Source organism: Oncorhynchus nerka, linkage group LG7 (assembly GCF_034236695.1).
Source record: "Oncorhynchus nerka isolate Pitt River linkage group LG7, Oner_Uvic_2.0, whole genome shotgun sequence".
Taxonomy (NCBI): Eukaryota; Metazoa; Chordata; class Actinopteri; order Salmoniformes; family Salmonidae; genus Oncorhynchus; species Oncorhynchus nerka.
In genome coordinates, this window is record NC_088402.1 from 66,661,206 (window position 1) to 66,722,294 (window position 61,089).

The 61,089-nt window shown below is 42.8% G+C and overlaps 3 protein-coding genes across 4 annotated transcripts; 1 reads left to right on the top strand and 2 right to left on the bottom strand.

The window, feature by feature from the left end:
* Positions 1–3,851: 3,851 nt before the first annotated feature.
* LOC115132235 (transmembrane protein 240-like) lies at positions 3,852–19,149 on the top strand. The gene is made up of 4 exons (XM_029664661.2): positions 3,852–4,701; positions 5,058–5,164; positions 12,024–12,232; positions 18,007–19,149. The coding sequence occupies exons 1-4, from the start codon at positions 4,645–4,647 to the stop codon at positions 18,159–18,161; spliced, it is 528 nt and encodes a 175-aa protein (XP_029520521.1). The 5' UTR covers positions 3,852–4,644; the 3' UTR covers positions 18,162–19,149.
* Positions 19,150–20,909: 1,760 nt separating this feature from the next.
* Positions 20,910–35,002, bottom strand: LOC115132236 (ATPase family AAA domain-containing protein 3-like). Its single transcript, XM_029664662.1, has 16 exons — positions 34,691–35,002; positions 33,763–33,839; positions 33,176–33,277; positions 32,908–32,967; positions 32,688–32,757; positions 32,085–32,250; positions 31,707–31,776; positions 31,415–31,570; positions 28,679–28,735; positions 28,379–28,504; positions 27,992–28,116; positions 23,017–23,068; positions 22,858–22,928; positions 22,534–22,701; positions 22,251–22,359; positions 20,910–22,169 (listed from the first exon to the last, which is right to left on the bottom strand). The coding sequence occupies exons 1-16, from the start codon at positions 34,875–34,877 to the stop codon at positions 21,069–21,071; spliced, it is 2,697 nt and encodes an 898-aa protein (XP_029520522.1). The 5' UTR covers positions 34,878–35,002; the 3' UTR covers positions 20,910–21,068.
* A 14,464-nt stretch (positions 35,003–49,466) lies between these two features.
* LOC115132818 (SUZ domain-containing protein 1-like) lies at positions 49,467–54,847 on the bottom strand. 2 transcript variants are annotated; one of them, XM_029665555.2, is made up of 4 exons: positions 54,687–54,847; positions 53,462–53,511; positions 52,966–53,235; positions 49,467–52,632 (listed from the first exon to the last, which is right to left on the bottom strand). In XM_029665555.2, exons 2-4 carry the CDS (start codon positions 53,506–53,508, stop codon positions 52,524–52,526), a joined length of 426 nt encoding a protein of 141 aa, XP_029521415.1. In that variant the 5' UTR covers positions 53,509–53,511; positions 54,687–54,847; the 3' UTR covers positions 49,467–52,523. The 2 variants fall into 2 exon arrangements, with proteins under 2 accessions (XP_029521415.1, XP_029521416.1); XM_029665556.2 differs by lacking the exon at positions 54,687–54,847 and adding an exon at positions 53,936–54,608.
* Positions 54,848–61,089: the final 6,242 nt, after the last annotated feature.

Sequence of the window (61,089 nt, forward strand, 5' to 3'; positions counted from 1 at the left end):
ATCAATCCATGGTTTCTGGTTAAGGAATGTTTTAATTGTTGCTATGGGTACGATATCGTAAATGCACTTTCTAATGAACTCGCTCATCGAATCAACGTATTCGTCAATGTTGTTGTTGGACGCAATGCGGAACATATCCCAATCCACGTGATCGAAGCAGTTTTGAAGCGTGGAATCAGATTGGTCGGACCAGCGTTGAACAGACCTGAGCGTGGGAGCTTCTTGTTTTAGTCTCTGTCTGTAGGCTGGAAGCAACAAAATGGAGTCGTGGTCAGCTTTTCCGAAAGGAGGGTAGGGGAGGGCCTTATATGCGTCGCGGAAGTTAGAATAACAATGATCCAGGGTTTTACCAGCCCTGGTTGCGCAATCAATATGCTGATAGAATTTAGGGAGTCTTGGTTTCAGATTAGCCTTGTTAAAATCCCCAATGAATGCAGCCTCAGGATATGTGGTTTCCAGTTTACATAGAGTCAAATAAAGTTCGTTCAGGGCCATCAATGTGTCTGCTTGGGGGGGAATATATACGGCTGTGATTATAATCGAAGAGAATTCCCTTGGTAGATAATGCGGTCGACATTTGATTGTGAGGAATTCTAATTCAGGTGAAATGAAGGACTTGAGTTCCTGTATGTTGTTATGATCACACCACGTCTCATTAATCACAAGGCATACCCCCCCGCCCCTCTTCTTACCAGAAAGATGCTTGTTTCTGTCGGCACAATGAGTGAAGAAACCAGCTGGCTGCACCGACTCCGTTAGAGTCTCTCGAGTATGCCATGTTTCCGTGAAACAAAGAACGTTACAGTCTCTGATGTCTCTCTGGAATGCTACCCTTGCTCGGATTTCATCAACCTTGTTGTCAAGAGACTGGACATTGGCGAGTAATATGCTAGGGAGTGGTGCGCGATGTGCCCGTCTCCGGAGCCTGACCAGAAGACCGCCTCGTTTGCCCCTTTTACGGCGTTGTTGTTTAGGGACGCCGGCTGGGATCCGATCCATTGTCCTGGGTGGAAGGCAAAACACAGGATCCGCTTCGGGAAAGTCATATTCCTGGTCGTAATGATGGTGAGATGACGTTGCTCTTATATTCAGTAGTTCCTCCCGACTGTATGTAATGAAACCTAAGTTTACCTGGGGTACTAATGTAAGAAATAACACGTAAAAAAAAAAAATACTGCATAGTTTCCTAGGAACGCGAAGCTGGAGCGCGTGCTATGGGTGGTGTTGCTATGGTGACCAGTGAGCTGAGATAAGGCGGGGCTTTACCTAGCAAAGACTTATAGATGACCTGGAGCCAATGGGTTTGGCAACGGATATGTTGTGTGGGCCAGCCAACGAGAGCATACAGGTCGCAGTGATGGGTAGTATATGGGGCTTTGGTGACAAAACGGATGGCACTGTGATAGACTACATCCAGTTTGCTGAGTAGAGTGTTGGGAGGTATTTTGTAAATGACATAGTCGAAGTCTGTCACGTTCTGACCTTTATTTCCTGTGTTTTGTAATTAGTTAGTATGGTCAGGGCGTGAGTTGGGTGGGCAGTCTATGTTTGTTTTTCTATGATTTGAGTATTTCTATGTTTCGGCCTAGTATGGTTCTCAATCAGAGGCAGGTGTCATTAGTTGTCTCTGATTGAGAATCATACTTAGGTAGCCTGGGTTTCACTGTGTGTTGGTGGGTGATTGTTCCTGTCTCTGTGTTTGCACCAGATAGGACTGTTTTAGGTTTTCTCACGTTTGTTGTTTTTGTTAGTTATCTCATGTGTAGTTTCTTTATAAATTAAAGAACATGAATAACCACCACGACGCATATTGGTCCTCAGATCCGTTTCGCCTCTCCTCTTCGGAGGAGGAGGAAATTCATTACAAAGTCAAAGATCAGTAGGACAGTCAGTTTTACGAGGGTATGTTTGGTGGCATGAGTGAAGGAGGCTTTGTTGCGAAATAGGAAGCCAATTCTAGATTTAATTTTGGATTGGAGATGCTTAATGTGAGTCTGGAAGGAGAGTTTCCAGTCTAACCACACACCTAGGTATTTTTAGTTGTCCACATATTCTAGGTCAGAATTATCCAGAGTAGTGATGCTAGTTGGGCGGGAGGGTGCGGGCAAAAATCGGTTGAAGAGCATGCACTTAGTTTTACTAGCATTTAAAAGTAGTTGGAGGCCACAGAAGGAGTGTTGTATGGTGTTGAAGCTCGTTTGGAGGTTTGTTAGCACAGTGTCCAAAGAAGGGCCAGATGTACACATAATGGTGTCGTCTGCTTAGAGGTGGATCAGAGAATCACCAGCAGCAAGAGTGACATCATTGATGTATACAGAGAAAAGAGTCGGCCCGAGATTTGAACCCTGTGGCATCCCCATAGAGACTGCCAGAGGGCCAGACAACCAGGTGAGGCAGTCATTTGCGAAGACAAGGCTATTGAGTTCTGCCGATAACAATGCGGTGATTGACAGAGTCGAAAGCCTTGGCCAGGTCGATGAAGAAGGCTGCACAGTACTGTCTTTTATCGATGGAGGTTATGATATCGTTTAGGACCTTGAGCGTGGCTGAGGTGCACCCATGAGCAGCTCTGAATCCAGATTGCATAGTGGAGAAGGTACGGTGGGATTCGAAATGTCCGGTGATCTGTTTGTTAATTTGGCTTTCAAAGATTTTAGAAAGGCAGGGCAGGATGGATATAGGTCTACAACAGTTTGGGTCTAGAGGGGCTCCCCCTCTTCAGTGTCCCAAAACTGTTTGGAATTAGAGTTCCTGGAAGCAAATTTCTGTTTGAAAAGGCTAGCCTCAGCTTTCCTAACTGACTGAGTATATTGGTTCTTGACTTCCCTGAAAAGTTGCATATTGCGGGGGCTATTCGATGCTAATGCAGAATGCCACAGGATGTTTTTCTGCTTGTCAAGGGCAGTCAAGTCTGGGGTGAAGCAAGGGCTACATCTGATCTTAATTCTACATTTTTTTTAATGGGGCATGCTTATTTAAGATGGAGAGGAAAGCACTTTTGAAGAGCAACCAGGCATCCTCTACTGACGGGATGAGGTCAATATCCTTCCAGGATACCCGGGCCAGGTCAATTAGAAAGGCCTGCTCGCTGAAGTGTTTTAGCGAGCTTTTGACAGTGATGAGGGGTGGTCGTTTGAACGCGGACTCAGTACGCACGCAGGAACTGATCGCTGAGATCCTGGTTGAAGACAGCAGCATTTTAGAAATCTGTAATTAATTTCGACTTTTTTGCCAAGTATGTTTTAGTTGTTCCGTTTCACATCTAACTAAGGTGTTTGGTGCCGTATTTATCAAGTAAAAAAATGTGCGACGTGTTGTCTTATGTAAACAGTTGGAGCTACTGGGTAGGTCTGTCTCACTCTCTGTGATATTGGATAGAGAGCAATGACCGCAGTCGTTCACCCCCTTAGTGGGCAAATGGACATCACCAATCAAAACCCAAACCTTCATTTATTTACCCGTTGTAATGCGGGTAAATTAAAAAAGCAGTCGTTTTTTAAAGGCTGGTACAAAAAGCGCATAAGGTGCAATCTTGTATCACACAGTGCCAGCCAATGAGAAGTTGGCCGCAATCAGGAATTCAGCGAAGCGAAATGGCACAGAATCCGAAAATGAACTGCAACGTCGAGGAGGGAGAGACTATAGAGCGAGAGACCGGTATGCCGAAGGGGAGGGGGTGATCAGTAAAGCGGGTGAAATATATATGTTAAACCATAGCGCATATTCTTGTAATGATTTGCTTGAATGTCTCTGAGTGTTTCACAGAGAAATGCAATCCGGACACAGAATCCCCCCCCCCCCCCTCTCTCTCTCTCTCTCACACACACACACACACACACACACACACACACACACACGAAAAGGGATGGTGGATGCTCCTGACTCGATGGCTAAGACGAGGTGGGATAATCATGCGTGTCTGGCCCCGGGCGTTGATGCAGCTGCCGTTGCCTGATCTTTACTGGGCTGAGGGTAGGGTTGTTCCGGTTCCGACTGGATCTTCATCTCGATTCGGCTTGACATCGATGTTATCAAGCTATTTACATGTAAGAAGACAACGACTGATGTAGCCTAAAAAGCGCAACCGCAATTATTGAACAAATCTGAATGGAGTAATTAAATGCTACCATCGATGGAGGAGGATCTTATTTATAATAACTAATGAAGTGCTGTCTTGGAGGAAGGGAAATAACCAGGGACATCCCCGTGAGACGACCGGCTCACCCGTTCTCCTGTTTGCTGCGATTAAAAAAAAATGAGATCGGTACGTAGGCTGCCGTGAAAATAACATAATTGCATTAGTAATCAGGCTAGGACACCCTCTCCACCAGCACCCTATTTTCGCCGTTCCAGGGGCAGCAAACGCGGCACCGAACGCAAAACCGTCCACGACCCGGTCCGCGCCATCAAATCGACGCATTACTGGATGGGGAGTAGCATAGACTGTGAAGACCGTGAGTGCGTGTGTCAAAAGGGGGACAGAGGGAGACCGGGCCAGCTCAACCCCCTGCACCTGATAATTGCGCTCTAATCTGGCAAGTTTGGAGGGACGGAGAGTCCGGTGCAGTAAGGGCGCCTCAATGACCGTCTCATCCCGGGACAGGTAGAGAAGGCTAGAGAACGGCGGCGTGTTTGGAAGTTTTGATGCATATGATCACAACCACCATGATTTTTATGATTCTTGGCGCTTCAGTTGTAATGGTAAGATATTTGCTTTTTATTGTGCCCCCCATCGTGTGTGTTAAACGCCTACAACATTTTTTTAACGTATGTAGTCTATAGACTAATAATGTAGCTATAGCTTTTACAAATAGCATACAGATCACATTTGATATCACTGAAAATAATGATGACTTGAGACAGTAGCCTACATACATACCTTGGCTATCATAAATAAACAATCTAAAGAACATTTTAGAACGAGGGTTGCAAAGTGGGTTTCCAAATGTATTTTTCGATTTCTCTTATATGGACTGTAGCCTAATGCCAGGTCATATAACGGTGCTGTGTTGGAAATGGTGCTTGTCATGTGAGTTGACTCGAATGGTTATTTGCAGGCGATTGCCTGTTTAATGGACATGAACGCACTACTGGATCGCTTTCACAACTACATCTTACCGCATCTACGAGGGGAAGACCGCGTCTGTCATTGCAACTGTGGAAGGTAAAAAAAAGAGCATACAGTGATTCGTTTGGATGTATACAAACATTTGAAATGAAAGCGTAGCCTATAGAGTCAAGATAGCTGCTATGTTACCCGTCTAATCATAGGCTCATACTCGATCAATAGGCCTCTCGAATGATTTCTCCTGCTGAACTGTTCGTTTTAATAAGCCTCCAAACATGCTCCATGCATAGGCCTAATCTCTTGAAAATGTATCCAATGGATGTCGACTATGGTTTTATTCGAGTATGCGTGTGTCTAACCGAAGGAAAGCCTTATTTTTGCGATGCCTAGCTTGTGACGGTGTTTTTAAGCTTTATTCAGTTATTTGGCTTTTACTGCATACGTGAGCCATTAATATGTTATGAATTATGAGGAATGGGCTAAGGAATAATTTTAAATATTTAGATTTGAGGAAATGTTGTTGGAGAGAGGACATTAGGGCTAGCCTATACCTATATTGAACCAGTTGTGAGAATGTGCCTATATATACATTGATCTATTACTTATAACCCGTATTATGAAGGCTGAAAATGGAATGAAACATAAAACAACTAGGCCTAGTTTAATGATAATTTATTACTGTTGTGATTAGGCCTATACCAGTTATATGTAGCCTCATATTCTGTCGATTGGTGGTCTAGGCTCCTTACTACTTCAATTAGTGTGTTTTAAAACATTACATAATGGCAATGAGACTCACATACAGGAACTGTAAACCAAAATTGGGCCCTTGGTCTTGGAAGTTTTATTTTATTTTATTTCTGTTAAGTGCTGTAGCTTGCCCAAGGGTATGGCAACAGTGTTGTGCCAGGTTTTAAAATAAGAGCCCTCTGATCCAATAGATACACACCTATCGACTTCATTAGGATATTACGCCCTGGATAAAGACAAGTTGAGGCCTGAGTCTGAACACATACATATTGCAACATTTTGTAAGTGCTGGGCTATTCTTGGTCAGTGCAGAATCTTAGTCAAATGAATTCCTAACTTGCTTGGATCTAATACATTCACTGAGGACAGGAAAATCTGTTCTGAGTTGCCCTGCTGATGTGATATCACTGCATAGTCACATTGTAGCAGGTCTTGGCCCTGTATGAATACTGTTCTTTTGAATGCCTACAGTTCAACAACCTGAGATATGGGTCATGAAGTGTCACTAAGATCAGGATTGTCATCATAAAATAATATTGGCCAACATTTGGAGAAGGGCCTCTCTCTCACTCCCTCTAATTTCAAGAAATTATCATAGTAATGCTATATTAGGCATATATATGCCTTTAGAAGAATTGTAGAGACACATTTGTAAAAATAATGCCAATTATGTCTAGTGACATAATTTATGCCGTTTATCATTGCAATGTTTTTTGTGTGGTTTATTTGAAGTCGTTTTTAAATATTGATAAATCCTCTGCTACTCAATATTCAATGTGCAATGCATATACTATTCTTAGCTTTGAATTAATTATACATTTTCATACTTGTGCTTGTTACCTTTCTGTACCCGGGGAATACAGTACATCTAGTCCTAAACTAGACCCCAACAATTGCACTTTTGTTTCCAACACACTTGTCATTGTCTTTAATTAAGCCAGAGGCATCATGCCCATAGGGGGAACAGGGGTACTTGACCCCTAAGATTTGTCCTATACATTTTTTTACAGTATCAGTCAAAAGTTTGACATACCTACTCATTCAAGGGTTTTTCTTTATTTTTACTATTTTTTACATTGTAGAATAATAGTGAAGACAGCAAAACGATGAAATAATGCATATGGAATGATGTAGTAACCAAAAAAGTGTTAAACAAATCCAAATATATTTTATATTTGAGATTCTTCAAAGGAGCCACCCTTTGCCTTGATGACAGCTTCGCACACTCTTGGCATTCTCTCAACCAGCTTCATGAGGTAGTCACCTGGAATGCGTTTCAGTTAACTGGTGTGCCTTGATAAAAGTTCATTAGTGGAATTTCTTTCCATCTTCATGTGTTTGAGCCAGTCAGTTGTGTTGTGACAAGGTAGGGGTGGTATACAGAAGATATCCCTATTTGTCCATATAATGGCAAGAACAGCTCAAATAAGCAGTGAAACAACAGTCCATCATTACTTGAAGACATGAAAGTCAGTCATTCCGGAAAATTTCAAGACCTTTGAAAGTTTCTTCAAGTGCAGTCGCAAAGCCATTAACCGCAAAGCTGAAACTGGCTCTCATGAGGACTGCCAGAGTTTACCTCTGCTGACCCAGAGTTACCTCTGCTGCAGAAGATAAGTTCATTAGAGTTACCAGCATCAGAAATTGCAGCCCAAATAAATGCTTCACAGAGTTCAAGTAACAGTGTCACGTCCTGACCATAGAAAGCTTTTATTTTCTATGGTAGAATAGGTCAGGGCGTGACTGGGGGGTTGTTCTAGTTTATATTTTCTATGTGGGGTTCTAGGTTCATTTTCTATGTTGGTGATTTGTATGATTCCTAATTAGAGGCAGCTGGTTATCGTTGTCTCTAATTGGGAATCATACTTAAGTAGCATTTTTTCCACCTGTGGGTTATGGGATATTGTTTATGTTTAGTTGCCTGTTTGCACTGCATTGTCACGTTTAGTTTATTCTTTATTGTTTTGTTTTTTCTAAGTTTCACTGTCTAATAAATATATGGAGCTCCATATATTATTCCAAGCTTATTTCTCTCATATTTTGTGCACAAATTTGTTTACATCCCTGTTAGTGAGCATTTCTCCTTTGCCTGTCATTTAACAGACGCTCTTATCCAGAGTGACTTATAGTAGTGAGTGCATACATTTTCATTCATACTGGTCCCCTGTGGGAATCAAACCCACAACCCTGGCATTTCAAGTGCCATGCCTACTGAGCCGCATGGGACCAACCACCTGCCAGAGGGCATATCAAGAAGCTGATTTAAACGGCATGATTATTACACAGGTGCACCTTGTGCTGGGGACAATAAAAGGCCACACTAAAATGTGCAGTTTTGTCACACAACACAATGCCACAGATGTCTCAACTTTTGAGGGAGTGTGCAATTGGCATGCTGACTGTAGGAATGTCCACCAGAGCTGTTGCCATATACAATTATGTTAATTTCTCTACTATAAGCCACCTCCAACGTCATTTTAGAGAATTTGTCAGTTCTTCCAACCGGCCTCACAACCGCAGATCACGTGTAACCACACCAGCCCAGGACCTCCACACCCGGCTTCTTCACCTGGGGCATCGTCTGAGACCAGCCATCCAGACAGCTGATGAAACTGAGGAGTATTTCTGTCTGTAATAAAGCACTTTTGTAGGGAAAAACTAATTCTGATTGGCTCCCCAGTGGATAGCCCTGGCTGCCTAGTGGGTGGGCCTATGGCTGCACCACTGCCCAGTCATGTGAAATCCATAGATTCTGGCATAATGAATTTATTTAATTTGACTGGTTTACTTATATGAACTATAACTCATTAAAATCATTGAAATTTTTGCATGTTGCGTTTATATTTTTGTTCAGTGTATATACTGTATATATATATATATATATTTGACAGTGCATTTAGAAAGTATTCAGACCCCTTGATCTTAATTAAAAATAAAAACTGAAATGTCACATTTACATAACTATTCAGACCCTTTACTCAGTACTTAGTTGAAGCTGCTTTGTGAGCAATTAAAGGGTTGTTGGGTATGAAGCTACAAGCTAGGCACAACTGTATTTTTGTGGAGTTTCCCCCATTCTTCTCTGCAGATCCTCTCAAACTCTGGTTGGATGTGGAGCATTGCTGCAGAACTATTTTCAGGTCTCTCCAGAGATGTTTGATCAGGTTAAATTCCGGGCTCTGGCTGGGCCACTCAAGGACATTCAGAGACTTGTCCCGAATCCACTCCTGTGTTGTCTTTGCTGTGTGCTTAGGGTCATTGTCCTGTTGGAAGGTGAACCTTTTCCCCAGTCTGAGATCCTGAGCGCTCTGGAGCAGGTTTTCATCAAGGATCTCTCTGTACTTTACTCTGTTCATCTTTGCCTCAATCCTGACTAGTATCCCAGTCCCTGCCGCTCAAAAACATCCCCACAACATGATGCTACCACCACCATGCTTCACCGTAGGGATGGTGCCAGGTTTCCTCCAGACGTGACACTTGGCATTCAGGCCAAAGAGTTTGATCTTGGTTTCATCAGGTCAGAGAATCTTCTTTCTCATGGTCAGAGTCCTTTAGGTGCCTTTTGACAAACTCCAAGCGAGCTGTCATGTGCCTTTTACTGAGGAGTGGCTTCCGTCTGGCCACTCTACCATAAAGGCCTGATTGGTGGAGTGTTGCAAAAGGCTCTGATCTCCACAGAGGAACTTTGGAGCTCTGTCAGAGTGACCAATGGGTTTTTGGTAATGTCTCTGACCAAGGCACTTCTCACGCGATTGCTAAGCTTGGACAGGCGGACATCTCTAGGAAGGTTCCAAACTTCTTCCATTTAAGAATGATGGAGGCCACTGTGTTCTTGGGGCCCTTTAATGCTGCAGATTTTTTTTGGTAACCTTCTCCACATCTGTGCCTCGACACAATCATGTCTTGGAGCTGTACGGACATTCCTTCGACATCATGGCTTGGTTTTTGCTCTGACATGCACGGTCAACAATAGGATCTTGTATTTTTGCAAAAAAATCTAAAAACCTGTTTTTGCTTTGTGATTATGGGGTATTGTGTGTCGATTAATGAGGGGAAAAATGTATTTAATCTATTTTAGGATAAGGCTGTAACAAAAGTATCAAAATGTGGAGAAGTCAAGGGGTCTGAATACTTTCAGAATGAACCGTATAATCTTTTTTGTCGTTGTTTCTCTGTAATACTACTAGCCACAATATTATGTCAGTCAGGCGGATACAGACAGCCCAAGAGATATGCTTAGATATGCAAACAAATAGACATATTTTTTTTTACATAGAATTAAGCATAATGATTATGGCTCTAGATTGCAGGAAAAAGCTACAGTATTTCAGGTCTTTTAAAAATCCAATATTCTCCAATATTATCCAACTACAGTCTCCGGATCAACCCCCAGACATCCTCAATTACTTTGTGGCCTGTCAGATTATGGGGGTGCATGACTCCCCTGAATTAAGCCAATGGAAAGTGAGTGACACAGTGGCTGCATTCAGGCTCTGGTGAAAAGTAGTGCACTATGTAGGGAAAAGGTGCCATTTGAGACACAGCCCACGTTGTCTTTTACTGCAATGGAAATGCTCTTAAATAAGAGCTACTAATTTTACGTAAAATGTTTATCCTCTCAGCATAAACATTTAATGGAACAGATAGACAGATGAGGCCACCTGAGCTTGAATGCTGCCTGAGCCTACCTTAAGTGCATGTGGAATCAAACTAAATGAAATCTATTTGTGTTTGTCACATTCACCGAATACAACAAGTGTAGTAGACCTTACCGTGAAATGCTTACTTATAAGCCCGTAACCAACAATGCAGTTATAAGAAAATAAAGTTAAGAAAATATTTACTAAATAGACTAAAGTAAAACATTTAATATATATATTTTTAATACCAATAACGAGGCTATATACAGGGGATACAATGTGCAGGGGTACAGGTTAGTCAATTTGTACATATAGGTAGGGGTCAAGTGACGATGCAAATGGTCCTGGTGGCCATTTGATTAATTGTTCAGCAGTGTTATGGCTTGGGGTAGAGGAGCCTTTTGGACCTAGACTTAGGCGCTCTGGTAACACTTGCCTTGCGGTAGCAGAGAGAACAGTCTATGACTTGGGTGACTGGAGTCTTTGACAATATTTTCAGCCTTCCTCTGAAACTGCCTAGTATATACTGTAGGTCCTGGATGGCAGGAAACTTGGCCTCAGTGATGTATTGGCCGTACGCACTACCCTCTGTAGAATCTTACGGTCAGATGCCGAGCAGTTGCCATACAAATCTGTGATGCAACTGGTCAGGATGCTCTCGATGGTGTAGCTGTAGAACTTTTTGAAGATCTGGGAACCCATGCCAAATCTTTCCCTCTCCTGAGGTGGAAAAGGCGTTGTCGTGCCCTCTTCACAACTGTCTTGGTGTTTTTGGACCATGATAGTTTGTTGATGATGTGGACACCAAGGAACTTGAAACTCTCGACCCACTCCACTACAGCCCCGTCGATGTGAATGAGGGCCTGTTCGGCCCTCCTTTTCCTGTAGTCCACGATCAGTTCCTTTGTCTTGCTCACGTTGAGGGAGAGGTTGTTGTCCTGGCACCACACTTCCAGGTCTCTGACCTCCTCCATATAGGCTGTCTCATCGTTGTCAGTGATCAGGCCTACAACTGCTGTGTCGTCAGCTGTCTTAATGATGGTGTTGGAGTCATGTTTGGCCACACAGTCGTGGGTGAACAGGAGTACAGGAGGGGACTAACCACGCACCCCTGAGGGGCCCCTGTGTTGAGGATCAGGCCTGAGGCCATATCCACAGTAATTTCATTTGGCACCAGCAATTGTTAGCTTGTCAGATCACTGCTTGTGAACCACAGGTTCTCATTGTATGAGATGTAGGCTACCTTTGAGAGCAATGTGAGGTATGCTGTTATGTAAGGCTTTGATAATACTCTGGTGTTTATTTGGAATTGGAAACGGGAATGAGACATTTATATTCATATCGCAGCTGATGTTCGAGCATGTTTCTAGATATGAATTATTCTCTATTCACCAGCATGCCTTTCTATTCTCCAATTTGTACCAAATTAGTAATGAGAATTCCTGCTATTTATCCAATTTCATCACCCACCCCCCTAATTTCACCTCCCTTGCCCCATCTCATCTGTATCCTTGTCCTTCCCTCCATCACTAACACCTTCTAACCTCCAGCTTGGTCTCTTCCAGGCATCATGTCCACTATGTGATCCCTTACGATGGGGACCATTCTCTGGTGGACTCGTCTGAGAACTACTTTGTCAGTGACAGCGTGACCAAGCAGGAGATGGACCTGATGCTGGGGCTGCTGCTGGGATTCTGTATCAGCTGGCTCCTACTGTGGCTGGATGGAGTGCTGCACTGTGCTGTCAGGGCATTGAGGGCCAGCCGCTACTATGGTGAGTCAGCAAGAGACTTGGTCCGTTTGACTGGGAAAAGTTTGACATGACCTGACAAATGTGCCTCAGAATGAGCAGAAATGTTTTCAATAATCTGATGAGAGAAGTATTGTTTTGTTGATTCCCACCTCCGCAAAAGAGAGATGGTGAGTGAAGTGGTATTGGCGTTAATATTTTGACTGCTACATTATATGAGGTTGATCAGTGTTACTCCTACATATTTTCGTGGGGATGTGACATGGGTGTGCAAATGGCCAGAATTGACATACAGGCTGCTGTTGACCTTCCTTGGGTGGGTGGATAGCCCAACCCACCTGGCTATAAGTGATGGTTATGGGAAACGTCACAGAACTTGAGGACATAAGGGCTCAGTTGTTTTTTAATTTAATAGGGGGAAAATGGAAAAGTGTGTTCCAGGCTAAATTAATTGTCTCACAAGATATTTAATGTACAGTACTGTATGCAGTGTGTTGTGGTCATGGATTGGAATTAAGACGTTATGCAGGTAATTAGTGGGTGAAGGAAATTGGAAAAAGCTTACTTTGTTTCCATTGAGGGGGAATAATTACGTGTGTAAAGTACAGGCATAGTGAAACTAATACACTGCTCAAACAATAAAGGGAACACTAAAATAACACATCCTAGATCTGAATGAATGAAATATTCTTATTAAATACTTTTTTCTTTACATAGTTGAATGTGCTGACAACAAAATTACACAAAAATTATCAATGGAAATCAAATATATCAACCCATGGAGGTCTGGATTTGGAGTCACACTCAAAATTAAAGTGGAAAACCACACTACAGGCTGATCCAACTTTGATGTAATGTCCTTAAAACAAGTCAAAATGAGGCTCAGTAGTGTGTGTGACCTCCATGTGCCTGTATGACCTCCCTACAACACCTGGGCATGCTCCTGATGCGGTTGGCCCTGGCCAGTCTGTGGTGCAACGTGGCGTTGGTGGATGGAGCGAGACATGACGTCCCAGATGTGCTCAATTGGATTCAGGTCTGGGGAACGGGCGGGCCAGTCCATAGCATCAATGCCTTCCCCTTGCAGGAACTGCTGACACACTCCAGCCACATGAGGTCTAGCATTGTCTTGCATTAGGAGGAACCCAGGGCCAACCGCACCAGCATATGGTCTCACAAGGGGTCTGAGGATCTCATCTCGGTACCTAATGGCAGTCAGGCTACCTTTGGCGAGCACATGGAGGGCTGTGAGGCCCCCCAAAGAAATGCCACCCCACACCATGACTGACCCACCGCCAAACCGGTCATGCTGGAGGATGTTGCAGGCAGCAGAACGTTCTCCACGGCGTCTCCAGACTCTGTCACGTCTGTCACGTGCTCAATGTGAACCTGCTTTCATCTGTGAAGAGCACAGGGCGCCAGTGGCGAATTTGCCAATCTTGGTGTTCTCTGGCAAATGCCAAACGTCCTGCACGGTGTTGGGCTGTAAGCACAACCCCCACCTGTGGACATCGGGCCCTCATACTACCCTATGGAGTCTGTTTCTGACCGATTGAGCAGACAAATGCACATTTGTGGCCTGCTGGAGGTCATTTTGCAGGGCTCTGGCAGTGCTCCTCCTTGCACAAAGGCGGAGGTAGCGGTCCTGCTGTTGGGTTTTTGCCCTCCTACTGCATCCTCCACGTCTGCTGATGTACTGGCCTGTCTCCTGGTAGCGCCTCCATGCTCTGGACACTACGCTGACAGACACAGCAAACCTTCTTGCCACAGCTCGCATTGATGTGCCATACTGGATGAGCTGCACTACCTGAGCCACTTGTGTGGGTTGTAGACTCCGTCTCATGCTACCACTAGAGTGAAAGCACCGCCAGCATTCAAAAGTGACCAAATCATCAGCCAGGAAACATAGGAACTTAGAAGTGGTCTGTGGTCCCCACCTGCAGAACCACTCCTTTACTGGGGGTGTCTTGCTAATTGCCTATAATTTCCACCTGTTGTCTATTCCATTTGCACAACAGCATGTGAAATGTTTTGTCAATCAGTGTTGCTTCCTAAGTGGACAGTTTGATTTCACAGAAGTGTGATTGACTTGGAGTTACATTGTGTTGTTTAAGTGTTCCCTTTATTGTTTTGAGCAGTGTATGAATATTGCTGTGGAAATATTGCTGCCCTCAGATGTCATGTGTTTAGTACATGCTAATTGACTGAGACAAAGATTCCCTACCCGTAATACAGAGGGCACTTGTCTATACACCACAAAGATATACAATGTCTCAAGTCTTGCCAATGTTAGATTAGCAAGCCAGACCTCACTGGGGGCGAGGCTATGCCCATGTGAACATATTAGAGGACTTCTTGTCCATACTCCTACTCCTGATTCAATCATTTATCCAGTATTCTTATATAAGTGTTGGAATATTCCAATTATGTCAGCTAAGCTTTATCTTGTGCAGCTCTCAATGTCAGAACAGGCCTATATTTTGTAGCTGGCATGGATCCTTTAGATATAAGACAATGCTAATGTAGGTGATGTGACCTGGATGACTGCTTTTACGGTCAGAAAATAGAGGTGTAAAATGTCTAGTGAGTGTAAATGAAAGAGATGGCCAATTAATTACCTTTGATTAATATGAAACCAGTACACAAAGATGGGGTACTAAAAAACAGTATAACATTATTTTTGTCCTGAAAATACTCAATTAAAAGTATTTATTTGATACATGTCATATTTTTCTTGATGATAAAAGAGAATTTGGTAGTTTGAAGCATACATATATTGCCAGTCTTAGATTGTGATTCTAGTAGTATTAGGCAAGAAACAACTGGTTTAGCTTTGCAGCACAGAATCAACCCATTTGATATTCTGTGCATAACATCAACATAAAAAATATACCCAGATTATACATTCAAATGATTCCCTCGAGGTATAGAAGGGTGGCTCTAGGCTTTACTTTGTGCTGGAATCCTTGTGCATGGAAGGAATGCCCCTTCACCGGTGTTTGGCTGTGACGTTGATGGCGGGTCAGACTCGTTTAGCCTCCCTGAGAAGGGGAGTGAAGGTAAGGCTGATGGAGCGGGAAGGAAGGAGGGGGGGGTGCAGATACTGTCACATCCCCACCCCCACATACACTCTCTCTCTCTCTCTCTCTCTCTCTCTCTTTCACACGCACGCACGCGCACACACACACACACACACACACACACACACACACACACACACACACACACACACACACACACACACACACACACACACACACACACACACACACACACACACACACACACACACACACACACACACACACACACACACACACACACACACACACACTCTCTCTTCTCGGGAGCTATTAATAGAGTGAAAGAGAGCAGCTGGAATGGCGGGCGAGGTAGAAACATGCACACCATACACACAAACAAACACACACACTACATTGATTCCTTTTGCTTTTTCTAATTCCATCTATATACCCTATATCTATATACCCTATATGCTCTCCATTCAGTTATTGAATCCCCCTTTTCTATCCATTTTCTTTATTCAGCATCCTTTTGGAAAGGGATGATTCCTTTCTTATTGTCTATTTCTCATGAATAACTGATTCATATTCTTTGGCACCAGTGACATCGGTGGAAAGACATTTGATTTAGCAAAATAGGGTAACAAAATATGATAACAAAAGGGGAAAATTATGACTTGGCAAAACCATCGCCCCCTTCCCTCCCTCCGTAGAAAGACCTTAACATTTCTGCCCTCACCCCACTTTCCGCATTACATTACCATTTGCATTTTTCTCCTGACTCCATCTCCATCTCTCCATCCTTTTATTGAAATGAGAAGGACCTGTCTCGTTCTGACGTTTCCTTTGGATACCCTTCAGAACAGTCCTTGTGGATTTCATACCCATTCACAGTTATAAATAACTCCCTCCTCCCTCCCTTCTTCCAGCTACTCCCCTTCCCCCCCAACCTTTTGCAGGGACATTTGCTAGTGCTGTCTGGGGCTCTCCCTCCTGTTTCTCTCCCATCTCAGCGGGCCTCACCATCTAAGCCTGACAGGGACAAATCCCTCCACAAATTTTACCTCGCACTCATATGCTTGGGGAAAGAAATCCAAAATGATTTTTTCAAGTCGCTATTATTAATGTATAACAGGATATATAAATTGAAACGTACATATACTACATGAGAAAAAGTATGTGGACACCAGCTCGTCGAACATTTCATTCCAAAATCATGGGCATTAATATGGAGTTGGTCCCACCTTTGCTGCTATAACAGCCTCCACTCTTTTGGGAAGGCTTTCCACTAGATGTTGGAACATTGCTGCGGGGAATTGGTTCCATTCATCCACAAGAGCATTACTAAGGTCGGGCACGGATGTTGGGCGATTAGGCCTGGCTAGCAGTCGGCATTCCAATTCATCCCAAAGGTGTTTGATGGATTGAGGTCAGGGCTCTGTGCAGGTCACTCAAGTTCTTCTACACCGATCTCGACAAACCATTTCTGTATGAACCTCTTTTCACACGGGTGCATTGTCATGCGGAAACAGGGAAGGGCCTTCCCTAAACTGTTGCCAAAAAGTTGGAAAAGCAGAATCGTCTAGAATGTCATTGTATGCTGTAGCATTAACATTTCCTATCACTGAAACTGAGGGGCCTAGTCCGAACCATGAAAAACAGTCCCAGACCATTATTCCTCCTTGAGCAAACTTTACAGCATTCTCCTGGCATCCGCCAAACTCGTCCATCGGACTGCCAGAAGGTAAAGTTTCCAGAGGCAGTTTGGAACTTGGTAATGACTATTGCAACCGAGGACAAACGATGTTCGCGCACTACGCGATTTAGTTCTGTGAACTTGTGTGGCCTACCAATTTGCGGCTGAGCCATTGTTACTCCTACGCATTTCCACTTCACATTAACAGTACTTACAGTTGACCGGTGCAGCTCTAGCAGGGCAGCAATTTGATGAACTGACTTGTCGGAAAGGTGGCATCCCACTGTATGACAGTGCCACGTTGAAAGTCACTGAGCTCTTCATTGAGGCCATTCTTGTCACGCCCTGACCTTAGATATCTCTATTTTCTATATATTTTGGTTAGGTCAGGGTGTGACTAGGGTGGGTACTCTAGGTTTTTTTGTATATCTATGTTGGCCTGATATGGTTCCCAATCAGAGACAGCTGTTTATCGTTGTCTCTGATTGGGGGATCATATTTAGGCAGGCCTTTTTCCCACTTTCTGGTGTGGGATCTTGACTATGTGTAGTTGCCTGCCAGCACTATATTGTATAGCGTCACGTTTCATTTGTTATTTTTGTTGGTTTGTTCGGTGTTCATTCATTTAAATAAGAGAATGTACGCATACCACGCTGCGCCTTGGTCCGATCCTTTCAACGAACGTAACAATTCTACTGCAAATGTTTGTCTATGGAGATTGCATGGCGGTGTGCTCGATTTTATACACCTGCCAGCAAGTGTAGCTGAAATAGCCGAATACACTAATTTGAAAGGGTGTCCACATACTTTTATATATATAGTGTACCACGTTCAGTATGGGTAAAATTCTATGTTTGGCAGATGAATGTGTGGGCAACAAATGTGTTTCTGTAATTGGACTATTGTACTACCAAGGATTAGGTTGATGGGAGCATCAATGACATTTTGGGCATCTAATAAACCTAACCAAATGCACTCCCATTCTCTTATTACCCCACGATACATGTTCTAATCGTTTATTTCACTTCTCTAGTTTCTTCACTCCTCTAACAACCTCCCTCTCTCCTCTTGTCCCCCAGACACCCCTTCCTGGTCATGGCTCCCCTCATTCTGTAACCTTCGAGATCTGCGTCGACGCGCCCAGCTCAGACAGCTGGAGGACTCCACTGGCAACATGGTCCACATCAAGCAGAAGCTCTACCACAACGGCCACCCCAGCCCACGCCACCTCTGACTCTGAAACAAGAATCCCCCCTCCAGCCCCTCAAACTGCCCCAAGGCCAACTGCTGCCTCAGAGACACTGGAAAACTGCCCTCCGACTGTTCATAACACACCTGGCCCGAAACTTTCTTACGATGACCCTGACACAAGTCAGCACCCACCAATCCAAACTCAAGCAGAAGATAGTCGTCACTGAAATCTTGTCTATGTCCATGTCCACCATTGAGGTAGGAAGGAAAAACAAGCATTTTTAAGGGTGCTTTCTGTATAGAAAAATGTTCTGTGTTCATTGTTGAAACTTGGCATGATCTTTTAGAACAGGGTACGATGATGGGGGGCACAGTGTTTATTTAAAAAAATCTCTATGGGGAGGGTATTTCTCTAAAGTGGGAGGGAGGTAAATGGATAGGGGTGGGTTTCAAGATTTTATGATGGGAAGTTTAGATTGCTGCTTCTGTAAATACTTCTAAATATGGGGAAGTGGGAACACAGGGTAGGTTTGTTCGTGAGTGTGGTGAGTCAAGTGTTACGAGTAGAGCTGATGGGCTGTATTGAAGGATAAACGGAGCGTAGGAAAGAAGGAGGATGACAGCCGTCTGGAAGTGAACAGTGTGATGTCTGCTAAAAACAGATTAATTTGTTTTGTTACCTAGTGAATTAAATGAATGTATTAATTTTACCTGTAAATATAAGAGGGGGAGGGGAGCATACGTTTGTGGTTAGGGTTCTCTGCACTGTTATTATTTATGAGAAGGTAGAAAATGAATTGCCAGTCAAGATAAGACGGAGACAGTTCAGTGCTTCCCTCGTCTTCCCAATATTGTGTCCAATAGCACTTCCCACTTTGCTACATCCAATTCCTTCATACTTACTCAAAAGCAACCAGCCTAGAAGCAGTGGGAACCCTCACCCAGTCCCTCTCTCCCTCTCTGTCCAGACATTGCTGTTGTGAAGATAAAATGTCTGTTTTATTAAAAGTGCCATTGAAGCACAACAGTGACCCCTGACGTTTGAATGTGTCATTGCCTCAACATTGGTAACCATACCATTGAACAGTGTATGTATGGAGAAAAAATATATTTCCTAGAGCTTGTACTTGGAAGCGGTTATGTTTTTAAACAGGAAATATGGAATGTAAATCAACTGTTCAGTTCAATTTAATATTTTAGTATATGCCATCCAGAAATAGAAATGTGATTTCATGAACACCAATTAACCTCAGAGGCTACTTCTGGTATGTCTGGGACTTTTAAAAATAAGATTAAAGGGATAGTGTGACATTTGTCCATTTTGCTAAATGATCAACACCACTTTCCCATAAGCATTCTTAATATCTAGGTATTTAAACGTTGTGCTTACATAGGCAGGTACAGTAATTACAGTGTAGTTACACATTGTTACAGACTAACTGTTACACATGTTTGTGGTTTGTATAATTACGCATTGAAATTTGTATATGAATTACATTTGAAATCAGTCAGTGGTCAATCCTCTCATCCTATATTTTATATGCAGATATTCGGGATACCATGATCTACAAAATCAGTTTGATGTTGATGAATGTAAAAACTTTGCAAGTAGAGGTTCAATCTGTAGCTTTTATTTCCTCTGTGGTTCAACCTGGTCTCGGAGCATTTTGTATTATTCTGTGTGTAAATCCGAGACACTCCATTTAGTATGTTATGTTTCACATGGTATGTATTCATTTGTGGATATCCATCACTCATTTTGTATGATATGTTCCCGAATTACAATTCTTATTACATGTTAAGAATTTGCTAAATGTACAATGTGGTACCCATTTGCAAAACTTACAATATGCTACACATTTTCAAAACATATATATTGCTAACGTTAGCTAGGCTAGGGGTTAAGGTTAGGAGTTAGATTAAACTAAAAGGGTTAAGGTTAGGAGTTAGATTAAACTAAAAGGGTTAAGGTTAGGAGTTAGATTAAACTAAAAGGGTTAAGGTTAGGAGTTAGATTAAACTAAAAGGGTTAAGGTTAGGAGTTAGATTAAACTAAAAGGGTTAAGGTTAGCTAATATGCTAAGCAGTTGCAAAGTAGCTAATAAGTAGTAAGTAGTTGAAAAATTGCAAAAATGCTAAAGTTGTCCGTGATGAGATTCCAATGCACTAGACATTCACATTATACACCCACACATTCACACCGACCAACCAGCCTATTTTAGTTTTTGCCTTAAGTAATCATACCAAATGTAACATATCATACTAATCTGAGTGTCCCAGATTTACTATGTTACATCTAGTCTATGAGACCATGCTGTGTGGTTATATATTATTACCTTATGGGCACCTGGTTCCTTTTCTTTTTGATTTTGCACTTGCAAATGCTAAAATACCTGGATGTTGCTTTGTGAGCCTTTGCGCCTCACATGGAAAATAATGTAAGGGAAAGATATTTTCTCAGACATGTTAAGAGGGATTGATGTAACATGATGCTCAACCAACCTAGTTAATTTGCTAATGAGATGTATACAGGCCTAAAGTCTTATCTGTTGCCATTTTCTTATTGTTTCCAATCTTCCAGACAACCGGTCACCCCTGTAACCATTACATTTCCCATATACTTAAGAACTTGCAAATCCAACTTAAACTGAAAGTATAATTTATGAAACTTTTATACCGCTTTTAATTACAATTTCAAAGTGCTTTAATTGAAAAATAAAGGCATGCAATTTTGAAAAACAAAAACAAATAGTTCAATAGATAAGTGTAATAAGACACCATTGAGACAGAATGATCAATAGCCGTTTAATCGCGACAAAATACCCATTATTCAGTACAGTACATATTTTTGCTTCAAAATATTTAACCTACTTGCTCCCTACCAACGTGTTTCAGTAGCATCACCATTTATTCAAATTTTTTAGGAGGGTCTTTTGGTTTGGTTAAGTCGTCAACCTTCCTGGTCCTTTGCTTGAGGTGTTTTAACTTTACTAGCATCTGCCTCGGGGGTGACAGGGATTTCAGGGTCCACTGCTTCCTTGGCAGCTGTAGTTTCAGTCGCCTCAGATTCCTTGGACACAACCGTTGCAGGGACCTCAGCTGCAGTTTCTGTGTCAACCTTTGCTGTAGTGGCCTCTGTGTTCTGGGCTACAGGGGTTACTGTGGCCTCTGTCTCCTTGGTTACAGGGGTCTCAGTTTCCTGGGCAACAGAGGTTGCTGTGGTCTTAGTTTCAGAATCAGAGGCCTCCGCGACAACGGGGGTGGCCGCAGCCCCCACGACAACGGGGGTGGCCGCGGCCTCTGTCTCCTGGGCAACAGGAACTGCTGTGGCCTCCGACTCTACTGCAATGGCTTCTGAATACTTGACTGCTTCTGCAGCATCCAACTCTTGGGTGGTTTTAGTTGGAGCTGGTTCTTCTTTAATGATAGGGGCTGTGTCTACAAGTACCTCTGCTTCTGTGTCCTTGGGTACAGACACCTCTGCTGTCACATAGACCTCTACCTTAGGCACTGCTACAGTCTCTGGAACAAGAGATGCTGTAGCCTTTTCAGGCACATCCTTGATTATTTCTACCTCCTGCACCAATGGTATAGCAGTAGCAGTTTCCACAGGATCCTCCACCACTTCTGCCTCCTTGAGTGCTGGAAATGCTGCAACAGTCTCAGTGACAATGGGGGTAACACTCTCTGCCTCGTTAACTAGGGTAACTGCCTCCTCAATAATGGCAGCTGCCTCGTTAACCTTCACTGGCTCAGCTTCCGCTGCGGCCTGAGCGTTCGAGATGATGGCCTCCATGACAGGGAGCACCACTTGGATGGTGGGGACTGAATCCAGGGCCTGTGGTACAGCCTCTTGCACCAGTGTGAATCCTATTACACTCGCTGCTGCCGCCTCCTTTGGCACCACCACTCCGTGCTTACCCGCAATTTCCGCGCCCCTTTCCATGTGGAGCCAGTCCATTTTTTGCGCATGCTGATGGACAGCGTCGTCAACACGTGCATCGATCATAGCTTCTGTCAAGACGCCGTCTTCTGAGGAATATGCAGCAGCCTGATGAGAAAACAGGGATTGAATGTTATCCTGTGTCCCGTTATTTAAAGACAACTAACTGGACAGGTCACATGTACTAACCTGCCAGGCCACACCCAGTTTAGAGATCTCACGGCCCGACATGCCCTCTGCACGAATTGCAATGTTCGAACACTTCTGGCCATAGTCAAACTGGGCCAACTTCATTCTCCTGCAGGGGGATATATGTTAGTGAAATAAACCTTCAACTCAACACACTATTGTTTCGTCAGAGCAGTCATTAGTTGAAAAATACATCTAATGAATATTGATTGTAGAGATTACCCAAATCATTATGCCACATAGATAGTAGCATTGTAGTACAAGTGGAGAATAGTGTACTCACTGTCTCCCTAATGTGGCAGGCTCCAGTACAAATCTGTCAAAGTACAGGCGCACCAGTCTCTCCCTCTCCTCCAGCCCAGGCAAGGCAAAGTTTACAATCTCATCAATACGGTCGTTGATGGCCCAGTCAAACTGCTCAGGCTGGTTACTGGCCAACACTAGCATAAACCTGGGGAGAGAGACCATGATCTTTTTAGTCAAGTCAACCTTTTCATGCACTTTCTCAAAACTCAAATAATATACATAGGAAGAAAATCACTATGGTAACTTGCCAGTGTAAAATTACTTAAAATGAACATAGTTTTTTATTTAGGTTGGTACCAACTTGTTGCTCTGCTCTCCAGTGCGATAAAGGAATGCGTTAAGGGTGGATCTGAGGTCCTCACTGATTGTCTCCTGCAACAAAGTCATTGATGTGATCAAAATAGCCGACATGTTGACTCTTGAAAACAGAACATGCGCTTAGTTCTGTTACTGGACTCACTGTGGATCTCTTGCGTAAGAATGCATCTGCTTCATCTACAAAAAGCAGGAGGCTACAGAAGTTGAGGCAAATGAAGAGAAAGAGATTAGCAAATCTAATGGCTTTATTAGAAAACTGGTATTTTTTTATTTTTACTATTGACCCACAATGGTTATTTGAATCTGACACGCACATAGATACAGTTGAAGTCGGAAGTTTACATACAATTAGGTTGGAGTCATTAAAACTTGTTTTTCAACCACTCCACACATTTCTTGTTAACAAACTAAAGTTTTGGCAAGTCGGTTAGGACATCTACAAGTAATTTATCCATTAACTGTTTACAGACAGACTATTTCACTTATTATTCACTGTATCACAATTCCAGTGGGTCAGAAGTTTACATACACTAAGTTGACTGTGCCTTTAAACAGCTTGGAAAATTTCAGGAAATTATGTCATGGCTTTAGAAGCTTCTGATAAATTATGTCAATTAGCCTTTGCCATTTGGAGGTGTACCTGTGGATGTATTTCAAGGCCTACCTTCAAATGCAGGGCCTCTTTGCTTGACATCATGGGAAAAATCAAAAGAAATCAGCCAAGACCTCAGAATAAATATTGTAGACCACAAGTCTGGTTCGTCCTTGGGAGCAATTTCCATACGCCTGAAGGTACCACGTTCATTTGTACAAACAATAGTACGCAAGTATAAACACCATGGAACCACGCAGCTGTCATACCGCTCAGGAAGGAGACACGTTCTGTCTCCTAGAGATAAACATACTTTGGTGCGAAAAGTGCAAATCAATCCCAGAACAACAGTAAAGGACCTTGTGAAGATGCTGGAGGAAACAGGTACAAAAGTGTCTATATCCACAGTAAAACAAGTCCTATATCAACATAACCTGAAAGGCCACTCAGCAAGGAAGAAGCCACTGCTCCAAAACCACCATAAAAATGCCAGACTATGGTCTGCAATTGCACATGGGGACAAAGATCGTATTTCTTTTTTTAAATTTTATTTTTTAGAAATGTCCTCTAGTCTGATGAAGCAAAAATATAAATGTTTGGCCATAAGGACCATCGTTATGTTTGGAGGAAAAAGGGGGATGCTTGCAAGCTGAAGAACAACATCCCAACCGTGAAGCACGGGGGTGGCAGCACCATGTTGTGGGGGTGCTTTGCTGCAGAAGAGACTGGTGAACTTCATAAAGCTTGGTTGCAAATGGGTCTTCCAAATGGACTTTGACCCCAAGCATACTTCCAAAGTTCTGGCAAAATGACTTAAGGACAACAAAGTCAAGGTACTGGCGTGGCCATAACAAAGCCCTGCCATCAATCCTATAGAAAATTTGTGGGCAGAACTGAAAAAGCATGTACGAGCAAGGAGGCCTAAAAACCTGACTCGGTTACACCATCTCTGTTAAGGAGGAATGGGTCAAAATTCACCCAACTTATTGTGGGAAGCGTGTGGAAGGCTACCTGAAACGTTTGACCCAAGTTCAACAATTTAAAGGCAATGCTACCAAATACTAATTGAGTGTATGTAAACTTCTGACCCACTGGGAATGTGATGAAATAAAGAAATGCTGAAATAAATAATTCTCTCTACTGTTATTCTGATATTTCACATTCTTAAAATAATGTGGTGATCCTTACTGACCTAAGACAGATAATTTTAACTAGGATTAAATGTCAGGAATTGTGAAAAACTGTGTTTAAATGTATTTGGCTTAGGTGTATGTAAACTTCTGACTTCAACTGCAGATGGATCTTTATATACACACTATCGGTCAAAAGTTTTAGAACACCTACTCATTCAAGGGTTTTTATTTATTTATACATTGTAGAATAATAGTGAAGACAACAAAACTATGGACTCATAGAATAATTTAGTAATAAGAAAAGTGTTAAACAAATCCAAATATATTTTATATTTGAGATTCTTCAAACAGCCATGCTTTGCTTTCATAACAGCTTTGCACACTCTTGGCATTCTCTCAACCAGCTTCATGAGGAGGTCACCTGGAATGCTTTTCAATTAACAGGTGTGCCTTCTTAAAAGTTAATTTGTGGAATTTCTTTCCTTCTTAATGCGTTTGAGCCAATCAGTTGTGTTGTGACAAGGTAGGGGGGTATGCAGAAGATAGCCCTATTTGGTAAAAGACCAAGACCATATTATGGCAAGAACAGCTCAAATAAGCAAAGAGAAATGACAGTCCATCATTACTTTAAGACTTGAAAGTCAGTCAATACGGAAAATTTCAAAAACTGAAAGTTTCTTCAAGCGCAGATGCAAAGCCATCAAGCCCTATGATGAAACTGGCCCTCATGAGGACTGCCACAGGAATGGAAGACCCAGAGTTACCCCTGCTGGAGAGGATACGTTCCTAGTCACCAGCCTCAGAAATTACAGCCCAAATAAATGCTTCACAGAGATCAAGTAACAGACACATCTCAACATCAGCTGTTCAGATGAGACTGCGTGAATCAGGCCTTCATGGTCAAATTGCTGCAAAGAAACCACTACTAAAGGACACCAATAAGAAGAGACTTGCTTGGGCCAAGAAACACAAGCAACGATAATTAGACCGGTGGAAATGTTGGAGATTTGTGGTTCCAACCGCCGTGTCTTTGTGAGATGCGGTGTGGGTGAACGGATGATCTCTGCATGTATTTCCCACAGTAAAGCATGGAGGAGGTGTTATGGTGTGGAGGTGCTTTGCTGGTGACAAGGTCTGTGATTTACTTAGAATTCAAGGCACACCATCAGCATAGCTACCACAGCATTCTGCAGCGATACGCCATCCCATCTGGTTTGGGCTAAGTGGGATTATCATTTGTTTTTCAACAGGACAATGACCAAACACAGCTCCAGGCTGTGTAAGGGTTATTTGACCAAGAAGGAGAGTGATGGAGTGCTGCATCAGATGACCTGGCCTCCACAATCACCCGACCTCAACCAAATTGAGATGGTTTGGGATGAGTTGGACCACAAATTGAAGAAAAAGCAGCCAACAAGTGCTCAGCATATGTGGGAACTCCTTTAAGACTGTTGGAAAAGCATTCCAGGTGAAGCTGGTTGAGAGAATGTCAAGAGTGTGCAAAGCTGTCATCAAGGAAAAGGGTGGCAATTTGAAGAATCTAAAATATATTTCTATTTGTTTAACACTTTTTTGGTTACTACATGGTTCCATACAGTGGCAAGAAAAAGTATGCGAACCCTTTGGAATTACCTGGATTTCTGCATAAATTGGCCATACCATTTTACATGATCTTCATCTAAGTCACAACAATACAAAAACAGTGTGCTTAAACTAATAACAAAAACAGTGTGCTTAAACTAATAACAAAAACAGTGTGCTTAAACTAATAACAAACAAATTATTGTATTTTTCGTCTATACTGAATACATCATTTAAACATTCACAGTGTATTTTGGAAAAAGCATGTGAACCCCTAGGCTAATGACTTCTCCAAAGATAATTGGAGTCAGGAGTCAGCTAACCTGAAGTCCAATCAATGAGACGAGATTGAGATGTTGGTTAGAGCTGCTCTGCCCTATCAAAAACACTCACAAAATATGAGCTTGCTATTCACAAGAAGCATTGCTTGATGTGAACCATGCCTCAAACAAAAAAAGAGAATTCTTGACTTGCATAAAGCTGAAAAGGGTTACAAAAGTATCCCTACAAGACTTAATGTCCATCAGTCCACGGTAAGACAAATTGTCTATAAATCTAGAAAGTTCAGTACTGTTGCTACTCTATCTAGGAGTGGCCGTACTGTAAAGATGACTGCAAGAGCACAGCACAGAATGCTCATTGAGGTTAGCTAAAGACTTACAGAAATCTCTGGAACATGCTAGCATCTCTGTTGACAAGTCTACGATATGTAAAACACTAAACAAGAATGGTGTTCATGGGAGGACACCACGGAAGAAGCCACCTCTGTCCTAAAAAAGCATTACTGCCCATCTGAAGTTCACAAAGGAGCACCTGGATATTCCACAGCGCTACTGGCAAAATATTCTGTGGACAGATGAATCTACAGTTGAGTTGTTTGGAAGGAACACACAACACTGTGTGGAGTAAAAAAAGACAGCATACCAACATCAAAATCTCATCCCAACTGTAAAGCATGGTGGAGGGAGCATCAGGGCCTGGACAGCTTGCTATCAGTCTGATTTCCCAAGTTTATCAAGACATTTTGTAGGAGAATGTAAGGCCATTTGAAGCTCAACAGGACATCACCTATAAGTTCGGTGATGCAACAAGACAATGACCCAAAACACAGAAGTAAATCAATAACAGAAGACTTCCACAGAAGAAAATACGCCTTTTGAAGTGGACCTTTTGAAGTGGTCCTGACCTCAACCCGAATGAGATGCTGTTGCATGACCTCAAGAGAGCAGTTCACACCAGACATTCCAAGAATATTGCTGAACTGAAAAAGTTTTATAAAGAGGAATGGTCCAAAATTCCTTCTGACCGTTGTGCAGGTCTGATCCACAACTACAGAAAACGCCAAAAGGAGGGTCAACCAGTTATTAAATCCAAGGGTTCACATACCGTACTTTTCCCACACTGCACTGTGAATGTTTACACGGTGTGTTCAATAAAGACATAAAAACGTATAATTGTTTGTGTTATTAGTTTAAGCAGACTGTGTTTGTCTATTGTTATGACTTAGATGGTTTGACTTTGATAAATGTTATGACCAATTTATGCAGAAATCCACGTAACTCCAAAGGGTTCACATACTTTTGCTTGCCACTATATTTGTTTGTTTATAGTTTTGATATCTTCACTACTATTATACAATGTAGAAAATAGTAAAATTAAAGAAAAACCCTTGAATGAGTAGGTGCTCTAAAAACTTTTGACAGGTAGTGTATGGCTCTGATTTTACATAAACACCCATAAGATTTGTGCCAAAGAGGATCTGTACATTTAATTTTGGACATTTAACACAACACAGTGAATCAATGTCCTACCCGCGCTGGCTTGTACTGGCCCAGTCAAAGACCTTGTGCATGGCCGTCACGCCGTCACGGCCCATAGGGGCTACATCTCCACCTGTCATGATGGCGTAATCCATCCCAGAATGGAGGGCCAGTTTCTGCAGGGCAACGTAACAGACCATCATTCAGTAAAATAGTGGATGCAGCAACTATTGGCTAAGTGTGACCCTGTTGACAATGGACAGCTCGTGACGACTGTACTATACACACCGGTGTAAAGTTAATAGCAAAACATTATTTTTCAGTTTTGCCACCCTGCACCTAACCAATACAATTTAGAAAAATGTTGAAATGTTTTCCTTATTCTAGTAAAGTACATGTTAAACTATACTAACATGTATAGTGCATGCCATGTAATACCTTGGCAAAGAGGGTCTTGCCAGTCCCAGGGGGTCCATACATAAGGATGTTTCTATAGAGCCCCTTATTCTGTCGAGTGTTACGAGTCGCAATGGCAATGTCCCGCACACGCTCCTCCAGGGATGGCTACACAACAGAGAGGGGAGGGAAGAGACAGAGGGCAGGAGAAATGTCAACTTAAGGGAGGTCAACTAACTTTAGCAGTGACATCAGTGTGTAGGGATATCTGCTTTTATTGTAATGTAAATAATTATTCCATGCTGTGTATGGAACAATACTCAATGTACACTTTGTACTTACACTAAGAACTACTCCCTCCAGAGCATCCTGTGGTCTACTTCTCAGACGCTTCGTTGTCTGAAGGTAGAAAAGAATTCAGAGTTCACATATATACAGTTAAACACTTCATACATGTATTATAATACAGTTAATATGATATTCAACCTAAAGTGCATTCTGTAGGTTGAATTCCCAAGTCGGAGTTCCTGAGCGCTCTGGAGCAGGTTTTCATCAAAGATCTCTCTGTGCTTTGCTCCGTTGATCATTCCCTCGATCCTGACCAGCTTCATAGTCCCTGGTGCTGAAAAATGTCCCGACAGCATGATGCTGCCACCACCATGCTTCACCGTAGGGGGTGCCAGGTTTCCTCCAGACAGGACGCTTGGCATTCAGGCCAAAGAGTTTGATCTTGGTTTCATCAGACCAGAGAATCTTGTTTCTCATGGTCAGAGTCCTTTTGGCAATCTCCAAGTGGGCTGTCATGTGCCTTTTACTGGGGAGTGGCTTCAATTTGGCCACTCTACCATAAAGGCCGGATTGGTGGAGTTCTGCAGAGATGGTTGTCCTTCTGGAACGTTCTCCCATCTCCACAGATAAACTCTGGAGCTCTGTCAGAGTGACCATTGGGTTCTCCCCTAATTGCTCAGTTTGGCCGGGCGGCCAACTCTATGAAAATTCTTGCTGGTTCCAAACTTTTTCCATTTAAGAATGATGGAGGCCACCGTGTTCTTGGGGACCTTCAATGCTGCAGAAATGTTTTGGTACACTTCCCCAGATCTGTGCCGAGACACAATCCAGTCTATGAGCTCTACGGACAATTCCTTCGACCTCATGGCTTGGTTTTTGCTCCGACATGCACTGGCAACTGTGGGACCTTATATAGACAGGTGTGTGTCTTTCCAAATCATGTCCAATCAATTGACTTTACAACAAGTGGACACAAATCAAATTGTAGAAACATCTCAAGGATGATCAATGGAAACAGGATGCACCTGAGCCCAATTTCGAGTCTCATAGCAAAGGGGTTGAATACTTATGTAAATATGGTGTTTCTGTTTTACTTTTAATACATTTTGCCCAAAATTCTAAAAACCTGTTTTCGCTTTGTCATTATGGTGTGTCATGTGTAGATTGACGAGGGAAAAAAGTAATTTAATCCATTTTAGAATTAAGGCTGTAACATAACAAAATGTAGAAAAAGTCAAGGGGTCTGAATATTTTCCGAATTCACTGTATAATGGGCATCATTTTAACTACTGAACAGAAATATAAACGCAACATGTAAAGTGTTGGTCTCATGAGCTCCATATACACAAAAAGCTTATTCTCTCAAATTTTGAGCACATTTGTTTACATCCCTGTTAGTGAGCATTTGTCCTTTGCCAAGATAATCCATCCACCTGACAGTTGTGGCATATCAAGAAGCTGATTAAACAGCATGATCATTACACAGGTGCACCTTGTGCTGGGGACAATAAAAGGCCACTCTAAAATGTGCAGTTCTCTCACACAACACAATGCCACAAATGTCTCAACCAGAGCTGTTGCCAGATTATTGTATTTTAATTTATCTACCATAAACCGTCTCCAACGCCATTTTAGAGAATTTGTCAGTAGGTCCGACCGGCTTAAAAACCGCAGACCACGTGTAACCACACCAGCCCAGGACCTCCACATCCGGATTTTTCACCCGAGGGATCGTCTGAGACAAGCCACCTGGACAGCTGATGAAACTGTGGGTTTGCACAACAGAAGACAGAAGAATCTCTGCACAAATCAGAAACCGTCTCAGGGAAACTCATCTGCGTCCCCATTGTCCTCAACAGGGTCTTGACCAGACTACAGTTTGGCGTCATAACCGACTTCTGTGGCAAAATGCTCACCTTCGATGGCCACTGACACACTGAAGAAGTGTGCTCTTTATGGATGAATCCTGGTTTCAAATGTACCGGGCAGATGGCAGACAACGTGTATAGCATTGTGTATGCGAGCGGGTTTGCTGATGTCAACGTTGTGAACAGAGTGCCCCCCATGGTGGCAGTGGGGTTATGGTATGGGCAGGCATAAGCTTACGGACAACGAACACAATTGCATTTTATTGATGGCAATTTGAATGCACAGAGATACTGTGACAAGATCCTGAAACCCATTGTCGTGCCATTCATTCGTCGCCATCACCTCATGTTTCAGGAAGATCATGCACAGCCCCATGTCACAAGGATCTGTACACAATTCCTGGAAGCTGAAAATGTCCCAGTTCTTCCATGGCCTGCATACTCACCAGACATGTCACCCATTGACCATGTTTGGTATGCTCTGGATCGACGTGTACAACAGCATTTTCCAGTTCCCGCCAATATCCCACAACTTTGCACAGCCATTAAAAGAGTGGGACAACATTGCACAGCCCACAGTCAACAGCCTGATCAACTCTATGTGAAGGAGATGTGTCGTGCTACATGAGGTAAATGGTGGTCACACCAGATATGGACTGGTTCTCTGATCCACGCTCCTACCTTTCTAGTTAAGGTACGTGACCAACAGAAGCATATTTGTATTCCCAGTCATGTGAAATCCAAAGATCAGGGTCAATTGACTGATTTCCTTATATGAACTGTAACTCTGTAAAATCCTTGAAATTGTTGCATGTTGTGTTTATATTTTTGTTCAGTGCACTTCAAAGAGCAGGGACAACAAATATCCCATATCAATTTGTTATGTCCTGAAAGGGAACTATTTTATCTCGTCTTTAGATACCTTAACAGGGTGTTTGATGGCCTCGGCAACAGTGATTCTGGAGGTCTCTCGAACCAGCGAAGGCTTTCCCAGACGAGCCTCTATGTAGCGCCCAATCACCCCGGTAGCGTTCCGCGCTGAATACACCCCTACTGCCAGCAGTGTGAACCCAGCCACCTGCAGGGCATTCACCAAACAGTGTGTGTCAATGACTCAGATATGGTAAGCAACCACAATGTGAAATTCAAGCTATATCGCAGCTTGTAGGGTGAAAGTGTGATAGAAGATTGGTAGTAAGGGGGAGACTTTTTACCGTGGCAGTGAGTTTATCCCAGTCGGACACAAAGGCATGGAACCCTTCCCCAAAGACTGCTCCTGCAGTCCTGAGAGAAACAAAAACATAATTATTACAGTGACTGCTCCCATTATGACTACCAAACATTCACAGCATTCCTGGGTTCTTATCCAAACATAACAGAATACTGGCTGATCAAATTAAATGTATTACATAATATGAGATGTGATAAGAATTGGAATGTATAAAGCTCTTTACAACTGATTGTCTTCCACAGCCCAGTCTCAAGCTGTGACCCTCTAAAAAGTAACTGCAAGTGCAACCCGCCATTGGGCCCGACCCAATAATGGGACACTGCTGTAGAGTGTAGAACCATTTTGACCCTTCCCATCTCACCTGATGGACTCCAGGACCGTCTGCCTGTGTTCGGCTGCTTTAAGGCGGATCTGTTCACGGATGAGGTCCGCATTCTCCCGCTCTACCTTGGCACGAGCTGCAGACTCTGCCTCTACACGAAGCAATTCGTTCTTGTGCCGCAAAGCCATTTCATGTTCAATAGTGGCTAAGTAAGAGAGTGGAACTAAAGTAAGTTCAAATATGTTTTTGACTGAGTCTGCTATTAGTAAACATACTGTGGGACTGATTTACAAAGCATTTGCACCAGTTTCTGTCAGAAGAGAACTACAGATATACTCTAAACCAGGTGTAGACAACCGCAGGCACTTCATGTTTTTGATTTACTGACCCGGAAGGCCAGCTTGGTTGAACTGATCAATTAGCTCAGTTGGTCAGGTGTGATGCCTAGGCGGAACAAAATCTGGCAGTACCTGCGGCACTCCAGGAACAGAGTTGCCTACCCCTGTTGTAAACAATGACAAAAACATGAAACGGTCTCAGTTCACTATTCTTCATGTTTCATTTTCCTTGATGAAGAACAGGTGCAAATGCTTAGTAAACCTTCTCCTGTGTGTCATAATGACATGGGGAATGTTCCTGCACCTTTTCGCATAGCCTCCTGCTTTGTTACTGATTGCTCTTGCTGGCGCAAGTTCTCCTCATTGAGGGCTTGCTGCAAATACAAAACACATGCTGAACATACACTTAGCCATATTTCTCATTCTTGTCCTTTTTTTATCAGCATGGGTCCCAATTGGGTTTCTTTTTGTGTTTCTCTATAGCTATGGCTGAGATTCAACAGAAATCAGAACAGAGAGCTTACCTGCTGCCTGACTTGATCATCATATCTCTGTCTGGCAAGTTTGTCTTGATACTGTGCCCTCTAGAGGAAATAAGACAGAAAACACATTTGCACCATTTGAAGCATGAGCCAACATTAAGGATGCAATACAATAAAGACAAATCATGTACATTATCCCCATAACAACATACTTAGCCCAACACTAGATTTATTCACACTTGACTGGTAAATTACATCAGCGGAATGTAGTCAAGGACTATTTGTCAGCAACTCTCAACCACTCCCATACCGCTTGATTTTGCTTGGTCTCCTCTGTCAGTGTTTTCCGCCTTTCCTCGGCCTGGAGACGGATCTGTTCCCCCTTCAGCTGCTCCAAGGCTTTTTCATATTCCTGTTAGTGAATGGGATTAAAGCATGTTTTCAGAGAGGAATAGGTAGTAAGTTTGAAGGACAGAGAACTGTTATACTTAAACCCTAATCTCATTATTCCGAGCATCATAGATGCCAAGTATATGGACCCAAAGAGAAAAGTCAAGGGAGGATTGAGAGAAAGTGGATGAATATATAGAAATGAGAACCCATGTGTTCCCGTTTTGAAATGTAGGTGACATTACCGGAATGTCTAGGAAAGGGAAGATCATAAGGCAATAGTGGATAACACTTGATTTATTCTACAAAAACAAATGCTGCAGCTAAATAGAAGGCTGACACTTGAAAACTAAAAGTAAAAAGCATGAGCTAATGCACACCCATAAATGTTTGTAGCAGTAGACTAGGTAAACTGTATTTTTTTTTAAATCAGAAAATTGCACACTTTTTATGCTCCCAACATTTCAATGGGTAAACCTAATAACCAGACATTTGAAAGTGTCCCACCTTTACTTTACTCTGATGCTCCAGCTGTACCGATTGCTCCTGCATGCGAGCCAGATCAAGCGCCTCTTTCGCATGGCCTATAGAGTTGAGGTGGAAACAAAATTAAGACATTTCAATGTCAATTGGTCACTTGATACTATGAGTTTAGATGTTCACTTGGGGAACAGGATAAATTATTTAACATTAATTGCCATTAATTCACAAATAATACCACTTTCACTGTCATGGCATACATAAGCATGCGCCAAACTGACGTTCATGGTTAATTATAAACTGGGTGGTTCGATCCCTGAATGCTGATTGGCTGACAGACGTGGTAGATCAGACCATATACCACAGCTTTAACAAAACATGTATTTTTACTTATCTAATTACGTTGGTAACCAGTTTATAATAGCAACAAGGCACCTTGGGGGTTTGTGGTATATGGCCAACATACCACGGCTAAGGGCTGTGTCCAGGCAAAAAACAGCCCGTTGCCGTGGTATATTGGCCATATACCACACTCCCTCGTGCCTTACTGCTTAAATTTATAACCCCATATATGCAACAGCAGGTCATACGTCTATGCAGGCCATGTGCTCTCTTGCAAACATCGAATGGGAATGTTATCTTGAACAAGTGGCAGGTCAGAAAACATCCCCATGAAGAACACTTTGTTCTTTCGATCACTGTCACGCCCACCAAAGCCTGTTGCAGACAGTCTTTGTTGATACAGTCGAGTCCACTTCATTACATACTTTCTATAGTTGATTCATGTTCAATTGATACTTTGTTGCAGTTGTCAGAACGGTTAATTGCTCATATTCTGCAACGATATCGTACAGTTGCATGCGATACTGAACTCACACAAAACAAAAAGGTAACTTCTGACAAGAACAAGAAGCTTTAACAAATGACATGACAATGTGATAACTATTGTACGAACGTGATCTGTCAAGTTCCCTCGCAGATTTTGCGGCTCGTTCAAGCCCGGTCGGGTCGAAGTTACTCCATTTGTCCTTGGGCTTCTCTCCGAACGATTTATCAGGAGATCCCCCTTCTCCTTCAGGGGTCTCTGCTTCATCTGTCGGGGGTTTGCTGGACCCCCTTCCCCAGCCGAAGAGCCACGACATGATTACTCAAATGGATTCGTCTTCTAACTCCCCGTGCTGCAGTGGACTGAAGGGTCCAGTTTCTTCTACCGCCACTATTATACACAGGACCCTAAACACCACTATAGCTTCATGTGTGTCGGGTAGACTCTTCCACGCAAGCGCGACGTGTGGTGGGCAGGACTATATATAAAATACTGCATCCTTATTGGTTACTACACTGACGAGGTTCTCTCCTGCTCGACAGCATCGGATGCTGCGGTTAGTTTCAACAACAGAGCGATACGATCTTTGTTTCAGCAGGATGTTGTATCTATACCTTATGTCATGCCTTATTGGAATGGATTTATTGATAATATCTGTTGGAAAAAAGTTTGGATGTTGCCACAAACATACCTACTTGTTAACAAAATTAAGGAAGTTTCCTTTAAAATTATTCATAAATATTATCCTGCCAACCACTATATGAAGAAGTTTAAGGAAAACATCAACTCAAATTGTTCCTTTTGTAACGACCACCCAGAAACAGTTGTGCATCTTTTTTGGCATTGTATGCATGTAAGAAAACTGTGGCAAGACATCAGTAGGTTTATAATTGAACACATTTATGAAGATTTTACACTATTGTGGAGAGATGTACGGGAGCCCGTACGGGAGTTGTAGCGATGAGACAAGATAGTAGCTACTACAACAATTGGATACCATTCCATTCACAACACAGTAGAAGCTGTGTTTCTAAAGACGGTTGACATCTAGTGGAAGCCCTAGGAAGTGAAACTTTATCCATATCCCACTGTGTATTCAATAGGGACTGGGTTGAAAATCGACCAACCTCAGATTTCCCACTTTCTGTTTGGATTTCTTCTCAGGTTTTTGCATGCCATATGAGTTCTGTTATACTCACAGACATCATTCAAACAGTTTTAGAAACTTCAGAGTGTTTTCTATCCAATACTACTATTAATATGCATATATTGACAACTGGGACTGAGGAGCAGGCCGTTTACTCTGGGCACCTTTCATCCAAGCTACTCAATTCTGCCACCACAGCCATAAGAAGTTTTAAAAACAAATTCTTATTTACAATGACGGCCTACCAAACCTCTCCAGACCAGCCAGAGTGTAATGAGTATCCTTTAAGTAATCTTTATTGACAAATGGTAAGACATGGGGTGGGCACAGAATACCCATGCAGGGAGATGGTCAGATGGTTTTAATTCAACAGTAGCAACTGTATTACACCATTGTAATACAACTACATTTATTCCGCTGTAGGCCCGAGGGGGATGTGGTATATGGCCAATATACCATGGCTAAGGGCTGTTCTTATGCACGAAGAAACGTGTTCTTTCTGGATTCCATTAGAATGACTATCACAGAGAAAAGGACTGGGCAACAAGTCTTACAATTCCAACTATTGAGTCCTTCAAGATTCTGTTCTTAAGTATACAACTACCTTTTTTGACACAGCAGCAAAGCTTAGTTTTTTTTGTTTTGCCTGTGCTTCAGACGTCTATATCGGTCCGCTAATACAGGACAAGTAAAGGCCCAGTGCACTACTTTTGTGAAGAAATATATTATTTTTAATTCTGATTATTCAGGGGATGCTGCAGCACACTCAGCACCCCAACTTCCCATGGCAATCCTACTAACTATGCTAATGTCCTTCTATAACCGAACCCTGTATAAGCAATTAGGCTCTGACATAATACATAGCTTTCAGTAGGCTCCTCCTGATTTTGACATAATCTGAGGTCATGCCTGAGGTGTACAGCAAAAAGTTATATAGGCTGGAACCCAGCATCGCGCTGTATTCGTGGTTTGCACCTGTATGGGCTGCAATATCGTGGTATTACTGAACACTTGGCCAATGGTGGAAAGTTAGGGAGAGTGTTTTTTTTTTAAGAAGAAGAACATTAAGAAAAAAGGGAATGAAAAAGGGTCTATGAATGGGTATACCCCCTGCCTGCCTGGCCATGCAATGTGTTTTTACTAGTTGTCAATAGGTGTATGAATGTATGTATGGTTTATGGCATGGATTCAAATAGTAATCATATTTGGCTTATTAGACAGTTCATCTAAGGGAGAAAAAAACCACACAAACCATTTGCGAGCACAGACTGGAATATGTTCCGGGATTCATCCAATGGCATTGAGGAGTACATCACCTCAGTCATCGGCTTCATCAATAAGCGCATCGACGACGTCGTTCCCACAGTGACTGTACATACATATCCCAACCAGAAGCCATGGACATCCTACTACACCGTCTGTGATGCTCGTCGGATGTGGCAGGGCTTGAAAACTATTACAGAATACAAAGGGAAAACTAGACGCGAGCTGCCCAGTGACACGAGCCTATCAGACGAGCTAAATGCCTTTTATGCTCGCTTCGAGGCAGGCAACACTGAAGCATGCACGAGAGCACAAGCTGTTCTGGACGACTGTGTGATAACGCTCTCGCTAGCCTATGTGAACAAAACCTTTAAACAGGTAAACATTCACAAAGCCGCTGGGCCAGACGGATTACCAGGACGTGTACTCAAAGCATGTGCGGACCAGTGTCTTCACAGACTTTTTCAACCTCTCCCTGACCGAGTCTGTAATACTTACATGTTTCAAGCAGACCAACATAGTCCCTGTGCCCAAGGAAGTGAAGGTAACCTGCCTAAATGATTACCGCCCCGTGGCACTCACGTCGGTAGCCATGAAGTGTTTTGAAAGGCTGGTCATGGCTCACATCAACAGCATCCTCCAGGACACTCTAGACCCACTCCAATTTGCATACCGCCCCAACAGATCCACAGATCTGACGCAATATCAATCGCACTCCACACTGCCTTTTCGCTCCTGGACAAAAGGAACACCTATGTGAGAATGCTGTTAATTGACTACAGCTCAGCGTTCAACACCACAGTGCCCAGGAAGCTCATCACCAAGCTAAGGACTCTGGGACTAAACACCTCCCTTTGCAACTGGATTCTGGACTTCCTGACGGGCCGCCACCAGGTGGTAAAAGTAGGCAACAACACGTCTGCCACGCTGATCCTCAACACAGGGGCCCCTCAGGGGTGTGTACTTAGTACCCTCCAGTATTCCCTGTTCACCCACGACTGCGTGAGCCAAACACGACTCCGTGGCCAAACACGACTCCAACACCCTCATTAAGTTTGCTGACGCCACAACAGTGGTAGGCCTGATCACCCCGACAATGATGAGACTGCCTATAGGGAGGAGGTCAGAGAACTGGCAGTGTGGTGCCAGGACAACAACCTCTCCCTCAATGTGAGCTGATCGTGGACTACAGGAAAAGGAGGGGCGAACAGGCCCCCATAACCATTGACGGGGCTGTAGTGGAGCGGGTCGAGCGTTTCAAGTTCCTTGGTGTCCACATCACCAACGAACTATCATGGTCCAAACATACCAAGACAGCCATGAAGAGGGCACAACAAAACCTTTTCCCCCTCAGGAGAATGAAAAGATTTGGCATGGATCCCCAAATTCTCAAAAGGTTCTACCATCGAGAGCATCACCGCCTGGTATGGCAACTGCTCGGCATCTGACCATAAGGCACTACAGGACGGCCCAGTACATCACTGGGGCCAAGCTCTCTGCCATCCAGGACCTATACAATAGGCGGTGTCAGATGAAAGCCCATAAAATTGTCAGAGACTCCAATCACCCAAGTTGTAGACTGTTATCTCTGCTACCGTACAGCAAGCGGTAATGGAGCGCAAAGTCTAGGACCAAAAGGACCCTCAACAGCTTCTACCTCCAAGCCATAAGACTGCGGAACAACAAAACAATCGCCACCGAACAATTTACATTGACACCCCCTTTTGTACACTGCTGCTACTCGCTGTTTATTATCTATGCATAGTCACATCACCCCCAACTACATGTACAAATTACCTCAACTAATCTGCACACTGACTCAGTACCGGTTCCCCCCTATTTTAGTCTACTTGGTGTGGCAGACCAGGGGGTTGGGTCAGAACATTTACACAGATCAGACAGAGTAGGATTAGCTCAGTTTCAAAGGTGTTTATCCAAATAATAGTTCAAAAGAAAATAATAGGTCTCCCTATTCGCTGGCGGTCCGGAACCTCCAGCGACAATCGGCGGTCCGGAGCCACCAGCTACGGTTTGCTGTCCGGAGCCTCCAGTGACGGTCTACGGTCCGGAGCATCCAGCGATGATTCACGGTCCGGTTCCTCTGGCGATGACCCACAGTCCGGTTCTTCCGGCGACGAGCCACGGTCCGGTACCTCCGATGACGTGTCCACGAGCGGAGTGGGTACTTCACCCCGCACCGGAGCCTCCCCTATTGAGTCAGGTTTTGCGGCCGGACTCGCACCTTGGGGGGGGGGCACTGTCACGCCCTGACCATAAAGATCTTTTATTCTCTATGTTGGTTAGGTCAGGGTGCGATTTAAGGGTGGGTTATCTAGGTGAATTATATTTCTGTGTTGGCTTAGTATGGTTCCCAATCAGAGGCAGCTGTTTATCGTCATCTCTGATTGGGGATCATATTTAGGTAGCCATTTTCCCATTGTGCTTTGTGGGATCTTGTCTATGTATAATGCCTGTGAGCATTATATTAGCGTCACGTTTCATTTGTTTGTTTTGTTCTTTAAAGTTTTATATTCCAAAATAAAGGATGGAAACATACCACGCTGCATCTTGGTCCACTCCTTATAACGATCGTGACAATCACGATTTGAAGTACAGTTTTGCTACCTCTGTAGTCAAACAATTTCGTATAAATCGGAAATTAGCTAGGTTAAATTTGGTTATTTGAATGACCTTTTTCACATGCTTTTTAAAAGAGAGGTTGGAATCAAGTATGATGTCAAGGCACTTAAAATCAGATACAACCTGAAGCTCCTCCCCTGACACATAGACATCTGGCTCAGTAGCATCTGTTGCCCTCTTTGTGAAGAACATGCAAACAGTTTTTTTCACATTGAGATGCAAACACGAGTCACTGAGCCACTTTGTAACCTGGACCATTACAGTAATGAGTTCTTGTGCAGCTTGTTGTTTGCTCTTTGCATACACATATATCACTGTATCATCTGCATACATTTGAACTTCACACCCAGTACAGACAGAAGGCAGATCTTTAATGTACAGGCTGAACAGGAGGGGCCCCAGTATTGACCCTTGGGGCACGCCCACATCATAGCTAAGAGTGGGCGACAGCTCATTGCTCACTCTGACACACTGAGTTCTACCTTCAATGTATGATTTCATCCATCTCAAGGCATCGGGGGAAAAGTTAAACTTGGTCAATTTTGTGATGAGAATCTCATGGTTAAGAGTATCAAAAGCCTTTCTTAGGTCCAGAAACACAGCCCCAACAACGCCCCCTTTGTCCATCTTGGATTTCAAATTTTCCAGAAGAAAGCAGTTGGCCGTTTCTGTGGAGTGTTTTGCTCTGAAGCCAAACTGCATGGAGTGTAATGTGAAGGGGCTGTTTTTGAGGTGGGCAATCAGTTGTTCTGCTACACACTTTTCAACAACCTTTGACACCACAGGTAGTATACTAATGGGCCCTAATGGCACCTGCCGCACCACCCCGTCTTCCGTCCGCCATTATCCAGGTAGCTAACTGGAGGAGGGAGCAAAAGGCACGGGGCGAAAAAAGTAATGACTCAATGCTGAATTGTCCATCACACATCTTTTCAACAAAATAAAAATAAATCATGTCCCTTTCATTAGACTTCACACACGGGAGAAAAAAAATACAGTCTAGAAGATTCCAGTGCTTTTATGTACAGTCAGGGGTGCCGCCAGAGATTTTGGGGCACCACGAAAAGATAGCACATTGGGCCCCACCACCACAGGCCACACCAACCCTGCGCAATTGCTGTAACCACACACCTCCAGAACCCAATCGACCCATTCAAAGCTTTAAATAACTCTACCTTTGCAGGCTTGGAACTCTCTTGTAGTCCAATATTTACTGTACGATATTTACTGACAGTGAGCTGTGAAAATATAACACTGTGCAGACATGCATGCAACATTCTGCATACAGTCAAATTCACTATTTGATTCAAGACTGATACCCTCTATAAGAAATGTGCTAAAGGCCATCTTTTACAGTCTAAATGTAATTAATGGTAAAATTCTTGAATGGAAAATTCTATTAACATTAATGAATAACTTAAATATACATTAACCTCTTCAATTAAAATAAATTAACAACTATAGAATGAAATAATAAAATCTAGAACTAGAAAATAAGCAGCTGTAAAAATGGAAATGAAAAGCCCTGATGGTGGCGGAAATCAATAGGTTTCTTCCATTTGGTCTTGATTTTGCACAATACATTTTTACGGCAATCCAGCCATTACTTTCAGATCTCTTATTTTCAGTCTTGTTTCTCAGCCTGTTTGTGTAGTGATCCAAGAGCCATGCCATTTAACAGTTGTCACTGGCCCTTGCTCAGCCTTACTCACCAAGAGCCCAGGGCCGAGCCTTCTTTGCTAGCAAAGTCACTGATCAGGTCTTTGAAATCCAGCTTTCTAGCTAACTGACTTTCAATGGACAGCATGGAAAGACTGCAAATCCTGTCCTGGGACATAGTGGACCTCAACTATTTTAATATTTTTAAAATCAGTTTTAGCTTACTGAAAGCTCTCTCACCACCAGTCACAGGCAGTGTGACTGACGTTAATGTTAGGGGAGCAAAATTAGCCCATTTCACTATGGACTAAGCTAAAAGGCTAATTCCATCACTCACGGAGTATACCTCCCTTCCTTTGTCAAAAATTGGGTGACATACTATGGCCCTTTTCTCTCTCCTGTGTCCTTTTCGTTTTTGGAAGCCAGATCTTTCTTTGGGAAGCTGAGACATGACGCTCCACCGGCACTCCTCACTCGCATTTCACTGCTAGCAAGTACAGTTCGCGCCTGGTTTGGGGGCAGGACCGAACCATTTGATGTAAATATGAGGGGGTTATGGCCATACAGAAGCTCTCTGGCCAATAGAGGCTCTCTGGATGTTTCCTTTTTGCCAAAAACAAGACAAATAAACCGTTCGTTTTATTAGTACATTGTAAATCAAATATAATGATCGGTACATTTTTTTTCAATATAAAAATTATTAACCTAATAATTTTTTAGGGCCCCTGTCAGTCACAGGCCCGTAGAATCGTCCTAACGTTTCTCCCCATACAGTGTGTAAGAGTGAATGCGTGCTTAAAGCTAGGAGTGAAAAGAAGAAGAAATGGAATCACTGCTCCCTTTAGAGAGAAAAATACAGAAAGGGGATGTGTGATGACGTGATAATGTGAGTTTATTACTCAGTGTGTATAGATGAGCATTATGCAAGGACAGATTGTACAGCTAACAGCCTTATAACCATATTATGGCATGATGTTGAGCTCTGGACCACCATTTGATGTTTGTGTATTCATTGGATATACTGTATATAAATAATACCATGAGGAAAACCAGTTAAATGTTATTTAACATGTAAATATGATTTAAATGCTTCTTAATAAAGGAAGTAGAAGTCAAACAGGCTTGGGGATGTTTTAATACCATTGTATTAAAATACTGCCTTCCTGTTTCTCTAGTTCTGTTTCCTAGTTTTTGCAGATTCTGACCATTCTGCCTGCCTGACCCCGAGCATTGCCTGCCGTCCTGTACCTGCCTGACTCGGACCTGATCACGAACCCTGCCCTCGACCTGCCCTTTGCCTGTTTCGGATAAATCATCTTGAGAACTGTACTATCCGCCTCCCGTGTCTGCATCTAAGTCATATCCTGAGTCGTGATAAATGATCTACTCAGAATGCAAGTACAGTGCATTCAGCAAAGTATTCAGACCCCTTGACTTTTTCAACATTTTTGTTACTTTACAGCCTTATTAAATTGTTTTTCTACCCTCAATCTACACAAAATATCACGTAATGATAAAGAAAAAACTGTTTTTTAGACATTTTTGCAAATATATATACAAATTAAATGTAACATCACATTTACATAAGCATTCAGACCCTTTACTCAGTACTTTGTCGAAGCACCTTTGGCAGCGATTAGAGCCTAGAGTTTTCTTGGGTATGACGCTACAAGCTTCGCACACTTGTATTTGGGGAGTTTGTCACATTCTTTGCAGATCCTCTCAAGCTCTGTCAGGTTGGATGGGGAATGTCGCTGTACAGCTATTTTCAGGTCTATCCAGAGATGTTAGATCGGGTTCAAGTCTGGGCTCTGGCTGGGCCACTCAAGGACATTCAGAGACTTGTCCCAAAGCCACTCCTGCGTTGTCTTGGCTGGGTGCTTAGAGTTGAGTCTTCACCCCAGTCTGAGGTCCAAAGTGCTCTGTAGCAGGTTTTCATCAAGGATCTCTCTGTACTTTGCTCGGTTAATCTTTCCCTCAATCCTGACCTGTCTCCCAGTCGCTGCCGCTGAAAAACATCCCCATAGCATGATGATGATGCTGCCACCACCATGCTTCACCGTAGGGATGGTGCCAGGTTTCCTCCAAATGTGACGCTTGGCATTCAGGCAGGTAAAGAGTTCAATCTTGGTTTCATCAGACCAGATAATCTTGTTTTTCATGGTCTGAGAGTCCTTTAGGTGCCTTTTGGCAAACTCCAAAGGGGGCTGTCATGTGCATTTTACTGAGGAGTGGCTTTCGTCTGGCCACTTTACCATAAAGGCCTGATTGGTAGAGTGCTGAAGAGTCTTGGTGGTTCCAAACTTCTTCCATTTAAGAATGATGGAGGCCACTGTGTTCTTGGGGACCTTCAATGCTGCAGACATGCTTTGGTACCCTTCACCAGATCTGTGCCTCGACACAATCCTGTCTTGGAGCTCTACGGACAATTCCTTTGACCTAATTGCTTGGTTTTTGCTCTGACATCTACTGTCAACTGTGGAACCTTATATAGACAGGTGTGTGCCTTTCCAAATCATGTCCAATCAATTGAATTTACCACAGGTGGGCTCCAATGAAGTTGTAGAAACATCTCATGGATAATCAATGGAAACAGGATGCAGCTGAGATCAATTTCGAGTCTCATAGCATAGGGTTTGAATACTTATGTAAATAAAGTATTTCTGTTTTTATTTTTATAAATGTGCAAAAATGTCTAAAAACTTGTTTCACTTTGTTATTATGGAGTATTGTGAGTAGATTGATTAGGGGGGAAAAGTAATTTAATCAATTTTAGAATAAGGCTGTAACGTAACAAAAATGGAAAAAGTGAAGGGGTCTGAACATTTTCCGAAAGCACTGTATGTTTTAAATACTAGGATTTATCATTGTCCCATGGGGATGGGAACAGTATCAATTAGAAATTTGATCTCATGATTATGTTGGATTTGCATTTCACTTGTGTGAACAGGCTGAGCCTGTCACGCATGATGCAGCCGCCTAATTCATTTATTTTTGGCTCTGTTTATGGAATGTCCTAGGTATCATGTGTAGGGATAGTCTCATGCAATCTGGCATATAGTGGTCATTTTTAGATTATAAACAGTAGGCCTATAATGATTTTAAAAAACACAAAAAACATTACATTTAACCCTTATTTATTTCTTAACTTTTGTTGTTGAACAAACTCTTATTCAAACGCAGGCTATATAGCCCATACTGTATGGGCTTCCGTAGAAATGTGCTTAGATGTCATATGATAGGGGATGAAGACAGGCAAAATAGAAGATAAAGGTAAGCTAGCGCTCTAGTATGGGGTACTTGTTTTGCTCGTCAGACCTCAGTTTGCGAGTCGTATAGATAGTGACAAGGATTTCTTTGTTCTTGGGTTGCTCTCAGAATTATTCATTCATAATTTATAGCATCTCTGCTATGTTTATGTCATTGGAACCCCTTTACTCAGATCAGCATTTCCCAGACTCGGTCATGGGGACCCCAAGGAGGGCACTTTTTTTTTTGCCCTAGCACAACACAGCTGATTCAAATAATCAAAGCTTGATGATGAGTTGATTATTTGAATCAGCTGTGTAGTGCTAGGGCAAAACCCAAAATATGAACACCTTGGGGTGCCCAGAATTGAGTCTGGGAAATGCCGATCTGGGCAGAGATGCTATAAATTATGAATTAATAATTCTGAGAGGAACCCAAGAACAAGACAATCATTGTCACTATACGACTGGCAAGCACATTTCTACGGAAGCCTATACAGTATGGACTATATAGCCTGCATTTGAATAGGAGTTTTTTCAACAACAAAAGTTGTTGTCATAAACTGACTTCCAGTTGCCATGCCTGTTTATGACATCTTTATAACACTGTTATGATGGATTCATGGGAAGTTTGGGAAGTTTAACCATGTTTTTCTTCTGTCATGTTCTATCAATCCATTCATGAGGCTAGGGCCCTCTTGCGCTGTTGCCCTTCTCATCCCTCCAGCAGATGAGTGTGGTGACGGTGGCCCCCGGGGGACAGCCATCCCTCGCCTTTATCAAAGAGGGCCCGAGATGATGGCCAGGCTCTGCCTGAAAGAAAGCAGTATGGGAGAAAGACAAAGAGAGAGGAGAGATAAAGAGAGCCATGAAGTTATAGATATTTTACAGAAATAATAAGTTGCGATAAGATTAGCATTAACACTTGTTCTAATGAATTTTGTGAGGTGTTTTAAGCTCGTCTTCTTTGATTATTGTTTAGCTCTATTGTCTTTCTTTTAAACCATGTCTTGCAGTGCCTACACAATTCTCAAACACCCTGCATACTTTTGCAAGTGAAGGCTTCAGGGTGCTACCTCTCGGCTACAAACCTCTGGATGGGCAGACTGACTTGAGCACCATTGAACAACGTTTCACCATTGAACCACATTTTATGTTCTTTATGTCCCTCCTAGCTACTACCCAAGTCCTCCATGACCTCTTCTAAACCTCTACCTGTAGCACCGATTGTGAACTATCACATTTACTAGGTGTTGATGGAGATGTGTTTGTGTACACAGGGGGAAGTTAGAGATAGACATGCAGTCCCTGCGGTCTGCTGGTAATGAACAATCTGGTCAAGCTGGTGAGTGCTGAGGTCATAACTACCCTCATATTGGCACATCTTCATACCATCATGGTCACTGGTATCAAGCCGGTGAGTGCTGAGGTCATAACTACCCTCATATTGGCACATCTTCATGCCATCATGGTCACTGGTATGAATAGCATCTCTCTGTCTTTGTAGCCCAAACATGGTCTGTTCTACTGTTAATAAACTGTGCTCTGGATCGGATGGCATTCACAAATACTTGAAATAGCTTATCTATTTACTACTGTGAAGTTGGTCCAATTAAATGAAAGACAGGAAGAATGGTATCCTAACTTGTTGCGGGTCTATGTTTTGTATGTACGCATGGTTTATAAATTAGGCCCCAGAGGAGGAGACGGGACTAGAATGACATTGATTGAAAGTGTGGAAAAGGAGAAAGACAAAAGAACTCTGTAGCAAATGGAGGTACATGAAAGGACAGACGCAGGGCAGATTATTCCATTGATTGGCTCAGTTCACTTTGGCACAGCTCAGTAGTGTGAAAAGGGTACAGGCCTAAGGTCTCACCCATTCCCCATTTCCCTCCCTGTGTAGCTACAGTGTGGGCATATGGGGAGACGGGCTCAATGACTGCGGAGCCTTGAGGGCCGCAGATGTAAGTGTGTCTGTCTGAGGATGATGCTTCTGTGGACTCTCCCTTCACCTCCAAGTCAGACAACATCAGCTGTTAAGGACACCTGACAACCAACAGTACCGAGTACTGTAATGTCATAGAAAAAATATGTGCTGTTGTAATTATTTTTGACAAGGGTGATTCTTCCTGTCTCACATGGAGGACCGGTATTCTCTGGTGACATCGTTCAGTCTCTTTAAGCATTGTATAGTCTCATCCAAGTTCTCGTCTTTACTCATCCTCTACACTGTGAGTTCTATAGTGGTTGCTAAGCCAAGCCTACAGTTTATTTACCTATGGAATGAAATAAAGGCAGGAGATATGACAGATAATGTGTGCAATGTTTTGGAGGGGTTTACGGTGCACACTTCCTCATGACAGGTTTTAACTAACTTCTTGTCGATATCTAACATTCAATTTGTCTGGATCAGAAGAATGCTTTGGAATTTTATTTTACCCTCACTCACCTATAGCACGTGTTGACTCTCCACCATTTTGTGTGCCCCTTTCAGGAGAAGACTAACCTGGTCGACCTGCAGTTCCTGTTCTTTCCTGGTGATGCTGCTGGCAATCATTATGGGGAATTTTTTGATAAAATTCCCCTTGTCCTAGAAATATTTAAACAGTTATCAAAACTTTTGGCCATGTAATGTATCACATTATTTGTTGGGTTTGGTAATGTTGTACTGACGTGTCTTGCAAATCAGTTACAAAAAAAGTGTAGCCACACTCATCTTCGTCATCTGCTTCCTATTGGAGGTACTGTATGCAGAGCCAACTCTAGGGCCATGTTCCAATATTGTTAAAAGCATCCTTCCTTCTTTGAGGTAAACTAATTTTAGGATTGACTGTGTGTTACTATGTCCCACTGGCTCTCCTCTAGATACTGATAGTACCGCATGCCTTCGTCTGTCTGCGTCTGTTACAAGGGAGGCAACCGTCCAATAAGCAGTACATAAGCAGTCTGACCTGCACACTGCCCTAACCCATCTGGACAAGAGGAATACCTATGTGAGAATGCTGTTCATCGACTACAGCTCGGCATTCAACACCATAGTACCCTCCAAGCTCGTCATCAAGCTCGAGACCCTGGGTCTCGACCCCGCCCTGTGCAACTGGGTACTGGACTTCCTGACGGGCCGCCCCCAGGTGGTGAGGGTAGGCAAAAACATCTCCACCCCGCTGATCCTCAACACTGGGGCCCCACAAGGGTGCGTTCTGAGCCCTCTCCTGTACTCCCTGTTCACCCACGACTGCGTGGCCACGCACGCCTCCAACTCAATCATCAAGTTTGAGGACGACACAACAGTGGTAGGCTTGATTACCAACAACGACGAGACGGCCTACAGGGAGGAGGTGAGGGCCCTCGGAGTGTGGTGTCAGGAAAATAACCTCACACTCAACGTCAACAAAACTAAGGAGATGATTGTGGACTTCAGGAAACAGCAGAGGGAACACCCCCCTATCCACATCGATGGAACAGTAGTGGAGAGGGTAGCAACTTTTAAGTTCCTCGGCATACACATCACAGACAAACTGAATTGGTCCACTCACACAGACAGCATCGTGAAGAAGGCGCAGCAGCGCCTCTTCAACCTCAGGAGGCTGAAGAAATTCGGCTTGTCACCAAAAGCACTCACAAACTTCTACAGATGCACAATCGAGAGCATCCTGGCGGGCTGTATCACCGCTTGGTACGGCAACTGCTCCGCCCACAACCGTAAGGCTCTCCAGAGGGTAGTGAGGTCTGCTCAACGCATCACCGGGGGCAAACTACCTGCCCTCCAGGACACCTACACCACCCGATGTTACAGGAAGGCCATAAAGATCATCAAGGACAACAACCACCCGAGCCACTGCCTGTTCACCCCGCTATCATCCAGAAGGCGAGGTCAGTACAGGTGCATCAAGGCTGGGACCGAGAGACTGAAAAACAGCTTCTATCTCAAGGCCATCAGACTGTTAAACAGCCACCACTAACATTGAGTGGCTGCTGCCAACATACTGACACTGACTCAACTCCAGCCACTTTAATAATGGGAATTGATGGGAAATGATGTAAATATATCACTAGCCACTTTAAACAATGCTACCTAATATAATGTTACATACCCTACATTATTCATCTCATATGCATACGTATATACTGTACTCTATATCATCTACTGCATCCTTATGTAATACATGTATCACTAGCCACTTTAACTATGCCACTTTGTTTACATACTCATCTCATATGTATATACTGTACTCGATACCATCTACTGTATCTTGCCTATGCTGCTCTGTACCATCACTCATTCATATATCTTTATGTACATATTCTTTATCCTCTTACACTGTGTATAAAACAGTAGTTTTGGAATTGTTAGTTAGATTACTTGTTGGTTATTACTGCATTGTCGGAACTAGAAGCACAAGCATTTCGCTACACTCGCATTAACATCTGCTAACCATGTGTATGTGACAAATACAATTTGATTTGATTTACAAGCGCCTAGAAGTCCTGTCAGATTCGCCCTCCTAGCCCAACCACTAGCTCCGCACCAATGCAGTCATTGGCCTGAGCTAGCATCAGCCTCCCCTCCCATTGGACAATATTACCCCGGCCAGAGTGCCTGGGATCTGAGCCAAATGAGCAAACTCTGGAGTGTTTCACACATTTTAATTTTCAACAGCAATGTGAAGTGCAATACTGTGCCACTGGTAGCAGCCAGCGATATTAAGACTATAAAACGTAAAATAACCTCGTCAGGTTGCATTCATTTGTGAGAATTGAGAAACTTGAAATGTTTAGTAAAGAGCAAATTTGATCCCATAAATAAAGATTTGTTCAATAGGGGACTCCGATGGACTTGGTACAACAAATGTGTATGAGAATATACAATGTATCACTATGGTGAAATCCATATAATTTTAAACTGTCTCATGGTCAAGTTGAGATATGAAGGACAAGCAGTGGATTATTTTACAAATCATTTTTATTCAATCAATATTTACAGGCCTTTTTGTGTTCTCACTCAGAGCTTCACAAACCATGTTGATCCTCTGCCTCCCCCCGCTAGTTGGGTTGGTGCAGACAGACTTTCAGGAATCCCTTAACAGTATCCAGGGTTTAACCTTTAGCATATTCAGTTTACACAACCAAAACCTCCTCACTAATATGACATCAGGTGAAAACTTAAGTCAGTGCGGAAGCAATGTAACCGAACACTCCAGATGAATGGTTCATAGTTAAGTGACTACCAGTGTCCATTTTGCACATTTCTATCTGAAGCAGTAACATGGCTGCTATAGAGGGCCCTGGACTCCACTGGGTTCTTTGGAGTAGCGTAGTGATATTCCTCCATTCAAATACCATGGCATACTGAAGGGGCCATAGGCTAACCACCTGGCAGACTTGGACTGACTCAGATTCCTTTCATTACAAACATACATTTGTTGAACACATCGGTGCAGCATTATCAGTTTTGAAAGTAGGTGCTAACTCAGGTATTATTATGAACATCACCTTTTTTTTGCACTCAATCCCTCCTTAAGATTGAAATGTCAAAGACTGTCTCTCATCAGCACCTGAGTTACTACTTCAGTGAAGTACATTAGAAGAAATGAACATACAGTTGACAGTAGATATGGAGGGGCAGTAAAGGGTACAGCAGTACATTTATTTCCCATGACCCCCCCCCCCCCAAGTCCTGCCAGCACCTCCTCTACAGTTGAGTTTGAACTAACCGATATTAACAGAATAATTTAAAAATGGGGGTTGATTAAAATACTGCTCTGACATCACTACAGTCTCATCATACAAAAATACAGAAAATATTAAACAAAAAGGACCAAAATCCACAATTTGATCTCCATTTGTCTTGTTGTACTGTTTTATTTAAATATTTTAAATAGAAATCAGGACAGACGCCAGAAAAAGCTAAATTTTAAAAAAGACAACCGTAAACAGAAGTTATCAGAACTCAACTTCCACACATCACCCTCCATTGAAAACTAATGGCAATGTACAGATTTGATCATCAATAATCCAAATATAAGTGGAACATTGACAACAAAAAACATGAGATGAGGGCTGTGGAGTAAGGGGGAATTGAATGGTATCTCTAGCATTATTGCTGGGTGAAGCTGGTAATAGGTATAGTGCCTTCAAAAAGTATTCACACCCCTCGACTTTTCCCCACATTTTGTTGTGTTAGAAGCTACATTTAAAATTTAGATTTGCCACTGGCCTACACACAGACAATACCCCATAATGTCAAATAGGAATTATGTTATGTAATAATGAAAAGCTGAAATGTTGAGTCAGTCAATAAGTATTCAACCCCTTTAAGGCAGGCCTAAATAAGTTCAGGAGTAGAAATTTGCTAAACAACTCACATAAGTTGCATGGACTCACTGTGTGCAATAAGTGTTTAACATGATATTTGAATGACTACCTCATCTCTGTACCCCACATACAATTATCTGTGAGGTCCCCGCAGTTGATCAGTGAATTTCAAACACAGATTCAACCAAAGACCAAGGTTTTCCAATGCCTTGCAAAGAATGCTACCCATTGGTAGATGGGTCAAAAAAAAGCAGACATTAAATATCCCTTTGAGCATGGTGAAGTTAATTACACTTCGGATGGTGTATCAATACACCCAGTCTCTACAAAAAGACTTGACAGCCTTCCTAACTCAGTTGCCAGAGAGGAAGAAACCCGCTCAGGAATTTCACCATGATGCCAATTGTGACTTTAAAACAGTTACTGAGTATAATGGCTCTGATAGGAGAAAATTGAGGATGGATCAACAACACTGTAGTTACTCCACAATACTAACCTAATTGAGAGTGAAAAGGAAACCTGTACAGAATTTTAAAAAACAATTAATACTTTTGATTCAGGACAAAGTTATGTTTGGAAAAATCCAATACATTATTGAGTAGCATTCCCCATATTCTCAAGCATCATACGATGGTATGCTTGTAATTGTTAACGTCTGGGGAGTTTTATAGGATAACAACAACAAAAAATGTATGGAATTGAGCTAAGTACAGGCAAAATCCCAGAGGAAAACCTGGTTGTCTGCTTTCCACCAGACACAGAGATTAATTCACCTTTCAGCAGGACAATAACCTAAAATAAGGCCAAATCTACACTGAAGTTGCTTACCAAGAAGACAGTGAATGCTCCTGAGTGGCCAAGTTACAATTGAAATCTACGACAAGACCTGAAAATGGTTGTCTAGCAATGACAGAGCTTGAAGAATTTTGAAAATAATAAAATGGGCAAATGTTGCACAACCCAGGTGCGGAAAGCTTTTAGAGACTTACGCAAAAAGACACAGCTGTAATCGCTGCCAAAGGTGCTTCCACAAAGTATTGACTCAGGGGTGTGAATACTGATGTAAATTAGATATTTCATTCAATACTTATGAAATGACATGTTTTCACTTTGTCATTATCGGGTATCATGTGTAGACAGATGAGAAAAAATTATATTTAATACAAAATGTGGAATAAGTCAGGTGGTATGAATACTTTTGAAGGCACTGTACTACCATCCCTCATTTTGCTTTGCTTCGGTCACTACTCTTCTGTTAAGCATCCTCTGCTCTCAGTATTTCCATATGGAAGTGTCCATGGCTGATGACCAAATTAGCCACAGAAGCAATAGCCCCATAGGTTTCCCATGACGAGAGAAGGAGAGGACTCCTTGGACAACGTGGGTGTAGGGTGGGGTACTTAAAGGGATCATCACAGTAGGCAGAAGATGTCCTTTATCACAGTGTTAAACAGTGGGGGTGGGATGGAGAGGGGGAGAAAGCATGCTTCCTACAGAGCCTCTAATCCATCCCACACATTACCAGTGGGAGCCATGAGAGGGGAGGACATTTGCATTCCGATTCACAGCTGATCCCATACCATGGAATAGAAGGAAATGGTTTTTAAAACCCTGTGATACCCCCTGGAGCCCAGACATTTCATCTTCCTCGCCATCTCTCCCGATAGCAGGATTGCCCCTCTTCCACTTATCTGTTTTGGCAGAAGCCTTGAGTGCCGTCGGGGCCTGCTGGTTGGCGGACAGCATGATTGTTTGACCGGTCCTCTGGAGGTGTGGTAGAATTTGTACGCCCTGGTCTGGAGGTAGGGAGAAGGCCAAGAACGGATATAGTCAACTACAAAAATAGGCTTTAGTTAATAGTTGGGCTTCCAAGCTGTTTTTTTATTTGCACAAAAGAAATCTATTGTAAATTGAGCAGATACAATAACGATCCATTAGAACGTTGTGACAAGATTCCCAGACTTTGTTTACAGAATCATAGAGATTATGGTGTCTGTTCCAAACATGTACAGGTATACACACAGTACACTTGGGATTAAGAGCTGTAACATAGTAGATGTGCAGTGGACACAACATTGCCCAGCACTGTCCAGTGGTAACAGGTATAGGTGTGTGAGTTATTTATTTACCGGTCTGTGTTGGGCTTTTCCTGAGGCGACTCTTCAGGGCTGGCACTGCCCAGTATTCTCTTCCTGGCCTCAGCGTACTCTGCCTCCCGCTGGGCCAGGGACTTGACCTGTGGCACGGGCCGGTTCTGGCCCTGGGGCGACCCTAACGACCCGTTACTGGAGGGCCGCTTCAGAATGCGGATCTGGGGCGGGGGCGCAGCGTGTGGGGAGTCGTCCTGGATCACGACGCCCGTCTTCAATGGCGACTGTGTAGTGTTATTACTGGACACTCTGGGAGCAAAACAACAAACTAGTAAAAATGCTGGGAGGCAGATGTTTTGAGTAATGAGGTTATGAATTGCACATGCCATTAATTAATTGACTATATTCCAAAAGTCCTGTTCATTATTAGAAATGTTTCCTCTATGACTTGTTTGATTAATGAGTAATGTGTGAGTGAGTGCCTAGTGTGTCTCCCGAAGGCCAACAGTGTTTCAGAACTGAGCACTTTACTCACTTCTCTTTCTGGCTGATCCTAAGCTTTCCTTCTATTCTTCTGTCCATTTCCTGCATTTAAGAGGACAGAACAGAACGATCGGTCATTAAAATGTACATTTCATACAGCATGAAAAATTCTAACATTAAGCCAAATGCAACTTAAAAGGGGTAGCCTGGGAGAGCAATGTAGAAAGGGGGAGTGGAGGGTGGCTGCAAACCACGGAGGGCTGGATTCAATTTCAAAGTTATTTATACACTGGCAGTAAAACCATAGCAAGGCTGAAATATAGGATCGCTAGTAGCTGGTAAATTGACGTTGAATATGGAAACCTGATTGACACCATGATTTGTTTTCAAGATGCAAATATTACCGCTAGCTATCGGTGCACATAAATCGGTATAAATGTTTATGAAATATGCATTAATTCATAAATGCACACACAACTAACGTTATCCAGCTATACAAGACATCTGGATTTTAAAGTGAAGCTACCTAAAGCGTTTCAACAAGCTATTTTGAACATTCAGGGCAATCTTCCATCACATCAGGTCCAAGGACAGCTTTGGCTTGCTTTTCAGTTGTGGTAACGTCATGCCAGTTATTAGCTAACGACGTTACTGGCTAGTTCAAACAAACCGGCGTTAGCTAACGTAATGTCATTAGCTAGCTAACTAGTAGCGTTATTTTTTGTAACTAGTAGCGTTATCTAGCTGGCTAACGGTGCTAGCCTAACAATATGAACATACCAGTATCTGGCTAGCTAACGTTAACTGATTGGCTAACGACGTGGCGTTAAATAGCTGCGGTAGCTAGCTAACGTTAGCTAGCTGGCAACCCGTTGCCAATCGGTCAAAAATACTACATCTGTGGTGGTTGCTGACTGAATGGCTAGAAGTTTTGGTTAGCTAGCTAACTATGCTGGTTGCCGGCGCGAAGAAGAGGCTAGCTAAATGTTGTGGCTGGTTCGACTGGGCCATCATTGCATTTCCTGTGTCAGTTCCCTGGCTCGAATTTAATATTAGCCAGTTAGCTGTGTCTAAAAATATCTGTCCCACTTCGTCTTTCATTTCTGGCATTGCTTGCTAACTTTACTAGCTATCAATGTTAGCCAGCTAACTTAAACTAGTTAAGCGAACGTTGGTCATACGGACTGCCTAAAAATGTGTCAAGTGAGCCTTTCCTCAGCAAAAAAAAAGCCAATGCATACGAACTCCCACAGATCTCCATTGTAGCATATTCTTACCCCACTGTCCGCTACTTAATCACAACTTTGGGAAACTTCATCATCCATGTTGCATTCTTTCAGACACGCTGAAGAGTTTCGTTCATGGGCACGCCAGATCCGCCCCTTATCCCACTCGCTGACATCACTTGCTTTTACGAACCAACACAGCCAGGGCACCGCGTAGACAGGTTTGTGTTCCTACGAAATGACGTTTCACAGTTGCCATGCCTCTCCCTCTGCTTTTTTTTGCGTGTAAATTATTATTTATTAAGCAGTAACATGCAAAACACAAAACACAAGACACAGAACAAGCCAGAGGGATTACACAAATAAATAAGGAAGACAAGAAGAAAAAAAAAAAAAATCCACATTATATTAAATCAAATACAGACATGTAGCGAATACATTTTTTTTTACATTTAGTTTTGTATACGTTTTAATGATTCTAAATAGTTTTCCAAATCAGATGAAAAAGTAAGAAAAAGCGATTTTTCTTCATAAATGTTGATTTGTGTAAGAAAATGTGTCCTAATAAAATAAAGGGATTTATGACATACTGACGTTCAATTGTGGAATCATTGTAAAAATAATATGTCAAATTTAGATATTTCAATGGTTGTATGCATTTTGTTGTGAAGATATCGTTTTACATCAGTCCAGGACACCTCACCATGTAAACAATTACAGAATAAGTGTTCAATAGATTTCGTTTGTAGTTTAAAAAAAAGGATTCACTGGTAACGTCAGGTATATATTTTTAAATGAGGGTGGGGATATCAAAATCACTAAAACCTCTCCAAATCTGGATCGTCACTAGCGATGGACATTGAGTATTTTCTGTGAGCCGGATCATTTGGTTTCGTTCAACTAAAAGAGCCACTCATTTGGCTCTCAAACGGCTCTTCGTTCAGTAAGGTTTATAAATGGAAAAACCATGAAAAATAGTCAATCTCTAATTTAAAGCCCAAAACGTTGCTTAACATTATGTCAGATAGTGAAATGTGAGTTCAAATACATGCTTACCATACTCAATTATTAGATGGCCTACAATATACACTGCTCAAAAAAATAAAGGGACCACTTAAACAACACAATGTAAATCCAAGTCAATCACACTTCTGTGAAATCAAACTGTCCACTTAGGAAGCAACACTGATTGACAATACATTTCACATGCTGTTGTGCAAATGCGATATTCAACAGGTGGAAATTATAGGCAATTAGCAAGACACCCCCAATAAAGGAGTGGTTCTGCAGGTGGGGACCACAGACCACTTCTCAGTTCCTATGCTTCCTGGCTGATGTTTTGGTCACTTTTGAATGCTGGCGGTGCTTTCACTCTAGTGGTAGCATGAGACGGAGTCTACAACCCACACAAGTGGCTCAGGTAGTTCTCCCAATTAATTTTGAATTCTGATACAGCACCTTATGTGTCCAAGAGTTGCAAAATAAATGACTGACAATGTTCTTGATCAGATAAATACAGTAAAATGTAACCTGCATACAATGATATCACATTGTTCTCCACCAAACTCTATATGAGTACTAATTATTGAAGCTAGGGGTTCTATGGCCAGAGCAAATCAATAACTGGACAGAGGGCATCCCTGTCTGTCTTCAAACACAGTCAATTAAAGAAATGTTTACAATAAAAAGGTAAATTCTTGAATATGAATTGTGGGTATGAGAGTGTTAAGAGTATTTTCTTTTAGTTGGATGTTTATCTCTACAGTTCGCATACAGTGCCTTCGGAAAGTATTCAGACCCCTTAACCTTTTCCACATTTTGTTTCGATACAGCCTTATTCTGAAATTGACTAAATTATTTTCTTTCCTCACCAATCTACACACAATACCCCACAATGACAAAGCGAAAACAGGTTTTTAGAAATAAATATTCAGACCCTTCGCTATGAGACTCGAAAATAAGACCAGGTGCATCCTATTTCCGTTAATCATCCTTGAAATCTTTTTGAACTTGATCGGAGCCCAGCTGTGGTAAATCCAATTGATTGGACACGATTTGGAAAGGCACACACCTGTCTATATAAGGTCCCACAGTTGACAGTGCATATCAGAGCAAAAACCAAGCCATGAGGTCGAAGGAATTGTTTATAGAGCTCCGAGACAGGATTGTGTCGAGGCACAGATCTGGGGAAGGATACAAAAAAATGTCTGCAGCATTGAAGGTCCCCAAGGTCACAGTGTCCTCCGTCATTCTTAAATGGAAGAAGTTTGGAACAACCAAGACTCTTCCAAGAGCTTGCCTCCTGGCCAAACTGAGGAATCGGTGGAAAGGGCCTTGGTCAGGAAGGTGACAAAGACCCCAATGGTCACTCTGATAGAGCTCCAGAGTTCTTCTGTGGAGATGGGAGAACATTCCAGAAGGACAACCATCTCTGCAGCACTCCACCAATCAGGTATTTATGGTAGAGTGGCCAAACGAAAGCCACTCCTCAGTAAAAGGCACATGACAGCCCGCTTGGAGTTTGCAAAAAGGCACCTAAAGACTCTCAGACCATGAGAAACAAGATTCTCTGGTCTGATGAAACCAAGATTGAACTCTTTGGCCTGAATGCCAAGCGTCACGTCTGGAGGAAACCTGGCACCATCTCTACTGTGAAGCATGGTGGTGGCAGCATCATGCTGTGGGGATGTTTTTAGCAGCAGGGACTGGGAGACTAGTCAGGATTGAGGGAAAGGTGAACGAAGCAAAGTACAGAGAGATCCTTGATGAAAACCTGCTCCAGAACACTCAGGACCTCAGACTGGGGCAAAGGTTCACCTTCCAACAGGGCAACAACACTAAGCACACAGCAAAGACAAGGCAGGAGTGGCTTCGGGACAAGTCTCTGAATGTCCTTGAGTGGCCCAGCCAGAGCCCGGACTTGAACCCGATCTAACATCTCAGGAGAGACATGAAAATAGCTGTGCAGCTACGCTTCCCATCCAACTTGACAGAGCTTGAGAGGATCTGCAGAGAAGAATGGGAGAAACATACCAAATACAAGGGTGCCAAGCTTGTAGCGACATTCTCAAGAAGACTCAATGCTGTAATCTCTGCAAAAGGTGCTTCAAAAAGTATAAAGGGTCCGTTTTTTATGTTTAATACATTTGCAAAAAAAAAATGCTTTTGCTTTGTCATAATGGGGTATTGTGTGTAGATTGAAAAAGCAATTTAATCAATTTAAGAATAAGGCTCTAACGTTACAATATGTGGAAAAAGTCTAGGGGTCTGAATACTTTCCAAATGTAGACCCATCTCTTTGATGTTGAGGTTTAATACCTTAGACATGTTAGGGTGAGGAGATAGTTTAGTTGATGACTTGTCTAACCTACCCCCTCATACAATATTCCCGCTGGACTGAGATAGTTTAAGTATACATTTTGTTAATGAACTTAAGGTTGTCTTCATTTGGGCAATAGCAATTCAGTAAAGTGAACTTTTTCTTGTGGCAGATTTCCATTTACCATGCATGATAAAATGTCCATTTGGAGCAACGAACCGCCCTTGCTGTCTCTGCCTGGCCGGTTCCCCTCTTTCCACTGGGATTCTCTGCCTCTAACCCTATTACAGGGGCTGAGTCACTGGCTTACTGGGGCTCTCTCATGCCGTCCCTGGAGGGGGTGCGTTACCTGAATGGGTTGATTCACTGTTGTGGTCATCCTGTCTGGGTTGGTGCCCCCCCCTTGGGTTGTGCCGTGGCGGAGATCTTTGTGGGCTATACTCAGCCTTGTCTCAGGATGGTAAGTTGGTGGTTGAAGATATCCCTCTAGTGGTGTGGGGGCTGTGCTTTGGCAAAGTGGGTGGGGTTATATCCTTCCTGTTTGGCCCTGTCCGGGGGTGTCCTCGGATGTGGCCACAGTGTCTCCTGACCCCTCCTGTCTCAGCCTCCAGTATTTATGCTGCAGTAGTTTATGTGTCGGGGGGCTGGGGTCAGTTTGTTATATCTGGAGTACTTCTCCTGTCCTATTCGGTGTCCTGTGTGAATCTAAGTGTGCGTTCTCTAATTCTCTCCTTCTCTCTTTCTTTCTATCTTTCTCTCTCTCGGAGGACCTGAGCCCTAGGACCATGCCCCAGGACTACCTGACATGATGACTCCTTGCTGTCCCCAGTCCACCTGGCCATGCTGCGGTTCCAGTTTCAACTGACCTGAGCCCTAGGACCATGCCCCAGGACTACCTGACATGATGACTCCTTGCTGTCCCCAGTCCACCTGACTGTGCTGCTGCTCCAGTTTCAACTGTTCTGCCTTATTATTATTCGACCATGCTGGTCATTTATGAACATTTGAACATCTTGGCCATGTTCTGTTATAATCTCCACCTGGCACAGCCAGAAGAGGACTGGCCACCCCACATAGCCTGGTTCCTCTCTAGGTTTCTTCCTAGGTTTTGGCCTTTCTAGGGAGTTTTTCCTAGCCACCGTGCTTCTACACCTGCATTGCTTGCTGTTTGGGGTTTTAGGCTGGGTTTCTGTACAGCACTTTGAGATATCAGCTGATGTACGAAGGGCTATATAAATAAATTTGATTTGATATCTTTTGTCTCATATTGATTAAACATATTATGTAAGTTGTTGATACACTACATAAACAGCTACAATGAAAGTAGTATTGATCAATTCTCAAGCTTTTTAGTGGGCATGTATTCACAAGACGTACATTTTTTTAACAATACAATAAATCGCCGATGTTCCTTTTTCACCTCTTCTCTTTTCCTTCCTTCCTGGTACGTACTGAACTACCATACCCCGTTCAAAGGCACACCTTCTCAATCCATGCCGCAATTGTCTCAAGGCTTAAAAATCCGTCTTTAACCTGTCTTCTCCCCTTCATATACAGTATCTTCGGATGTTACAGCCTTATTTTAAAATGTATCCAATATTTCTTTCCCTTATTAATCTACACTCAATACCCAATAATGACAAAGCAAAAACAGCTTTTTAGAAATGTTACTAATTTATTAAAAATAAAAAAATGAAATATCACATTTACATAAGTATTCAGACCATTTACTCTTTGTTGAAGCACCATTGGCAGCGATTACAGCCTCCAGTCTTATTGGGTATGACAGTACAAGCTTAACACACCTGTATTTGGGGAGTTTCTCTCATTCTTCTCTGCAGATCCTCTCAAGCTCTGTCAGGTTGGATGGGGAATATCGCTGCAGAGTAATTTTCCGGTCTCTCCAGAGATGTTAGATCGTCTTCAAGTCCGGGCTCAAGCTGGGCAACTTAAGGACATTCAGAGATGTCCTTAAGTATTTGTCACAGGCGCCGAATGCTTACTTACAAGCCTTTACCAACAATGCAGTTAAAAAAAAGTTTTTACTAAATAAACTGAAGTAAGTAATAGTCAAGGTAATTGAGGTAATATGCCCATGTAGGTAGAGGTAAAAGTGACTATGCATCGATAATAAACAGAGAGTAGCGGCAGCGTAAAAATGGGGGTGAAGGTCTTTAGGTGCATTTGGCAAACTCGAAGCGGGCTGTCATGTGCCTTTTACTGAGGAGTGGCTTGTGTCTGGCCACTCTACCATAAAGACCTGATTGGTGGAGTGCTGCAGAGATGGTTGTCCTTCTGGAAGGTTCTCCCATCTCCACAGAGGAACGCTGGAGCTCTGTCAGAGTGACCATCGGTTTGGCCTGCCGGCCAGCTCTAGGAAAAGTCTTGGTGATTCCAAACTTCTTCCATTTAAGAATAATGGAGACCACTGTGTTCTTGGGGACCTTCAATGCTGTAGAATTTGTTGGTACCCTTCACCAGATCTGTGCCTCGACACAATTCTGTCCCGTAGCTCTACGGACAATTCCTTCGCCTCATGGCTTGGTTTTTGCTCTGACGTGCACTGTCAACTGTGGGACCCTATATAGACAGGTGTGTGCCTTTCCAAATAATGTCCAATCAATTGAATTTACCACAGGTGAAATCTAAGTTGTAGAAACATCTCAAGGATTGTCAATGGAAACAGGATGCACCTGAGCTACATTTCGAGTCTCATAGCAAAGGGTCTGAATATAAATAAAAGTCAAGGGGTCTGAACACTTTCCGAAGGCACTGTACACTGATTGAAGTGGATTTAACAGGTGACATCAATATGGGATCATAGCTTCCACTTGGATTCATCTGGCCAGTCTATGTCATGGAAGGAGCAGGTGTCCTTAATGTTTTGTATACTCAGTGTACATTGTAATACTTCTGACAGCCAACTTTCTAATGGCGCTCATAACTTTTGGACTTCATAGCATTCCCAGAAGTAATGGATTTTTGACTCATTGTTCGTTTAACACTTAAGACATGACTCTGTCATTGTGCTGTAAAATTTGGATATCTTACCTATCATATGAGTATCCTTTTCTGACTCAAATAGGATTCCCTCAAAAAGATTTCAAATCATAATGTAATGACATGAAACTTTTA

Bases quoted from the DNA above. Each gene is read 5' to 3' on its own strand.
- LOC115132818 (XM_029665555.2), bottom strand. From the start codon at position 53,508: ATGGACAGAAGAATAGAAGGAAAGCTTAGGATCAGCCAGAAAGAGAA. The intron at 53,236-53,461 runs GTGAGTAAAGTG...TTTTGCTCCCAG, and splicing joins AGGATCAGCCAGAAAGAGAA to AGTGTCCAGTAATAACACTA. The intron at 52,633-52,965 runs GTAAATAAATAA...CCCTACCTCCAG, and splicing joins GAAAAGCCCAACACAGACCG to ACCAGGGCGTACAAATTCTA.
- LOC115132235 (XM_029664661.2), top strand. From the start codon at position 4,645: ATGCATATGATCACAACCACCATGATTTTTATGATTCTTGGCGCTTCA. The intron at 4,702-5,057 runs GTAAGATATTTG...GGTTATTTGCAG, and splicing joins TTGGCGCTTCAGTTGTAATG to GCGATTGCCTGTTTAATGGA. The intron at 12,233-18,006 runs GTGAGTCAGCAA...CTTGTCCCCCAG, and splicing joins GAGGGCCAGCCGCTACTATG to ACACCCCTTCCTGGTCATGG.
- LOC115132236 (XM_029664662.1), bottom strand. From the start codon at position 34,877: ATGTCGTGGCTCTTCGGCTGGGGAAGGGGGTCCAGCAAACCCCCGACA. The intron at 32,968-33,175 runs GTATGGGAGTGG...TATTTCCTCTAG, and splicing joins AGACCAAGCAAAATCAAGCG to AGGGCACAGTATCAAGACAA. The intron at 32,251-32,687 runs GTGCAGGAACAT...TCTCTTACTTAG, and splicing joins GCAGGAGGCTATGCGAAAAG to CCACTATTGAACATGAAATG.